This window comes from Hordeum vulgare, chromosome 2H (assembly GCF_904849725.1).
Source record: "Hordeum vulgare subsp. vulgare chromosome 2H, MorexV3_pseudomolecules_assembly, whole genome shotgun sequence".
Classification (NCBI taxonomy): Eukaryota; Viridiplantae; Streptophyta; class Magnoliopsida; order Poales; family Poaceae; genus Hordeum; species Hordeum vulgare.
Genome location: NC_058519.1, coordinates 489710679 through 489782767, shown reverse-complemented (window position 1 = coordinate 489782767; position 72089 = coordinate 489710679).

The window sequence follows — 72089 nt, the reverse complement described above, 5'->3', positions numbered from 1 at the left end:
AAGGACCTCCTCGGTCAAGTCTGGTTCAACTAAAGTTGGAGAAACCGACACTCGCCAGTCATCTTTGAGCAACCGGGATTGATCGTAGCGATCAAACCAGTCTCTCGTAAGCGTACGAGTAATGTCGGTCGGAGCCGCTTCGATCCAACAATACTGCGGAATCAAGAAAAGACTAAGGAGGGCAGCAAATTGCACATCACCGCCCACAAAAACTTTTGTGTTCTACTCGAGATGACATCTACGCATGAACCTAGCTCATGATGCCACTGTTGGGGAACGTCGCATGGGAAACAAAAAAAATTCTTACGTGCACGAAGACCTATCATGGTGATGTCCATCTACGAGAGGGGATTTCCGATCTACGTACCCTTGTAGATCGCACAACAGAAGCGTTAAAAAACGCGGTTGATGTAGTGGAACATCCTCACGTCCCTCGATCCGCCCCGCGAACCGTCCCACGAACCGTCTCGCGATCCGTCCCACGATCCGCTCCGATCTAGTGCCGAACGGACGACACGTTCGCGTTCAGCACACGTACAGGTCGACGATGATCTTGGCCTTCTTGATCCAGCAAGAGAGACGGAGAGGTAGATGAGTTCTCCGGCAGCATGACGGCGCTCCGGAGGTTGGTGGTGATCTTATCTCAGCAGGGCTCCGCCCGAGCTCCGCAGAAACGCGGTCTAGAGGAAAAACCGTGGAAGTATGTGGTCGGGCTGCCGTGGCAAAGTTGTCTCAAATCAGCCCTAAAACCTCTATATATATAGGTGGGAGGGGAGGGGCCTTGCCTTGAGGCTCAAGGAGCCCCAAGGGGGCCGGCCGAAGGGGGGGAGGAGGATTCCTCCTCCAATCCTAGTCCAACTAGGATTGGAAGGTGGAGTCCTTCCCTTCCTTCCCACTTCCCCCTTTTTTTCTCTTTGATTTCTTTTATTCCTGCGAGGGGCCTTCTTGGGCTTTCCTACCAGCCCACTAAGGGCTGGTCCAGCACCCCTAAGCCATATGGGCTTCCCCGGGTGGGTTGGCCCCCCGGTGAACATCCCGAACCCATTCGTCATTCCCGGTACATTCCCGGTAATTCCGAAAACCTTCCGGTAATCAAATGAGGTCATCCTATATATCAATCTTCGTCTCCAGACCGTTCCGGAAACCCTCGTGACGTCCGTGATCTCATCCGGGACTCCGAACAACATTCGGTAACCAACCATATAACTCAAATACGCATAAAACAACGCCGAACCTTAAGTGTGCAGACCCTGCGGGTTCGAGAACTATGTAGACATGACCCGAGGGACTCCTCAGTCAATATCCAATAGTGGGACCTGGATGCCCATATAGGATCCTACATATTCTACGAAGATCTTATCGTTTGAACCTCAGTGCCAAGGATTCATATAATCACGTATGTCATTCCCTTTGTCCTTCGGTATGTTACTTGCCCGAGATTCGATCATCAGTATCCGCATACCTATTTCAATCTCGTTTACCGGCAAGTCTCTTTACTCGTTTCATAATACAAGATCCCGTGACTTACACTAAGTCACATTGCTTGCAAGGCTTGTGTGTGATGTTGCATTACTGAGTGGGCCCCGAGATCCCGTGACTTACACTAAGTCACACGGAGTGACAAATCCCAGTCTCGATCCATACTAACTCAACGAACACCTTTGGAGATACGTGTAGAGCATCTTCATAGTCACCCAGTTACCTTGCGACGTTTGATACATAAAAAGAATTCATCCGGTGTCAGTGAGTTATATGATCTCATGGTCATAGAAATAAATACTTGACACGCAGAAAACAGTAGCAACAAAATGACACGATCAACATGTTACGTTTATTAGTTTGGGTCTAGTCCATCACATGATTCTCCTAATGATGTGATCCCGTTATCAAGTAACAACACTTGCCTATGGTGAGGAAACCTTGACCATCTTTGATCAACTAGCTAGTCAACTAGAGGCTTACTAGGGACAGTGTTTTGTCTATGTATCCACACAAGTATTGTGTTTCTAATCAATACAATTATAGCATGGATAATAAGCGATTATCATGAACAAAGAAATATAATGATAACTAATTTATTATTGCCTCTAGGGCATATTTCCAATAGAAAGTGCCCTTTTACACCCGAACTCATTTGAGTTCGGGTGAATAGTAAATTTGAAAAATATTTTTAAAAAGAAAAAAAACTGAATTTTTACGGTAAACTTTAACAAATGTTTTAAGAGCTCGTAAAATTTCATTACGAAATCACATTTCTGAAAGTCGTGACACAAAAAAATAAAATTAATGCTCCAAAATGCTTTCGAAACTAGCATTTACAGAGGTTTGATTTTTTTTGTTATGACTTCCAGGAATGTGATTTCATGACGAAACTTTGCGAGTTCATAGAATATTTATCAGCGTTCATGGTAAAAAAATAGATTTTTGAAATTTTCAGATATTTTATGATTTTACTGTTCACCCGAGCTCATTTGAGCTCGGTTGTAAAAACATCACGTCCGATGACATGGCGTCTTTGCTAGAATTGCTCTAAGCAGTGCCTTCTTAGGCCACTTCTAATGCAAAGGTGTTTAGATGAGGTGCTAAGTATATTGAAGAGCTTAGAAACTCAACTTCCCAATGCACAGGTGCTTAGTTTGTTGTTGTTAAGCTTACTTTATTTAATGATTTATCACCTAAACTCTTTCATGCATTGGCGAATTTTTTCATTTTATTTTGCCTAGATTTACATGTTTGGCATTGGTTTTTCTTGAGGTCACCAAAATACTCTCTCTCCTTCTTAATTGTTGTGTCATGTCATGTTTTTACTTATGTAGCATGCTTAGCACATGTCTATGGTGAAGCATTGGGAAGGGCCTTATGCTTCCTCTAGTATGCGCATGTAGACCCTTGAATGAAGATTAATATTAATCATCATTTAAAAACGCTATTAGGCGCTCGCTTAAGCGATGGGTGTTGGCCTAGTGCCTCCCTTTTGCCCAAGGCGCTCAAAAAGGCGGCCGGCGAGGCTCTCCGGCGAGAAATCAGTCTCTTCGACGAGGAATCATGTTTCTCGGTCGAGAAATCAATTTCCCCGACGAGGATTCTACCTCCCATGCAAGAATTCATCCTAGTTGACGAGGGATTCAGCTACTCCGACAATAAATTGATTGATTCCAACGAGGGATCATGCTTTTCCGGTGAGGGATCGAGCTTCTGTGGCAAAGAACAGAGGAAGAAGGAGAGAAGCAGCCTCGTGTAGCAAGGGAGAGAGGGCGAGGGGAAGAGGCGGCGTGAGGAGGAAACCTAAATTTCATGTCCACTACACCACATACAAGAGCTTTAGTTGGAGGATATGAAGATGGGCCTGTGGTTTAATGGGCTAGGCCGGTCCATCTAGCTTATTTCTTCGTAGTGCGGTATTAACGCCTAATTACGTCCAATTTTGCTTAATCGCGTCTAAGCTAGAAAAGCATAAGTAGGTGATCGAACGCACAATCAACGCTTAGCGTTTTTTTTTTTGATATTAATACATGGGGATTCGAAGCTTGGGCTCATTGGCGCTGATTTCTTAAAAGAGGTTCAAATCAGTCGCCAAACAGATACTCCCAAAACCCACACGCTCATCCATCGCAGACTTCAGAGAGATCAGAGGGCGGATATTATGGTTGAATGCTCCGTGGCCCACGGCCGATCTTGCGGGACAGAGACGGCGATCGGCCAAAAAGTGCGACACATTCCCAGCTTCCCACGCACGGCGGTTAAAGAATGTCTGCGTCGAAAATGAATGAATGAGCAGCCTGCCTTGCTATGCCAATGCCACCTCGCCAGTCGTGGGATCTTCTCCCTCCCCCCCTCGCTCTGCGCTCTCATTACTAAGACAACCATGCATCAGAAGCAGATTTGGTCCGTCCAGTGCGACAGTGCGAGTCCTACAGAGCCAAGCCAGGTCTCTACTGGTTATTATTCCCACCTCTTGGAAGCCGACATGCGCATCTCGCCAACACGCCGGGCTTCAGTTCCGCCACAGCCCACGCATCGCACACCCCGAGGCCATTTGATGCGGGTCGCCGGATTGAATTCCCGCCACCTGCGTCCGGGATACGGTGCCGGCCCGGAGAGAACAGGCGCGTAGCACGTACAGCGCCCGTACATTACATTACATTACATGACATGCGGATCGGGTTCCTTTGGGATATCGACATGATCGCCTCCATTATGCTAGTAGTAGCTCACCAGAGCAGACTGTTGCAATATACGATGTCTGCCAACGGTTTTATTGCGTGCTGGAAGCGATCTGCGTGCCGCGTACGTGCACGGTAGTGGTGCTTTATGATGGACGGATGGGTGGCAGTCAGTCGTAGACCGACCAGGCCAGGCAGGCGGTGAGAGAGAGGGAGAGGGAGATCTCATGCGTGCGCGTTGGGCTGCTTTCCATCGCAGTCCGGGAGGTCGCGTCCGAGGGATTCGGCGCAGCTAGGAGCCTGTCCGCCTAGTCATGTCGGAAAATCTTCCTCCGACCTCTACCAGACCAGACCACCACGAGCAGGTAAGGTCTGGTGGTAGTGGTACGCCCTGTCAAACTCGGCCTGGTGATTCAAGATCCACGAGGAGGATGCCACTCCACCACGCCAACCATCAAACCTACTACTAGTACTCCTAACACCGGTATTTATGTGAAAATTGACAGTTCTGACCCTTGTCAAAAGACTATACTGCCCTTTTTGAGAATGTATTAACAACTCTGACCTTTGAAAGAAGGTTAAATATTCATCTCAAGAACTTAACCCGAATCTGACCCTTAATGTCAACGCCACCCAAGTTCAAGTGGATGAAGACCAGAGCGAAAACATAACAACAACTCCAACGGGACGATCGAAACAAATGATGATTTTTTCGCTTTTCGTCCGTTTGGATTGGCCGCTGGCTCTGTGTCCGTCCATTCTATGATTTGTATCGACACCGCGCCCAACACGTCGACCTATATTTGTCCGTGTGGCTGGCTAGCCGTCGATTTTTAACAAATGTAAATATTTTGCATACTTTTCGAAAGCAAATGAAATAGCATAATTTCACAACCAAAATAAAATATAGCAAAGTTTTACAAGCCCAATAAAAAATAAATTGTCTAAAAGATACACCTATTGGTTGCTAATGTGATCCCACATATGCTCAACCAAATCATCTTGCAACTAAATATTAGTTTCCCAATCACATATTCATAATGAATTGGGTGAACTGTGCAAAACGATGCCGCTTCTCCGCCTTGCCGAGGCACCACACTGTCACTGTGAAACTCAAACCCTTGATTGTGGAGACGTTTCGGGCGCTCATCCTCTACGATCATATTGTGCATGATCACACAAGCAGTCATCACTTCCCACAACTTCTTGGTGCTGCAAGTTCTAGCAGGATATCGAACTATGCCCCATCGAGATTGCAGAACACCAAAGACACGCTCGACATCCTTCCTAGTACTCTCTTGCTTTTGGGCAAATCTTTTCCTCTTCTCTCCGACAGGGTTGGAGATTGACTTCACAATAGTGGTCCACTGTGGATAGCGTCAGCTAGATAGTATCCTTTGTTGTAGTTGTGACCGTTGATGTTAACATTGATCGGCGGGATGTTGCCTTTGGCAAGCCTTGTAAATACCGGCGAACGTTGAAGCATGTTGATATCATTGTGTGATCCGGCCATGTCAAAGAAAGAGTGTGAGATCCAAATATCTTGAGATGCCACGACCTCATGTATGACAGTACAAGCCTTGACATGGCCCTTGTACTGGCCTTGCCAAGCACAAGAGCAGTTCTTCCACTCCCAGTGCTTGCAGTCTATGCTGTCAAGCATCCCAGGGAAGCCCGGATTTGCATTGGTCGCCAACAAGCGGGTTGTGTGTGCAGTAGTCGACTCTCTCAAGTACTTAGGGTCAAACACTGCAACCACAGCCTTGCAAAATCTGTACAACAACTCTAAGCACATAGACTCACTCATACGGACGTACTCATCGATAAGATCATTAGGTACTCCATAAGCAAGCATACGGATAGCTGCAGTGCATTTTTAATAAGATGAGAAGCCTATTTTTTCAATGGCATCCTCTTTACACTTGAAGTAGTCATCATATCTAACCACCCCCTCTCGAGTCTGGTTGAAAACATGCCTAGCCATATGGAAACGCTGCCGGAATTTCTGATGTTTGGACAGTAGATTGCTTGTGTCAAAGTAGTCCTTCCATAGAAGGAAATGACCGCTCTCTCGGTTGCGATTTAACGTCGGAACATGCCCCAGAATTGAGCCTCGGAACAATGGTCGCTGCCGATTAAGGTGGTCATGGATCAACACGGCAAGCAGCATGTCCTCATCGTGGGAGTCGAACAAAACATTATGGAAAAAGAACTCATCGGCGCAGTCCATTTGTACCTTGAGGCAAACTGTCAAACATCTTCCGGGGGTGGACGATGAAGCTGACCGGCGACGGCGGATTAGGGTTGGCGAAGATGCGGTGGCCCGGCGGTGATGTGGCCGGTGACATGGGTAGGCGCTCGGAGGTACGGGAGGAGGCATCAAAATTGGGCGACGGCCGCGACGAACTGGGGGCGAGGCGAGGGCTAGCTGTCGACACTGTCGGAAGAGGTGGAGAATGACCAATGTGCCAACGACTGACGGACCAGGGGATGGAGTACGCGTCCGTTTTGTGTACGCACCTATCCAAATGAGGCTCAAAATTAAGTCGGGAATGGATCCGCACGCGGACGAAAAGCGGACGCGTGTCCGTTTGGTTCGGCGCGTTGGGCGGATTTTTCTGTCCGCGCGGACCCAAACAAATGGCAGCGGGTGAAATGGGTCATCCCATTGAAGTTACTCTAAGTGTGCACCACATTTGTCTCCCCATTTTTAAACGCAAGGAGAAACAAATACGGGAATCCTAAAAATGAATACAAAAGCCCAACAGCTCTGCCCTTCCTTGGTATCCGTGTTGCTACTTATGCACATAGTAGAAAAGACCAGAGGGTGTACAGTCTAAACTATTTGAGAGCAAAGTTTTCTCGAACTCAAAATCTCTTGAACGTACAAACAAACACAATCAAACCGCTTCAACTTAGATGCAGGGAGGCGTGGAAGATGGATATGGGAGCCTCGGATGTGTGTACTCACAGGGTTGAGGATCACAAAATTAGGGAAGAATTAAGTTTTTGTTCGATAGGATTAGGTTAGACCAAAAGTGTATATGGCTTAGGTTGGAGTGGTATACAAATTTGACATAAACAGAATATTTTAATGTATCCATACGATTTTTTTCCCATATCTTTTCCACTTGATGGCATCTCGAGCGCCGATGCTCAAACTGCCCGCATAGATTCACACCGCGTAGTCCGAACATGTTGTGTTATCCAATGTTGGCGTGTATCGATCCGCCGAGCGGTCCATATGTGTTTTTTCTGCAAACCGAAGACAAACTAGGGCGCTTCTAATCACTGTATCCCACCAAAAACTCCTCACTCGCCCTCGCGCGCTTCCCGCCCGAAACAGTCAACGCCGCTCCACAACATGAGTGGCCGCATTCATGTCGGCCAGAGCGGACACAACCTCTCACTCACGTCGGTATTAAAGCGGAACGCCCACCGAGAGAGTGTCGCCTGCGTTGTTTCTTGTCCACGCGTCTGCCGTGTGTTCAAATGACACCACGACCACCCGTCTGTGCAGCCCACATTAATGACATGCGGTTGCCGAGGAACCTACCCCGGTGCCACCCGTTCGTTCGGCTGCCCCTCGCCATTGTCATTCGCCCCGCTATATAAACTCCAGCCCCGACTATTGCCGACAGTCATCCTCCTCCGCTCCCTTTGTCTTCTTAGCATCATTCCCACCATGGCCTCCTCGCGCTTCAAAGCTCTTTAGGATGGGTTGTGATCGGAGCAGAAGAAGGATATGTCCAGCATTGATGCGAGCTGGCAGACCGACACGTCCCAATGGAGGATGTGAGCGTGAATGAGCCGACGCTGTCGGGGTCTGGGATCTGCGTCCAAGAAACTCTCTCAAGTATTAGGGTTTGAACACCAGGGGGCGTTGCTTGGCAGCCTACGACATGACGACTACTACGATGAAGTCGGCGACGGGCTCACTCAATCTTGTCGGATACGACAGGGACGCACCAGTTACCCATGTTTGGGCCACCGCATGGTGTAATACCCTACTCCTACCTCTATTGAATTGCTCGGTAAGGGGGAGCTTACGGCTCTTGGTACACAAAAATGTGGGGAGAATGGGCCGATACCCTTACATCAAAATGGTCCTACTCCCCTTATAGTGCCTTGGTTCTATTCCCCCAAAATATTAGCAGGAAAGAGTGACCACATGGCAGCAATTCAAAGGGGACAAGCACTCAAACTTATCCTCACTAAAGGCGGTCTTCGCATGCTAAAGTAGTCATTCTGACACGTCCTGGTGAGCTGCGTCGGCATGGTCTCCTTTCACCAAAATGGAAACTTTGGGAACCTGCTTTGGGGGAGCCAATGGACACTGCACTTTAATCATCAAAGATGAAATCCTCCTTGTTCACACCTTGTGCCACGACCTTTGTCGTCCTTGTCTGTGCAGGTGCGTCACCCACATAAGGTGCGCGTAGCCCCCCAGCTTGTGTCGTACGTCGAGCCTCGTGTAGCGGCCACGCGAGGGGAGCCTCATGAGGCGATGTGATGCTTGGTGGCCCAAACTAGGCCTAGCCTGGCGGCGAGGGGGCTCGCGAGGCGGCCTCTTTCGGAACGGCCAAGGCCGCCGCAGCTTGGTCCAACTGTCGCCTCTTGGGTCGAAAGCAGACACGTCGTGGTACCGTGATTCCCACTCGGCTGACAGTAGCCCACGGGCCCGCGATGTGCACGTCCCGCCCGTTAGGGACTAAACGGCGCTGGGGCCATCGAGTTGTTGGCCGAGTGGTAGCGCTGGCGGTTTCTGTGGGCGCAACGCCTTCACTTCCCATGACGCCTTGATAACCGTTGCCTCGGCTATAAAGCCAACTCATGCGGGGTGTGATAACCCACAAGTGTAGGGGATCATTTGTAGCCTTTTTTATAAGTAAGGGTGCCGAACCCAACGAGTAGCTAAAGGTAGAATTAATATTCTCTCAAGTTCTATCGACAACCGATACAATTCTATGCACGCTAATGCTTACTTTACCTAGAACAAGTATGAACTACTTTGCGGGAATAAAACTATAAGTACTTAGTTGGTGTAGATAGGTTTGCAAGGTAATAAAGAACATGAAAACAAAAGTTAGGTATTGTTTTAGTAATTATTAATTTAGTTAGTTGTTTAGTAGAAATATTTTTGTGCAACACAAGATAAAGATTGTCCATAGGCAATTGAATATAACATGATAGATACTTATCATATGCAATGAGGGAGAGGCATACGCTAACACACTTTCCGAACTTGGATCATATGCACTTATGATTGGAACTCTAGCAAGCATCCGCAACTACTAAAGATCATTAAGGTAAAACCCAACCATACATTTAAACATCAAGTCCTCTTTACTCCCATACGCAAACAATCCCCTTACTCACGTGTATACTTCTGTCACTCTAGCCACCCTCTATAAGCAAATCATGAACATATTGCAAACCCTCCAACATGAATCCTTCACGTGAATTCCTCACGGGAGGCACCTTAGGACAACACCATATCAACATACAACTCATATTAGAAACATCGTACCACAATTAATCCATGGGACAAAAGAAATCTACTCAAACATCGTAGGATAGCCACACATCATTGGGTAATAGTATATAGAATTAAGCACCATCTTTAAGTATAGATTATAGCGAGGAGAAGAGTATTTACACCCTCCATAGAGGGGGAGAGAGTTGGTGGTGATGGCGGCGAAGTTGTTGTTGTAGATCGTCATCACGATGGTTGCCCCGGTGGCGCTCGAGCGCCACCGGGAGAGCGGGGGAGAGAGATACCCTCCTCCTTCTTCTTCTTACTTGGCCTCCTCCCTAGGTGGGAGGAGAGTTTTCCCTGTGGTCCATCCCTTCCATGGCTCCCGGAGGGTAGCATCCCCTTTGAGGTTGGATCTCTCTTTGTGTTTCTCTCCCGTTTTCGCCACTGTTTTCTAGCCCTTCACCATTTTTTAAATATTCGGAGATCCATAACTCCGGTCGGGCTGAAATTTTGAGGGGATTTTTATCGGAAAATTATATTTCTTGCGGTGAAAGTAGGGCCCCAACCGACTTAAGGGGCCCACAAGGCATTAGGGCACGACCACCCCCTAACCGTGCCGTGTTACCTTGTGAGAGCTCGGGCATCATGTGGCGCTGATTCTTATTCCCAAAATTCACATATATTCCAAAAAATTCTCCATAAATTTTTACCGCTTTCGGACTCCTTTTGATATAGAATTTATGCAAAACAAAAAATGCACTAGATAAGTAAGTTAGTGTAGGATCCGAAGTATGTCTAGAGGGGGTCATTAGACTACTTGACAAAATAAAAACTTAGCCTTTTCCTAATTTTAGTTGTGGGCCTCTTTTAGCAATTATGACTAGTCAAGTTCACCCTACACATGCATATCTAAGAGTATAGCAGCAGAAAGTAAAGCCATGCAAATGTAATGTAGAGGGTAGGGAAGGGAGATCAAACGCAAAGGTTGACACGATGATTTTTGGCGTGGTTCCGATAGGTGGTGCTATCCTATATCCACGTTAGTGGAGACTTCAATCCACGAAGGGTAACGACTGTGAGAGTCCACGGAGGCTCCACCCACAAGGGGTCCACGAAGAAGCGGCCATGTCTATTACACCATGACCTATGTCCACACAGGACTAGCCTCACTCACGGTAGATCTTCACGAAGTAGGCGATCTCCTTGCCCATACAAACTTCTTGGTTCAACTCATCAACACGAAGTAGGAGATTCCCAAGCGACACCTAACCAATGTAGGAGGCACCACCCACCAAAAGGTAATAGATGCGGTAGAATGGTGAACTCCTTGCTCTTGTGCTTCAAAAGATAGTCTCCTCAACAATCAATCACTCTCTCATAGATTTGGCATGGGTAGGAGAGATTGAATTTGTGGAAAGCAACTTGGGGATGCTAGAGATCAAGTTTCAAATGGTTGGATTGGAATCTCTTGATCTGAACACATGAGTAGGTGGCTCTGTCTCAGAAAAATGGATCTGGCAAGTGGGTGTGTGTTCTGAGGGCTTCCTGTACGAATGAGAGGAGGTGGAGGGGTATATATAGGAATCCCCCAAAATCCAACTGTTACAACATTATTGCCCAACTCGGTGACACCGAAACGAATCTCGATGGTACCGGGTTGCACTAAATGTGGCAACTTTTGAATTCTCGATGAGGCCGATATATGAATCTGAGTGGTACTCATATGATGACCGAGAGCAGTTTTTAAATCTCGGTGAGACGATTCCACTCTAGAAAATTCCTATTCTTCGAATTTTCTCAACAGAAAGCTGGTCACATGCTTTCGATGGCACCGATGTGAAACTTGGTGGTACCGAGAGATTAGGGTTTGGCAAAGGATTTGTCAGTCGGAAAATCAGTAGGTGGCAGCGATTTTGCTGGTTTGGCTTGGGAACGAGATATTTGTTGGAGAATGGGTGAATATTTTTGGTGACTATATGTAAGCACTTGAGAAACCAATTCATCATAATACCTCACCCCCTTTTAATAGTATTGGCTTTCCTATGGACTCAAAAGTGATTTCTCACAAATGTAAAATGTAGAGTCCTCTTGCTTGAAGCTTGAGCCACTCCTATTCCTTTCCTCGCATCAAGGGGTTTCTCCTCACAATCCTTTGGCCAATGCATCTTTGAACTTTTCTGAAATATACTTGGATAAGATCATTAGTTAAATGATACATATGTTGTGATTAATTACCAAAACCACCTTAGGGAGCAATTGTGCTTCCAATCTCCCCCTTTTTGGTAATTGATGACAACATATAGATCAAATCTTTGACAAAATATATAATCAATGATTAGCATCGACACTTTGAGGAGTATGCGAAAGGCAAGAGCTCCCCCTAAATTTGAGCATTATTTTAATTTGCCTTTGAATGCAAATGCAGAATCGATTAGGATCATGGGTCACTCTTCCATGTCACATACATCTTGGTGGTGCGCATAAAAGATATGAATGAATAGAAATGCACATAACACCAAACACATAAGTGAATGATCATCATGTAGATAGCTCAAAGGTATAACATAGTAGTATCAACAATCAAAGCGTATGGTCAAACACGAAAGTTTATGGCAACCGAAAGACGAAAAGTTTTGTAAAACCAAAAGAGAGCAAATAAAAAGGAAAAGCTCTCTCTCTCTCCCTCGAAGCCCTAATTGATCGATACACTTCTCCCCCTTTGGCAACCAGTTACCAACAAGTTTAAAGGTCTAGAACTAATCGTATCTGTGGGCTCGATCTCCTCCGATGGCAGTCGAGTGGACAAAAGAGCATCGACGAAGGCTTCTGAGGATGTCCCTCGAGTTGGAGGTGTAGACAGTGGAGGTGCACGAGCTGGAGCTGAAGGTGAAGGTGTTGAAGCTTGAGCTCATGAAGTTGGTCCTGCTTTTGGAACTCGCACAACTGTTGACCTAGTCTGGTTTCTAAACTGAGTAGTCGTGGGAAGAGGCGACTCTTAATCATCAATGCTGGAATGGGGAATCTACACAGAATCAACTTCATGCTGTAGCTGGTGAACAATGGTAGTCAACTCCGTCACTTTAACATCCACGTCACGGAATTTTGCTTCCACAATCCTCTCAAGGAACTATTGGTTTAGCAAGATCTCAGAAAAAAATTTCTCCATCCCTTGGATGGTGCTAACAAAAAAAGACATCTGCTCCTCTCTGGTCCTGCGATGTGGAGCTGGTTCTAGAGCATCTCTAGCTGCTTCTACCTCTGCTGCCTCACGCGATGAAGGTGAGCTCGGATGACTTGTCCATCACAAAATCTGGTGAAGCAGTAGGTGCGGACGATCAAGTTGATATGCATGCTTGTCAATCTTGGCATTGATGAGCATATGAATATAAGGTGCATATCCACAAGAACTTTTCTGATCTGCAACAGTCCTCATGATAGTCTCTACTATTGAGTCCATCAGACGGAACCAACTGTGGGTGTCTAGATGGTGCATCATGTTAATGGAATAACCTCTGATCATATTATCATCTCCTGACTTGGGCATCAGGGTGTGTGTGAAAATGGTGTTCGTAGTAGGTATCCTGGTTGTAGAAAATAGACAGAGCCAAATTTATGTGTCTTCACATGCTTATGGGGCACCAGATTGTATATGTATGGCATGGATTTATGATTCATCTTGGATTCTGAGTACACATCCAATTTTCCCTCTTATGCCTTTGGGGCACCAATGATAGTGGCCCACTCATCTAAAGTAGACTCATACCAATGACCTTTTGTCATCCAAACTATCCTTCCAACAGGATAAAAATGAGCAGCTGAATAGAATGGATGATCATCTCATCGTTCGAGGCATCATCTCTCTGCCAACAAAATCATCAATATCAACTAGCCTGAAATTTTCTCTCACATCAGGAAAGTAGTCCTCATTAGCCTTGATATATTCCCAATCAACATATTGCATATCACCGACTACATGACTCTTGTCAAGCAACACTGTCTCATAGAAATCTTCTTTCTCCTTAGTGTGAAAAGAGGGATCAACAACAATTCTTCTCGTGATAGCATACGGATTTGCAGACCTCCACTGTCTCAATCCTTGATCCCTTCTCTTCTTCATATCCTCAGCAATAGGATGAACAACATAGTGCAATGGCATATGAGATCTCAGTTTCATCAGCAATGGTGCTTCTTCCTGTGTAGCAAACTCTCTGGATGCAGAGCCTTTGTTCTTCTCAGTTGCAGGAATGTCCTTAGTGTTCCTCTTGGAGGTACTCGCTTCTTGGGAGCTAACGGCTTGGGTGCATACTTCTTTGGCATAGTATCAACCATAAGCTTCCTCTTCTTAATAGGAGGGGCATCGGCTGGAATCTCTTCCTCCTCTTCCTCGATAGCTTCTGCTGGGTCTTCATACATAGAGGTTGGCCTTCCAATAACATGCACTACTCTCTTCCTGGCTCTTTTCTGACCTGGCTCCTTAGCAAGCCTGGAAGAATGGGCTCCAAGAGATATCTCCAATCCTCTCTAAGTGGCCTCTGGAGCTCTCACATCAACAGGTCTGGCATACTCCTTCCTCACAATATTCCTAACTATGGTCTTCTCCTTCTCCTTCTGAGAAGAAATCTCCTCTCGGTTAAAATCAACATCTTCTTGATCTGAATTTAGCTTCTTCCTATACCTGGTAGCTGCCTTGGGCAAACCATGGGAGCTGGGAGTACATGGATCAGAAGTTGTCCTCTCTAGACTAGTTCCTGAATCCATCTCAGCATTGGACTCACTGGAGTTGTTCTGACTATCCTCAGATCCTGACATAAAAACAGCCAAGCAGACAAGCACACCCTGTGAAAAGATTTAGAAGTGATGGAATGGATGAGCATCACAAAAATGAGAAGTTTTGCAAAGATCTGAACTCTGAAGAATTACATTTAACATTCAACAAAAAGGGATTTCGATTCCACTGGTTCAAAATTTTGAAGCCACCAAGACTAGCATTATCTTTAACATAAACTTGGCAATACTTTTTGGTTTCACCAAAAAGAGATACTCGGTTTCACCACGACTGTTGACAGTAGCCCTAAAAAAATTGGTAAGACCAACTTTTCTGAATCGGTGACACCAATATTCGGTTTTGCGGATGGGTAACTCTAAGTTCTTATTCGTTCTCTAATCTACACGGAGTATCTTCTGGATAGATTTATTGCAATCATGGATAGAATTCAAATAAAACCTATTTGCGCATGAATCGGAGATGGGAGCACAAAGAGGGGCCGGGTCCGTATCCTAGCTTCGTGATGGATCCGCTACGGCGATGATGGCGGTGAATATTTCCATCAATGGCGAGGACTCCTGTGGCAAGGGCGCATGGGAGAGTCAAGGCGACATCTTGAGGACTAGGGCTCGGCAGCGAGGAGGTGCGGGAGGCAAAGTTTGAAGATGTATTTCAAACGTCGGATCCGCAGAATATATACCCCAAGGTTGTAAGTGACACCGAGTTGGAATTTTCGGTGCCACCAAGTTCCATAACTGTGAGCACACAGTGAAACTTGATGAGGCCGAAAAGGACAAATCGATGGTACCGAGATAAGAAAACCTCATCAACCCTAGGCTTATGTGGGACCGAGTTTTTGAGGTTGGTCACACCAAGATGGTTTTGGGAGGTTTTGGAAGTCAGCCTTTATCGAGGCGGAACTCCAAGTGCTCCTCACGGAGAGTGTCCGTCAAGTGCTTGCTCAAATTTTTGTGATGCAGCATGAATAGAATTTGAGATGAGAAAGCATAGATATCTAGAGAGAGGTACTTAGGCATTCTTGTATATCCAATTGGCCAAATAAAATAAAAAGCCAAATAACAACAACTGGATATCCTCGAACGAGCAAAATTTGCATACCAACATGCTCACTCAATAAGATGTCAAATAAAACATGGGAACATGCACAAACACTCTAGTAACTACCAAGCACTCTCGCGACGACGAAGTCATCTATATATGTGTATATTGACTTAGGAGCCAAGCAAGAATACTTGATCATAGGTAATACCCATCATTTAAGCACAAGTGGGGTTACCACTTTTACATAAATCTTTCAGTGTGTTCACATCTTTAAGAGATACTTATACTCAAGTCTTATAGAAAAGCTCCCTCTTGATGTGACACCCCCCTAAGAGGGATAAAATAACCTTGGGTTTTGTCGTAGAAGACTTCAAGTAGGTTTAGTGGTGGTGGATGCTCATTGTTGATGAAGATCATCTTGAGTTGGGAGCAATCCTTGTTTTTTATTACTCTTATCACCTAGATAGGTTATTCACAAAGCACAAGGAACATATACAAGAATATCTATGGACATGAAATAAGACTCATGTGAGATGATGTCGAAAGATACATTAATTAGCTTGTCCCTTGCTTACGTATGAGGGAATGTGTGACTCCTTGAACTAATGCATATGGATGGAGTTGATTGCATATAGTTCTTGCCAAAACGAATAAGAGAGAATTTCATTGGCAGAGTCACCCCTCAAGAACTCTTTTAGTTCTTCCTCCTGGGAACCCACATCAACTTGATGGGGATCCTTGGAGTTGTGGTAGCACTAGATGCAGCAGTGCTTGGAGTGTCCTTGGGAATCCACTTGACCTCGGCTTGGGTTCTTCCTCAACTGAGTCAATCTCCTCTTGAAGCTTGCCCTTGCCCTGGTGGCCTTGTGGTAGAAGGTCATCTTGAGAGCTTGTTCCCTTGGGGAGAGTAGGGTCATACTTCTCCTTTTGGGGAACAAACTTCGGGATGGGATATTGACCTTCTTCCCATTCAATTCCGTTTTCATTGAAGTGGCCAACACCTTGCTTCTTCCGATGTCCTCCTTACTTGCGCACAATTTCCTCAAATTTCTTAGTTCTGGCAAGACTCTTGAAGACACCTCTCTCTATAACTCCTTTCAATATATCGTTTTCTTGCTCAAATGTAACTTGGCTAAGAGAATCATTAGTGGAATCAAGAGAGCTACTAGCAACAACATCATTTGATTTAACTTTAGCATTGTTGTTACTAGATGAAGAAACTTTCTTGCCTTTGTTACTAGTTTTCTTAGGTTTAAGTTGTGAAACAAAAGTAGACAAGAGTAATCATTTGGCTAGATAAGAAGAACTCTTATTTGGAATATCATCATTGATTGCTTTTAGAAACTCATGCTCTTGCTCTAAATTTAGCTTCGCGAAGCGTAGCTTCTCATGAGCTCTTGCAAGCTCTCTATGATCTTCTAAAGTAGTTTCATGAGCTAACTTAAGAGTGTTTAATTCTTTCGTTAGTCGTTCAATCTCTTTCTTATCATCATCATTCGACTTCTCTTGACTAGCATGATTCTTATCAAGTTCATTTTCAGTGCTAACACTAGTCTTATCAAAGAGCAAGTCATCCTCTCCCAAGAAGTCATCCTCATCACTATCAAAGTCAAAATACTCGACATGTGATACCTTGGGGCCTTTTGCCATGAAGCAGTTTCCAATACCTTCATTTGGTGAATCCAATAAGTCATATGAGTTTGAGGAAACAAGTGCAAGACCGACAACACCTTAATCTTGACTATAGTCGAAGTCGGAGTTGTAGCTTTTCTCGGATTGGTTGTTGGACTCGGAGCCTGAAACCCATTCACCAAATTGAGCTTGATGTCTTCTTCTTGAGATGCTCTTTGTGTACTTGTCCTTCTTCTCTAATTCCTTGCCTCTCTGGGAGTGTCTTCGTTCATAACGATCTTCTCTGCTCCTTCTCTCTCTGCGAAGTGACTCACCTCTTTAGATTTGTCTTCTAGGTGACTCTTCACTTCGTTTGTGGGGATCCGAGCACTCACTAGAATAGTGTATGGGCTTTCCACAATTTTAGCTGTTTCGGTCATGGCTAGATGAACGCTTATCATCATATCTAGAGCTTGAGATTTTCTCTTTGCCTCTACTCTTGTAGAGCTTGTTGAAGTTTCTAACCATGAGGCTGGTCTCTTCATTGGTAACAAGGTTGACATTTCAGGTAGCGGGAGTATCACTTGAAGCTTTGTAAGCACCGCTTGACTTGTTGTGCAACTCATATTTGTCCTTGGGTGACATCTCATGAGCAACAATCCTTCCAATGACTTAAGTAGGCTTGAGATCCTTGTTGTTTGGCACCATCTTGATCAATGTGCACATGGTGTCGCATCTTCCATCCAAGGCTCTAAGTATCTTCTTGATGATGAATTTGTCGATAATCTCTTCACTCCCCGAGCCCGCAATCTCATTTGTGATGAGAGCTAGCCCAGAGTACATCTGAGCGACTCCTTCACCATCCTTCATCTGGAACTTATCAAGCTGAATTTGAAGCACATCCAACTTCTATTCCCTCACACACTCAGTACATTCGTGCATATCAACCAAAGTATTCCAAATTTCCTTTGCATTCTCAAGGCGGCTGATTTTATTGAATTCTTCGGGGTGCAAGCAGTTGAACAGGATGTCGTAGGCTTGAGAATTGTATTGCAACATTTTCAATTCTTCAATGTCGCATCACGATCCGATTCTCTTCCTTCTCCGAAGAAATCACCATGCACACCAACACGAACAACAACCCAACTGTGACAGCCCCAATGCATTCCCTTCCCCTCTAGTAATTTCTTCCCCTGTATGGCAACATTGTTTTGATGATCAAGTGGTTTGAGTTCATGGTGTCATCGTTTTATGTTGCATCATGCCATCATGCATTCATCTTTTCCTTTTAGTTTTGTTTGTGATGATGTGGGTGCACCTTGATGTGATGCGCAAGTGCTATGTGGATGTGCTTTTGTGTTTGTTTGATGGGTGGTAGTGTTTGGGCTTGTGCAATGTAAGTGGGTGCAACAAGAGTTCCTTCAAAACCACTAGTTGCACCATAGGAACAAAACCCCTTCTATCCTCTCTTATTTTTTTTTCTTGAGGGATATTTCTAAGTTTCTGTTTTGCCCCAATAAAGAAGTTCCTCCTTTTCTAAAAATACTTCTTGTAATTGTGGAGGCAACCCCTCTGGTTTTATGATTAGTTTCCTTTTTGGTTTTGTTTTAAAACAGAGTCCTATTTAAATAAAAGTCATTTAAATTTTACTCTTCAAAAATGCCCAAATTATTTTTATAAATTGGAGCATGTTTTTAGGAGCCCAAAAGTATTTTTTTTGTTTAATTCCTTTTCTTTTGCCTGTGGCATTATTTCTAAAACAGTTTCTAACTTTTATTTGCAAAGCCACACACACACACACACACAAAGAGAGAGAGAAAGAGAGAGAGAGAGAGGAGGCCCATTGCGTTATGTTTCGGCCGAGGGCCGAGCCAGGGATCCTCTCCCTCCTCGATGTCGTCACTGTGTACGGCATGAGGGAGAGCATTTGATCCTCCTTTCCCCTGTGATCGACGGCCCTATGCCTCGGGGTTCGGTCCATTGAGCCCTCCTACTTCCTCTCCAACCCTAGCCCTCTCTCTTCTCCCCCTCTCTTCCCCTCTCGCGACGTCAGGGACAAAGCACACCACCTCCATCGCCATGATCAGCTCCGACTCGAGCTCGACGCCGGCGTAGCGTTGGCCTCGCCTCCTCCTCGACCCTGCCAGGAGCAAGAGTACCCTGGCGTGGTTCCATTTTCACAGAGATCGGGCGCAGGGGACTCCTTCCCCGACGTCCACGATGGCCGGCTCCTTCCTCGACCTCCGGCGAGCTCCTCCCGCACCTCGATGTCGTACCATTCCTCCCAGCTTCCCCTCTGAACCCTAGGTGAGCGCAGTCCTCTCTCCTCCGCTCCCTTCTCCGGTAGTTGCCGTCGTCGTTGTGCCGTGTCCGAAGCCTTACCGGAGTTGCACCAGCAGGTAGTAGCAGTTGCAGCAGTAGCACCTCGCCATAGCTGCAGGTGTGTGCATGCGTGCGGGGCTACCCCCTCCCCTATAAGTCGCGCGCGTAGGCATAATAGAGCCGCTAGCGATCTGGTGCGTCTGTGTGTGTGCGAATCGGTAGGTGCTCCAGTGAGATGCGTCGGCGTCTCTCTCCTCTGGCACAGAAGACGCCCTGGGTTTATATCACCTCGGTTGGAACCCTCATATCGAGCAGAAACCCACGCTAGCCCAGCGGCAACAGAGTCGTGCGTTGCACCGCAACGTCGTGGGTTCGATACCAGTGCGCCCCCTTTTAATTCGGTGTTTTGCGTTCCTGTGGTGATTTAGCATAGTTATATCTTGTGCAAATAGGCATCTGTTCTATCACATGCACCGCAGCTGCGCAGTAGCAACAGAGCCACACGGAGCGCAGCAGGTCCAGGGTTCGAGCCCTGACTACTCCCCATTTATTTTCTGGGGTTTCCTTTGTTGCGCTTGGAGGTGTAGCTAGTATACATGGTGTTCTACCCCTAATAGAGCAGCTGCACTGGCTTAGCCCAGTGGCAGGGTGTTGTGTGTGTGTGTGGGTGAGGTGGTGGGTTCGACCCCCACCAAGCCCCATCTTTTCCCTTTTCCATTTTAGGTGTGTGTGAGTGTGTGGTGTGTGTGACAGGTGGGCCCAGGGTCCACTTGGCATGCTCTATGGGGTCTGGTAAGTATGACCAATGGGACCCCCTGATGATTGTGTGTATATTGTTTTTTTGTGTTTTGTGATGTATTTCTAAATCTAGAATATTTCCACGGGAGGAACATACCAAATTTGGGAGGTTCAAGAATAGTTATTGTTCTTGACATTAGTAGTGTTTATCATGTGTAGAATTTCCTTGCTGTTTTGTGGTTTCTTTCTGCATGCATATATAGCGGTATGATATATGGATTTGGGGTAGAAAACCCCACGAATCCAATGGTGGCACTGGATTACAGATTTGGGCAGTTCTGCAAAAGTGTCACTTTGTGATGAGGTGGCACTTGGTTATCTGTCTAGGATGATTCTGTGCATATTTAGAGTTTGTGCGTGCATGCATCATTTTGATTGTTGCATAATATCTTGCTGGTTTTTATTGGATGATTGTTTCTTTTGGGTAGCTACTAGGTTCGGAAACGAGTTCAACGAGTCTGGTGAGTACGTGCAGGAAGATCAGGAACAGTTCCACTCTGGAGAAATCACAGGCAAGATGATCGTGACCTTGATACCGTTTCTAGCTTTGTTATGCTTAGTAAATTTGCTCTCATTGTTATATATTCGTTGCCTACCACATGATATATAGGCCATCAAACATTGCCATGAAACCTCAAACACCTCCCCTCCTAGCAAATGTTGTTTGCCTAAGTTGAGCTTGCTCAACCATTAATATTAGCATTGCTAGTTGCAGGTGCAAGCTAGTCCATGTGATAACATGGAAAATTGATATCATTAAAATGGTATTTAATTAATGCACCTATATACATGGTAAACAACGGAAGGCCTAGCCTTTTGCCGGGTGATTTGTTCCGATGTTGTCGCCTTAGTTTCAGCTACCGGTGTTTTATTCCATAACTGAGCGCTACTAACACGTTCGGTGTCGGCGGATGCGAGGTCGACACCTATGGGAATCAACATGAAACCCTTGTGATCCTAGGGCGGGGAGAGGTGACGTGAAGAGCAGAGCTAACGATTAGCACCCGACAAGCCTTTTAACCCAGGTTCGGGCCGCTTACGCGTAAAACCCTACGTCCTGCTTGTGTGGTTGTATTAAGCGTTTTGTTGTTGATTGTTAAAGTGAACGTTGATATCCGTATAATGGTTCGATGTCCAAAGAGTCTAACACCTGGACAATGCGCTAGCGCATGCCGAATGCGCTGGAACTTGGGGGTGGTGGCACTATGGCAAGGGCGGTTGCCCACCAGTGGCAAGCCCCGTCATCCCGGCAAGGAGCTTGTCGGGGCCTTGGGTCTTCGTCCTGGCAAGGGAGCTTGCCGGGGGCTTCAGTTGTCATCCCGGTAAGGGAGCCTGCCGGGATCTTGTACTTGGTGCGTTCATCATGCCCACCGAATGGGCGTGGCCTTGGTCATCTTCCTAACAAGGCAGGCTTGCCGGGGCCTTGATAATCTTGGGGGTTGCGTCTTGACTAGGTCCTGCCACGCCCTATCGGCACGGGCTCTTCGCGCCCGTGCACAAGTCTGGGGAACTAGGGACCCCATTCTTTAGTGCACCGACAGGAGCCCCCGGGCCTGGGCCAAACATGCATGCGAAGCATTGTTGGGCCAGGCCCAAAGAGGTGCACGGGCTTTCGTGGTTGGATCCGCTGGCGGTTGCTTTTCCCCATGTCGCGCCTCGGACGTGTGAAGTGGGAGGTCATCTGCGGAGTGGCCTTTCCACCTCCTGAAACGCCTCTACCCCGCGCGTGGCATGCGCAGTCATGGATGGACAGGTGGCAGACCTGGCCTTAAAATACGCAGTAGTGCCTTGGCCCGCCCGTGCATGCATTGGTGCAGCACGGCGGTTCCTTGTTTGCTCGTGAGCACGAGCGATTGGCCGAGAGGGGTGGTGGCTTCTGGAGCAAGGGAGGCTAGCCCCCGCGCCCTGTCCTTTAAATTGGGAGGGTTTTCAAGGGGTTTGCTCACCCAACTCCTTCTGAATCCACCAACTCCTCTGCCTTGGTCTTCCGAGCCTTCTTCTGTCTACAGGTGGTGCTCGCCCCTAACCATGGTTAGGGGACGGGGTCGGCCAACATCGGTCGCTAGGGCGGCGAGAGGATCCCGTTCGGGTCATGCCACGACTTCTAGGGGCACTGCGGCGGAAGACGGATCGAGCCCCCGTGGGGAGGAAGGGTGAGGGGCCGCGCTCGTCGTGGAGGTCGAGGTCGGGGGAGGCGAAGCGCTACTCCAACGCCTCCGCCTTCCCCGAGGCTTGCCCCTGTGGCGGTCCTCCATGCTGCTCTAGGGGCGCCCATGTGTGCTTCTCGGCTGCTGCGCAGAGAGCTTGAGTGATGCCAGCTGTCCTACCTCGAGCAATAGCGACGAGGAGGACAGTGGTAGTGGTGAGGCCCGTGTTGGGTTAGGGCCTCGGGGTGTCAAGTTGGAGGTCGACTCCCCGAGCCCCAACTGGGCGTAGACCGCACCGTCGTGGCTAGCTCATGTCTCGCCCCCTCCCGACGGGGGCATCTTGCCGGAGTTGGCATCGGTGCCTCGTGTTTGAGGAGGAGGCACCTTCGCAAGCTCTGACTTCTCCAGGTCCTCTGCTTGGGCCACCTCACCGGAGCAAGTGTTGGCTTCCTGGCTCCGGTTGGAGGTGCGCTCACGGACTCTGGATCATTCGCCCCTTCTTGTGCCTTGCCCCGTGGTATTCGGCTAGAGGGTGGCCAGGTGCGCTTGCAGGGGCCGATCCTGTTCTCGTCGGCACAGTGTTGGTCCTGGGGAGCCAGCCCTGGGCGCGCCGCGGGCTCCGCCTTTTTGTCTTCTTGAACTTCACTTGAGCGAGCGTAGTTCCTCGCCAAAGACAAAAGTTCTAGGTTACAGTAGATCATATCATCCATGTAATATGTTTGAGAGTATCCCAAACAAATGAATGAAAAGACTGTTTTCCCTTTTTCAATTCTATTCTTTGTATGATTCGCCTTTGCATTATCTCGGAGCTTGCCGGCAACTACCGGCAAGGCTCCTTGCCGCGTTTAGTGCAACCATAGAAATCGCCAAGCGCAGCTTGAGACGAAATCAGGCGCTACGTAGTCGCTTGCTATGTTGATCAAGTTCGAAATAGTTTGAAGGCGCTCTGTGGCCGTTCAGGTCGTTTGAACGAGTTCGAAACAAAGTCAAGGTGCACTGATCTTTGGAAATGTCCCAGTATGCGCAAACACCACACACAAATATTGGAAACTTTTAAAGGGAAAACAAAGAATCTATCTACTTCAGATCTGAATCTTGAACTTAGAACTTATCTGCTCACGCCATGGTTGCATGGCGCTTGAATCTTTTGCTGGGGCGTCGGAGTCCCCAGCAAGCAGGAAATTACCGCTCCCGGCAACTTTTTCTCCGGCCAAGACTTCTTGCCAACAGTCCGCGACCGTCTTCTAGAGAAAAAGTTGGCCAGGGTGTAACCCCTTTACTTTTCTCTTGCTAGGCTGTGCTTGCGGAGCCCCCGAGCGCATCTTGGGTGACGATACGACGCTCTCAGGGGCACAACACTTATGCTGAAGTGCACGCAGGGGCTTCGAGACCATTTGGCGCATCCTGAACGACTATGCATCACTCCGCAGAGGTGCGTCCGCCAGAGTATGCACCAAGGCCTCTGTGAAGCTCCCAGGTACGCACTCGACGGCCGCGCGTTGGCCCCGAGCAACGCATCGGCCTGACGGCGCCGCCTTTGGAACCTCCGCCTCCCTGCCCCGCGCTCGCGCAGCAACGCGCTCGCACAAGCTTTGGGAAGCCATAGCAGAAGAGAGCGTTTGCCCCGGTACCCCGTTTTTGGGGGAACTACGGCGCAACGCCCACACTTCCAAGAATCTGGTGATGAGTTTGCTCAGATTTGTGCGCAACTCCACACCCCCTACCTGGCGCACCGAATATGTGGGTGGATGCGAGGTCCACACCTATGGGAATCAACGTGAAACCCTTGTGATCATAGGGCGGGGAGAGGTGATGTGAAGAGAAGAGCTAACAATCAGCATCCGCAAGCCTTTTTACCCAGGTTCGGGCCGCTTACACGTAAAACCCTACGTCCTGCTTGTGTGGTTGTATTAAGCGTTTTGTTGTTGATTGTTATAGTGAATGTTGATGTCCGTCTTATGGGTAGATGTCGAAAGAGTCTAAACCCTTCAAAATGAGCTAAGGGCCTCCTTTTATAGGCAAAGGGGTCACCTACAGTGCTCGATGGCAGGTTCACGAGGAGTTACAGTGCACCTAGAGCGGTGCTTATCCATCTACCGCTGTCAGGTGCATTAAATGCACATCTTGTCCTTGTGTGAGATGTGTTGGTGAAGACACGTATCGAGGTGTTTCGACACATGGACGATGTGCTGGCGCATGGGAATGCGTTGGAACTTGGGGGCGGTGGCACTGTGGCAAGGGCGGTTGTCCACCAGTGGCCAGCCCCGCCATCCCGGCAAGGAGCTTGCCGGGGCCTTGGGTCTTCGTCCCGGCAAGGTAGCTTGCCGGGGGCTTCAGTCGTCATCCCGGCAAGGGAGCTTGCCGGGGTCTTGTACTTGGTGAGTTCATCACGCCCACCGAATGTGCGCGGCCTTGGTCATCTTCCCGGCAAAATCTTGGGGGTTGCATCTTGACTCGGTCCTGCCACGCCCTACCGGCAGGGGCTCTTCGTGACCATGCACAAGTCTGGGGCACTAGGGACCCCAATCTTTAGTGCACCGACATTCGGGGTTGTTATGTGGACCCCTTGGTAAATCGTTTAGTGTTTAGGCTTGTCTGGCAAGACCCAACTTTGGTGTTAATTTGCTAACAACTTAATATTAAAAGGCATAGGGAATAGCTACCCCGAGGAACTAATCAACAACCCGGGCTAGTGCTCCTCATGAGTGTTGGCCCAAACTAGAGCACCGTGCGGGGCCAACCCGGGGCAACTCGAGTGATTTCTATCAGGTCAGTGTACGCTTCGCTTATCCGGCATGTCCTGAGACTGAGATACGCGGCTTTTATTAGACCATTGTAAGGTTCGTCGACACGTCGGGTGATCTTGCTGGACTTGCCTTACCTTAACGATATATCTTGCGCATCGGGATTCCGGTGAGACTTTGGGTCTTCTCAGAATTGAGGTTTTCCTCTAAGGAATCCAATGAGATCGCGAGTGTCATGGTCGAGGATTACTATGTGGCCTGTGGTAATTTAGGATGGATTAGTTGGAGCAACCCTGCAAGGTTAAATCATTCAGAAAGCCATGCCTGCGGTTATGTGGCTATCATGAATATTTTGTTAACATCCGGTTCTAGACAACTTAAAGTAACTTAACTAAAAACTGGCCAACTGTGTGCGTAACCGTGATTGTTTCTTTCAGAGTTCCTTCAGTGATCAAGGACACGGTGGGGTTATGAATGACGTAAGTAGGTGTTTAGGATCACTTAGTGATCATACTTGGATCTCGATCGTCTTGCGTAGACCACCATAACTTATTTCTGTTCTTCATAAGTTAGCCACCATATATGCTTAGGTTGCTGCAAACTCAACACATACCCCAACCTCACCTACTAACTTAGTTAGACTTGATACCAAGGTCATGAGATTGTTGAGTCCCTGATACGTCCATTTTGCATCATGCTTTCATGTTGATATTTATTGCCTTATGGGCTGTTATATTAATTTGTGGTACCATATTTATGCCTTTTCTCTCTTATTTTGCAAGGTTTATTTGAAGAGGGAGAATTGAGGCAGCTGAAATTCTGGACTAGAAAAGGAGCAAATCTTAGTCCACTATTCTGCACATCTCCAAATGCCCTGAAAAGTTACGTGGATTTTTTTGGGATTATATAAAAAATACTGGGCGAAAGAAGTACCGGAGGGGGGCTGCCAGGGCGCCACAAGCCCTGCCACCACCACCCCCTGGTGGCGGAGTGGGGGCTTGTGGGCTCCCTGACGGCCCACTAGCCCCCCTCATTTGCTATATGAAGGGTCTTGGTCCAGAAAAAATCATTCGGGAGCTTTTTCGTGGTTTCGCTACCGCCACGAGGCGGAACTTGAGCAGATCCAATCTAGAGCTCCGGCAGGACGATCCTGTCGGGGAAATTTCCCTCCCGGAGGGGGAAATCGTCGCCATCGTCATCACCAACACTCCTCTCGTCGAAGGGGAGGCATCTTCATCAACATCTTCATCAGCACCATCTCCTCTCCAATCCCTAGTTCATCTCTTGTAACCAATCTTCGTCTCGCAACTCCGATTGGTGCTTGTAAGGTTGCTAGTAGCGTTGATTACTCTTTGCAGTTGATGCTAGTTGGATTATTTGGTGGAAGAGTTTATGTTCAGATCCTTGATACTATTCATTACACCTCTGATCATGATTATGATTATGTTTTGTGAGTAGTTACTTTTTTTCCTGAGGACATGGGATAATTTATGTTAATAATAGTCATGTGAATTTGATATTCGTTCGGTATTTTGATATGTTGTATGTTGTCTTTTCCTCTAGTGGTGTTCTGTGAACGTCGACTACATAACACTTCACCATATTTGGGCCTAGAGGAAGGCATTGGGAAGTAGTAAGTAGATGATGGGTGAATGGAGTGACAGAAGCTTAAACCCCAGTCTATGCGTTGCTTCGTGAGGATCTGATTTGGATCCACTAGTTTAATGCTATGGTTAGACTTTGTCTTAATTCTTCTTTTGTAGTTGTGTATGCTTGCGAGAGAGGGTAATCATAAGTGGGATGCTTGTCCAAGTAAGGGCAGTACCCAAGCGCCGGTCCACCCACATATCAAACTATCAAAGTAACGAACGCGAATCATATGAACATGATGAAGCTAGCATGACAGAAATTCTAGTGTGTCCTCGGGAGCGTTTTTCCTCCTATAGGACTTTGTTCAGGCTTGTCCTTTGCTACAAAAGGCATTGGGACACTTGCTGCACCTTTGCTACTACTTGTTACTTTTTGCTTGCTACATTTCACCTCGCTACACAATCACTTGTTACCGCTACTTTCAGTGCTTGAAGTTATTACCTTGCTGAAATCCGTTTATCAGAGCCTTCTGCTCCTCGTTGGGTTCGACGCTCTTACTTATCGAAAGGACTACGATTGATCCCCTATACTTGTGGGTCATCAGTCCCCGTGGCTCACAGTTTACTACAACAACCCACATGTATAGGTACCCGAGATGCAGATGTTCCCGAGGATACCCAGCTGAAGTGGGAGTTCGACGAGGACAGTGGCAGGTTGTACGTGATATATCCCGAGGATTAGAGACACTTGGTCGTGATCGTGGGCCTAGCAAGGCGGGATAGTAGTAGCTTTTGTTGTTTATCTTTTCCGTAGTCGTACCCTACTTTCCATTTGAATAATTTATGACTGTGTGACTCTGTAATGTAGCTTGTGGTGAGTGTAAGCCAAATCTTATTACTCTTCCATCCATTATGTATTGCGATGTTTATCCTGCTTGCGAAACACTTAGATGCTCCTCTTTCCCCTTTGAGGCCTCGCCCCCAAATAAGGAAAGTGCCTCATCTTAGTTGTTACAAGTTGGTAATTAGAGCCTTACGACTGTAGGAGCCTTTGATTGATCGAATTTGGCCGAGTCGAGTCGAGTGAAAAACTATTTTGAGTGTTAGTTATATCCGAGAGTAGGTTTCTTTTTTATCCTCTTATATGCTTTGGTGAGGTTCACGACTTAGGAAATTTTAATTCTACTCCTCTTCTTGCTCAAATTGTTTTAGGATCACGCGGATATTTTGGAATCTATATGATACTGATGTGACGGAGTTCTGTCTTGGTGCTTCCTGATGTGTTGATTTTATTCCGGAGAGTTGAGCTCCACGGGATTCTTGAGCACATCGTTATAATTCAGATTTCTTAGTATCTCGGGGCGAAGGATCTTCGAAATTGCTTCAATACTAGTAGTGGCGCGATAAGCCCAGTACTGGTGTAGAGAGTTCGGGGGTACCGCCATACTTAGTATCGTTGTGATTACGAGGGTCTGAGATAGATGAGGTTCTGAGATTCTAATTATGTGTTGATGGGTGTGATACACTAGACGGGTTAGTATAGGAGTTGATTGATGAATTTCTCCTTGCATCCGTGGACCAGATTGCATGACCAAAATTTTTGGAAGTTCTTAGGTGGGAATTCCATTAGCAACTCAGGAATTCTTTCATCAGATGTATGTTGGGTATATACATTTGTTCCGAGCAATCCTAGCTTATACTTGATATTTACAAGTGGCTTTTCAATCAGATGTTTTGGGCAGTTATTTTGAGGAAGCAATCTTACTAATTATAGTTTGAGTGCAATTGTTAAGAATTCTTGTTCAGATATTTCTATCCATTGAATCAGCTTAATCTTTGAATTTTTCATCTCTGGTCTAATGTTGTTGTCCCTCTCCAGGATGGCTCCACCAACTCGCTAGAACCCGGGTTGTGAGAATGCTAACCCTCCACCACCCCCTCCGCCACCGCCTCCTCCTCCAGAGGCATGGCAACTTATGATGGCGGCAACCAATGCAAACACTTGGATGTTGCTCCAATTGTTGCAAGAGAGGAACCAACATCATCAGGGTAATTTCAACAATTGTGGACAACAGTTTGCAACTCTGAATCAATTCCTGGCGAACCAAACGAAGTCCTTCACCTCCTGTGAACACCCATTTGATGTGGATGACTGGATTCGTGACATGAACAAGCACTTCGAGTGCAGTACTGTGCGACCAGAGGACTTTGTCAAGTTTGCAACATTGCAGCTCAAGGGGGAGGCAGCAGAATGGTAGCAGCAGTTGAAGGATTCCATAGGCGACAAAGTGATCAGCTCGGATGATTTCTGCAGGTACTTCAGGGCTCACTATATTCCAGCAAGTTTTGTGGAAGAGATGTGTGAGAAATTCAGGTGCTTGAAGCAAGTAAGTTCCTCTGTGCACAAGTACAATGTGGAGTTTGAGGAGTTGGCTTGTTACGCTAAATAGGACATTCCAACTCAGTAGAGCAAGATTTATCAATTCTGAGGTGGTCTGAAGGAAGACTTGCAGCCGGCCCTTGCCTTGCACATCCCTCTCGAGTTTGACCAGTTTTACAATTTGGCTCACAGGGTTGAGGCGGTTTGCTCAAAGTTGAGAACTGAAGGAAGTGTTTCAGAGACTCCAATTCCTCGTCCTCAACTCAGGTGGTTCAGAAGCAACAGAAATATTGGGTGTCTCCTCCTCCTCGGCAGCCTCAGCAGTTCAAGTAGTCTGGTGGTCGTGGTTCTTCCCACCCACCCAACCCAGCTTTCCAGCAGAGATTTCAACAGCATAAGCAAGGAAATCCTCAAGTGCAATTTCGTCACCTGTCAGAGGTCACTTGTCACAAGTGTGGTCAGAAGGATCATTACTCTAAGAAGTGGACCACTCAGCGGTGTCTTCCGCCTCCTCCTCTAGTTAGGCCCCCACGCAATGCAATGGTGAAGTTTAACTCCGAGACTGCAAGCGTGAACATGGTAAATGCAGTTGAAGCGGAGAACTCCTCAGATGTGATCATGGGTAATCTCTTGGTTAATTCTATTCCTGCAAAGGACTTGTTTGATTATGGTGCATCGCATTGTTTTATGTCAAAGCCATTTTTCATCGAGCATGATTTCCCTTCTGCAAATTTGGATAGACCGTTGGGTATTGTTTCTCCGGGAGTTGAGACGAGAACCAATTTTATGGTTCCGAAGGTCTATGTCAAGATGGGCAATTATTCCTCTCTAGCTTCTCCTTATGTCCTTGGTAATTCGGATATTGATCTGATCCTTGGCATGGATTGGCTGCTAATGAACAAGGCGTATATTGATTGCGAAGCAAAAGAAGTCAAGTTGACTCATCCTTCGGAGGACGTGATTATTTTCGCTGCTCGCGATGACATGATTTGTCTCTTTTCCCTCAATGAGAAGGGTGAAATCTCTCACATTTCTCAAGTTACAGTGGTCTGTGAGTATGAAGATGTCTTTCCAGAAGAATTTCCAAGAATGCCTCCGCACCGGCCAATTGAGTTCATAACCGAGCTTGAACCTAGAACTGAACCGGTCCGCAAGCGAGTGTATAAAATTGCTCCCGAAGAGCTGAAAGAGTTGAAGAAGCAGCTTAATGAGCAAGAACGTCTGGGTTTGATCAGACCAAGTTCATCTCCTTGGGGTTGTGGTGTTTTGTTTGTCAATAAGAAGGATGGCACGGACCGACTCTATATCGATTACCGTCCATTGAATAAGAAGACAATCACAAACAAGTATCCACTTCCCAACATCAATGAATTGTTTGAGAAATTGAAAGGGGCCAAGATTTTCTCTAAGCTTGATCTCCGGATGGGCTATCATCAGATCCGCATTCGCGAAGAAGATATTCCCAAGACTGCTTTCAGGACAAGCTTTGGCTCTTATGAGTACACAGTAATGTCTTTTGGTCTCTCCAATGCTCCTCCGACCTTCTCTCGAATGATGAATTATATCTTCTCCCCATTCAAGAATGAATTTGTCTTGGTGTATCTTGATGACATTCTGGTCTTTTCTGAAACTGAGGAGGAGCATGAAGAACATCTCTGGCTTGTGCTTGATAAGCTAAGAGAGCATAAGTTCTATGCTAAGTTTTCCAAATGTGAATTCTGCTTGAAGGAAGTTGTGTACCTTGGGCACATCATCTCAGCTGAGGGCATGAAAGTTGATCCTACAAAGGTGAAGGCCATTGTCGAGTGGGAACCTCCTCAGAATGTGAAGCAACTTCAAAGCTTTCTCGGGCTTGCAAGCTATTGCAGAAGGTTCGTTGAGAACTACTCCAAGATTGCTAAGCCTCTGTCCAACCTTCTTTAGAAGAGTGTGAAGTTTATCTAGTCTCTAGAGTGTAAGTTGGCTTTCGACACACTCAAAGAGGAGCTCACTTCAACTCCATTCTTGACTCCTCCTGATGATTCCAAGCCTTATCAAGTGTTCTGTGATGCCTCTCTCCAAGGTCCTGGTGTAGTCCTGATGCAAGAGAAGAAAGTGGTAGAATATACCTCGAGGCAGTTGAAGCCAAGTGAGAAGAACTATCCCACTCCCGATCTTGAGTTGGCGGCAGTGGTCCATGCTTTGATGACTTCGAGACACCTCTTGTTTGGCACACAGGTGGAAGTGTACACCAATCACAAGAGTCTCAAATACATCTTCACCCAGCCTAGTCTCAATCGCATTGACTTCACTCCAGGCAAAGCAAATGTCATTGCAGATGCTTTGAGCAGAAAGGCTTACTGCATCAGTCTCATTCTGAAGCCTCTCCAGCCTGATCTTTGTGAATCTTTCAGGAAGCTCAACCGTCACATAGTACCTTAGGAATTTCTTGCTAATCTCCATATTTATCCTACCTTGGAAGACCAAGTCCGCCAAGCTCAACTTCTTGATGCAATGTTGAAGAAAGTGAAGATTGGCTTGGCAAAGAGCATTCTGAAATATAAGTGCTTCTGTGTTGATGACAGAGATACCTTGTTCTTCGAGGACCGCCTTGTCATTCCGAAAGGAGAGCTCAAGAAAGTTATCATGGATGAAGCCCATGATTCCCTCCTATCGATACATCAAGGAAGCTCCAAAATGTATCAGGACCTGAAGCAGATCTTCTGGTGGACTCGCATGAAACGTGAAATTGCTCAGTTCGTGAACAAGTGTGATGTGTGTCGCAGAGTGAAGGCAGAGCATCAATGTCCAGCAGGCCTTCTTCATCCCTTGCCTATACCAGAGTGGAAATTCGATCATGTGGAAATGGATTTTGTCACTCGGTTTCCGAAGTCTAAGAGAGGCAACGATGCCATCTTCGTCGTCATTGACAAGTTGAACAAAGTTACTCATTTCTTCTCGGTCAAAGAGTCTATCATGGCAGCTCAGCTTGCGGAGTTGTATACGTCAAGGATATTCTCCTTGCACAGTGTTCCTATGCTCATTTCTTCAGATCATGGAAGCGTCTTTACTTCCAAGTTCTGGGATTCCTTTCAGGCGCGATGGGTACTAAGATCCATTTCAGTACAACTTTCCATCCTCGGACAAGTGGCCAAGTTGAGAGAGTCAATCAGATCCTTGAATATTTGCTCAGAGCCTGTGTGATTTCTTTTGGCATGAAGTGGGAATACTGCCTTCCATTCGTCGACTTCTCATACAACAACAACTTTTAAGCAAGCTTAAGAAAGGCTCCATTCGAGATTCTATATGGCACGAAGTGTCGTACCCTGCTCAATTGGTCACAGACTGGTGAGCGTCAGATTCTTGGGAATGACATGATTGTTGAAGTAGAAGAAATGTGTTGTGTCATTCAGGAAAATCTCAAAGCAACACGGTCCCGTCAGAAGAGCTACTACGATAGCAAGCATCATGACATGAATTTTCAGCTCGATTATTTTGTGTATCTCAAAGTGTCTCCAATGAAGGGCACTCAGCGCTTCGGCATCAAAGGAAAGCTTGCCCCTCGCTTTGTTGGTCCTTTGAAAGTTGTTGGCAAGAGAGGTGACCTTGCATATCAGTTAGAGCTTCCATCCAACTTTTCCAATGTGATGATGTGTTCCACGTCTCTTAGCTACAGAGATGCTTCAAGACTCTCAAGCGCACAGTTGATCTCCAAGATATCGATCTCCAACCCGACCTATCCTACCATGAGCATCTGATAGCAATTCTTGAAGAGACTGAGCGCAAGACCCGCAATAAGTCAATCAAGTTCCTCAAAGTGCAATGGCCACATCATTCAGATAAAGAATCCACTTGGGAGCGCGAGGACCACCTCCATTTGGAATTCCCAGAGTTCTTCCAATCCTAGATCTCGGGTCGAGATCCCCTTGTAGTGTGGGAGAGTTGTGATAGCCCCAATGCATTCCCTTCCCCCTCTTGTAATTTCTTCCCCTGTATGGCAACATTGTTATGATGATCAACTGGTTTGGGTTGATGGTGTTATCATTTTATATTGCATCATGCCATCATGCATTCATATTTTCCTTTTGGTTTTGTTTGTGTTGATGTGGGTGCACCTTGATGTGATGTGCAAGTGCTATATGGATGTGCTTTTGTGTTTGTTTGATGTGTGGTTGTGTTTGGGCTTGTGCACTATAAGTGGGTGCAACAAGAGTTCCTTCAAAACCACTAGTTGCACCATAGGATCAAAACCCCTTCTCTCCTCTCTTATTTTTTTCTTGAGGCAGATTTCTAGGTTTCTAATTTGCCCCAATAAATAAGTTCCTCCTTTTCTAAAAATACTTCTTGTAATTGTGGAGGCAACCCCTCTGGTTTTATGATTAGTTTCCTTTTCAGTTTTGTTTTAAAACAGAGTCTTATTTAAATAGAATGCATTTAAATTTTACTCTTCAAAAATGCCCAATCTATTTTTATAAATTGGAACATGTTTTTAGGATCCCAAAAGTATTTTTATTTTTGTTTAATTCCTTTTCTTTTGCCTCTACGTTATTTCTAAAACAACTTGTAATTTTTATTTACAAAGCCACAAAGAGAGAGGGACAGCAGGCCCATTGCGTTATGTTTCGTCCCAGGGCCCGGCCAGTGATCCTCTCCCTCCTCGCTGTCGTCACTATGTACGGCGCCACGGAGAGCCACCGATCCTCCTTTCCCATGTGATCTACAGCCCTATGCCTTGGGGTGCGGTCCATTTAGCCCTCCTCCTTCATCTCCAACCCTACCCCTCTCTCTTCTCCCCCTCTCTTCCCCTCTCGCGCTGTCAGGGACGAAGCAGAGCGCCGCTGTCGCCATGCTTAGCTCTGGCGCAAGCTCGACATCAGCGTAGCGTCGGCCTCGCCTCCTCCCCGACCCTGCCAGTAGCAAGAGGACCCCGGCGTGGTTCCATTTTCGCAGATATCGGGTGCAGGGACTCCTTCCCCAACGTCGACGATGGTTGGCTCCTTCCTCGACTTCCGGCGAGCTTCTCCCGCACCTCGATGTCGTGTCGTTCCTATCCGCTTCCCCTCTGAACCCTAGGTGAGCACAGTCCTCTCTCCTCCGCTCCCCTCTCTGGTAGTTGTCGTCATTGTTGCGTCGTGTTCGAAGCCCTGCCGGAGTTGCACCGGTAGGTAGTAGCAGTTGCAACAGTAGCACCTCGTCGTAGTGCAGGTGTGTGCATCCGTGCGGGGCTACACCCCCTATGCGTCGCGCGTGTAGGCATAATAGAGCCGCTAGCAATCTGGTGCGTCCGTGCGTGTGGGAATTGGTTGGTGCTCCGATGAGATGCGTCAGCGTCTCTCTGCTCTAGCAGAGATACGCCCTCGGTTTATATCACCTCGGTTGGAACCCCCCCTGTCGAGCAGAAGCCCCACGCTAGCCGAGCGACAACAGAGCCATGCATCGCACCACATCGTCGTGGGTTCGATACCCAGCACGCCCCCTTTTTAATTCGGTGTTTTGTGTTCCTCTGGTGATTTAGCATAGTTATATCTTGTGTAAATAGGCCTCTTTTCTATCTGACACACTACAGGTGCGTAGTGGCAACAGAGCCATAGGGAGCGCAACAGGTCCAGGGTTCGAGCCTTGACTACTCCCCTTTTATTTTCTAGGGTTTCCTCTATTGCGCTTGGAGGTGTAGCTAGTATAGGTGGTGTGCTACCCCTACTATGCATATACATTGGCTTAGCCCAGTGGCAGGGTGTTGTGTGTGGGGGTGAGGTGGTGGGTTCGACCCCCACCAAGCCCCATTTTTTCCCTTCTCCATTTTAGGTGTGTGTGACTGTGTTGTGTGTGTGACAGGTGGGCCCAGGGTCCACTTGGCATGCTCTAGGGGCCCTGGTGAGTATGACCAATGGGACCCCCTAATGATTATGTGTATATTGTTTTTTGTGTGTTTTGTGATGTATTTCCAAATCTGGAATATTTCCAGAGGAGGAATATACCAAATTTGACAGGTTCAAGAACAGTTCTTGTTCTTGACATTAGTAGAGTTTATCATCTTTAGAACTTCCTTGCTGTTTTGTGGTGTTTTTCCGCATGCATATATAGCGGTATGATATATGGATTTTGGGTAGAAAAAACCCAGGAATCCAATGGTGGCACTGGATTACAGATTTGGGCAGTTCTGCAAAAGTGTCACTTTGTGATGAGGTGGCACTTGGTTATTTGTGTAGGATGATTATGTGCATATTTAGAGTTTGTGCATGCATGCATCATTTTGATTGTTGCATAATCTCTTGCTGGTGTTTATTGGATGATTGTTTCTTTTCGGTAGCTACTCGGTCCGGAAACGAGTTCGAGGAGTTTGGTGAGTTCGTGCAGGAAGATCAGGAACAGTTCCACTCTGAAGATATCACATGCAAGATGATCGTGACCTTGCCACCATTTCTAGCTTTGTTATGCTTAGTAAATTCGTTCTCATCGTTATACCTTCGTTGACTACCACATGATATATAGGCCATCAGACATTTCCATGAAACCTCAAACACCTCCCCTCCTAGCAAATGTTGTTTGGCTAAGTTAGGCTTGCCCAACCATTAATATTAGTGTTGCTAGTTGCAGGTGCAAGTTGGTCCATGTGATAACATGGGCAATTGATATCATCCTATTTAAATGCTATTTAATTAATGAACCTATATACTTGGTAAACACCGGAAGGACTAGCCTTTTGCCGGGTGATTTGTTCCGTTTTGCCTCCTTAGTTTCGGCTACTGGTGTTTTATTCCATAACTGAGCGCTCCTAACACGTTCGGGGTTGTTATGGGGAGCCCCTTGCTAAATCGTTTAGTGTTAAGGATTATTTGGCAAGACCCAACTTTGGTGTTAGTTTGTTAACAACTTAATATTAAAAGGCATAGGGAATAGCTACCCCGAGGAATTAATCAACAACATGGTCCAGTGCTCCTCTTGAGTGTTGGTCCAAACAAGAGCACTGTGTGGGGCCAACCCGGGACAACTCGGGTGATTTATATCAGGCCACTGTATGCTTCACTTATCCGGCGTGTCCCGAGACTGAAATACGCGGCTCTTATCAGGTTCGCCGACACGTCGGGTGGTCTTGCTGGAATTGACTTACCTTAATGAACATCTTGCGCATTGGGATTCTGGTCAGACTTTGGGTCTTCTCAGAGCTGAGGTTTTGCTCTAAGGAATCCGATGAGATCGTGAGTGTCGTGGTCGAGGATTACTATGCGACTTGTGGTAATTTGTGATGGATTAGTTGGAGCACCCCTGCAGGGTTATATCTTTCAGAAAGTCGTGCTCGCGATTATGTGGCAATCATGGATATTTTGTTAACATCTAGTTCTAGACAACTTAAAGTAACTTAACTAAAAACTGGCCAACTGTGTGCGTAACCGTGGTTGTTTCTTTCGGAGTTCCTTCTCTCATCAAGAACACAGTGGGTGAATGACGTAAGTAGGTGTTCAGGATCACTTAGTGATCATTCTTAGATCTCGATCGTCTTGCGTAGACCACCATAACTTATTTCTGTTCTTCGTAAGTTAGCCGCCATATATGCTTAGGTTGCTGCAAACTCAACACATACCCCAACCTCACCTACTAACTTAGTTAGACTCGATACCAAGGTCATGATATTGATGAGTCCCCGTGGCTCATAGTTTACTACAACCACCCACACGTACAGGTACCCCAAATGCACATGTTCCTGAGGATACCCAGCTGAAGTGGGAGTTCGACGAGGACAGTGGAAGGATGTACGTGACGTATCCCGAGGATTAGAGGCACTTGGTCATGATCGTGGGCCTAGCAAGGCAGGATAGCATTAGCTTTTGTCGTTTATCTTGTCCATAGTCGGACCCTGCTTTCCATTTGAATAATGTATAACTGTGTGACTCTATAATATAGCTTGTGGCGAGTGTAAGCCAAATTTTATTACTCTTCCATCCATTATGTATTGCGATGTTTATCCTGCTTGCAAGACAGTTAGATGCGCCTCTTTCCCCTTTTGAGGCCTCACCCCCAAATAAGGAAAGTGTCGCATCTTAGTCGTTACACCAACGGTAGGATTATGACCAAGAATATGCATTTTCATCTTATGCTTCCAACTAGCAAAGTTTGCACCATCAAAATATGGACCTCTACGGCAACAATTTCCCTCACTAGATGCCATATCTCCTAAATTGTGAAACCAATGCAATGGAGAGCAAAGCTCCGATACCACTTAGCCATTTCCCAATTTTAGTTGTGGGCCAGTTTTAGCAATTATGTCTAGTCAAGTTCACCATAAACATGCATATCTAAGAGTATAGTAGAGGAAAGTAAAGACATGCAAATGTAATGTAGAGGGTAGGGAAGGGAGATCAACTTCAAAGTTGACAGGGCAATTTTTAGCATGGTTCTCGTAGGTGGTGATATCGTACGTGCATGTTAGTGGAGACTTCAACCCATGGACGGTAACAGCTGCGAGAGTCCACGGAGGGCTACACCCACAAGGGGTCCACGAAGAAGCAGCCTTGTCTATTCCACCATGGCTTACGTCCACACACGATTAGCCTCACTCATGGTAGCTCTTCACAAAGCAGGCGATCTCCTTGCCGTTACAACCATCTTGGTTCAACTCCTCAAGACGAAGTAGGAGGATCCCAAGCAACACCTAACCAATCTAGGAGGCACCACCCTCCAAAAGGTAATAGAGGCGGTAGAACGATGAACTCCTTGCTCTTATGCTTCAAAAGATAGTCTCCTCAACACTCAATCACTCTCTCACAAATTTGGCATGGGTAGGAGAGATTGATTTTTTGGATAGCAACTTGCGGAGGCTAGAGATCAAGTTTCAAATGGTTGGATTGGAATCTCTTGATCTCAACACATGAGTAGGTGGCTCTCTCTGAGAAAAATGGATCTGGAAAGTGGGTGTGTATTCTGAGTGCTTCATGTGCGAATGGGAGCAGGTGGAGGAGTATATATAGGCATCCCCAAAAATCCAACCATTACAACATTATTGCCCAACTCGGTGACACCGAAATGAATCTCGGTGGTACCGAGTTGTACTAAATGTGGCAACTTTTGAATTCTCGGTGAGGCCGATATATGAATCTTGGTGGTACCTATATGATGACCTAGAGCAGTTTACAAATCTTGGTGAGACTGATTCCAATCTCGGAAATTTTGATTCTTGGAATTTGCTCAACACACAGTTGGTGACATGCTTTCGGTGGCATCGATGTGAAACTTGGTGGTACCGAGAGATTATGGTTTGGCAAAGGATATGTCACTGGGAAAATAGGTAGCATGGCTGAGTGGGAAAAGTTGTTGGCACCAATTTTGTCGGTTTGGCTTGGGACAGAGATATTTATAGGAGAATGAGTGAATACTTTTGGTGGGTATCTCTAAGCACTTGAGCAACCAATTCATCATAATACCTACCCCCTTTTAATAGTATTGGCTTTCCTATGGACCCAAAAGTGATTTCTCACAAATGTAAAATATAGATTCATCTTGCTTGAAGCTTGAGCCAATCCTATTCCTTTCCTTGCATCAAGGGTTTCTCCTCACAATCCTTTGGCCAATGCATCTTTCAACTTTTCTAAAATATACTTGGATAAGATCATTAGTTCAATGATACATATGTTGTGATTAATTACCAAAACCACCTTAGGGAGAAATTGTTCTTTGAGTTAGTCCCAAAAAATAACATAAAGTGTTGGCCAAAGTATAGGAAAGTTGTAGAATGTTGGCATGAAATTGTCAAAAATTATAGACACGATGGAGACATATCACGGCGCAGGAAGATGATAACCCACAAGTATATGGGATCAATTGTAGCCTTTCTCTATAAGCAAGAGTGTCGAAAAGTTTATACAAGGGCAAATCTTGGCACATTATTTTTATAATACAATGGATTTATACAAGGGGATAATTATTTATGTTGAAAAGTTTCTGTAATTAAGATTCACAAGGTCTCCATGGGCAAGAACAAAGTTCAAGGCATGCTCCCATTTTAACAATGTTCATCTCTCTCACTTCCACTTTTCTTTTTGAAAAAGTTTTAGGTTCCCCTATTTTATTTTTTGTTTTTAAACTATATAAAAGCACAAAACAGAATAAAATGTCTCTCTAAAACTTCCGGGTTGTCTCCCTGGAAGCGCTTTCTTTAAAGCCATTAAGCTAGGCATAAAGTGCTGAAGTAATTGATCCACCCGGATCCCAAGGTATATCAAAGCCAATTTTAATTAACAATGATTTGTAATTTAGTAGCGAGCACAAAGTAACATATATCACACAACAACAAATTCTAACTCTCTTTCTATGCATCGGCATGTCATAAAAGAACAATTCATGCACGCAAAGTAAAGGCCAATGCATAGTATAAACAATTTCTTGCAATTTTATCATATTGGAAACATGGAGAGGCGGAGATGTAGTTCCTCTCTCATAATAATTGCAAGTAGTAGCAGGAAGCACATGCATATTATAGCTATCAAAATCATCATGTGTAATAGTAAAAGGCAACCCATCTAGATAATCCTTAATAAGTGCAAACTTCTCCAATATAGTCTAGTTGGGAGAATTCAAAAAGATAATAGGACTATCATGTGTGGGTGCAATAGCAAACAATTTATTCTTAACATAAGGAACTATATCAAGTTCATCTCCATAATCATCATTCATATTGTTATCATGGCCACAAGCACAACAAGCATCAAGTTCATCAAAAAGGGATATTTCAAATGAATCTAAGGGATCATAGCAATTATCATAGAATTCATCCTTCGGTAAGCATGAAGGGAAATTAAACAATGTATGAGTTGAAGAGTTATTATCATTAGAAGGTGGGCACTGGTAGCTAAACCGCTCTTCCTCCTTTTGTTATTCGCTCTCCTCCTCATATTTTTCATCCAATGAGCTCACAGTGTCATCAATTTCTTCTTCCATAGATTCCTACCAAACATTAGTCTCCTCTTGGACAGCGGAGGAGTCCTCAATATATGGCTTAACATAAGCAGTAGAAGCGTAGTTTTCATAGCAATATTGAAGTATGGCAAAACTTTCAGATTTGTAAAGAGTAGCATCATACTTTTCAATCAAAAAAGCAATTTCATAGGCACCCTTAAAAGCAAAAAATTCTTCAATTTGCTCAATATCATAGTAATTATAAACACCCTTGGCATAAGAAGATACGATTCCTTTATCATCAAACTCACATTGATAGGGAAGGTGTTTTTTAGGGTCTTCAGAACAACAAGTAAAATCATAAATTTTGCATAAATTCCAAGCATAGCATTGTAAAGTATTAATATGATGCCATAAAAGTTTCCCTTTTTGAGATAAGCGATGTCGCACATAATAAGCATGCTCATTTAATGATTTGCCCTCAACTAAGTTAGTTGGGGTTTCAGCACGAGTACAAATGGATCGAAGATGATCCAAGTAATATTCTTCGGTGGTACGGAACACTAGTGGTTCCTCAACTTTTGGAGCACCAAGTACATCTAATTTTTTGGTACTTTGCGTTTCCTACCCATATCTAAAGATACAAAACCAGCTAAACAGCAAATAAAATCTACTTAGTGATAAAGCAAACAAGTACACTCCACGTTATTGCTCCCCGGCAACGGTGCGAGAAAAAAGTCTTGATAACCCACAAGTATAGGGGATCAATTATAGCCTTTCTCGGTAAGTAAGAGTGTCGAACCCAACGAGGAGCTAAAGGTAGAACAAATATTCCCACAAGTTCTATCGACCACCGATACAACTCTACGCACGCTTAACATTCGCTTTACCTAGAACAAGTATGAAACTAGAAGTACTTTGTAGGCGTGATAGTGTTGGGGAACGTTGCATGGGAAACAAAAAAATTCCTATGCACACGCAATACTTATCCATGGTGATGATCATCTATGAGAGGGGAGAGTAAATCTACATACCCCTGTAGATCACTAAGTGGAAGCGTATATAACGCGGTTGATGTAGTGGAACATCTTCGTGATCCAAATCGCAGCTCGTCCCGCGATCTCATCATGATCCGTCCCGCGATCCCATCACGATCCTTCCCGATCTAGTGTCGAACGGATGGCACCTCCGTGTTCAGCACACGTACAGCTCGATGACGATCTCCACCTTCTTGATCCAGCAAGAGGGGGCGAGAGGTAGATGAGTTCTCCACCACGGCGGCGTGGTGGTGGTGGTGGTGGTGCTATTCCAGCAGGGCTTCGCCTAAGCACCGCTGAAACTAGAGGAGAAACAGATCTAGAGAGAGAGGGCAGCACGTGGTTGTTTTGTGTTGTATCTAAAACCCTCAAAGCCCTTAATATATATAGGAGGAGAGGAGGGAGGGGTCTGTACCCTAGGGCTGCCCTTTCTTCCCTTGCGCAAGGAGGAGAGGAGGAGGAGTCCTCCAATCCTAGTAGGAGTAGGATTCCTCCTTCCCACTTGGAAACTCTTTCCACCTTGTGTTTTTCCTTCTAAAACCTTATGGGACTTAGTGGGAACTTATTCCAGCCCACTAGGGGCTGGTTTATCTCTTCCCACAAACCATGAGGCCCCTTGGAGCCTGACACCCCTCCCGATGGTCCCCGGCACCCCTCCAGGCACTCCCGATACACTACCGATGAGCCCGAAACTTTTTCGATGATCAAAACAGGACTTCCTATATATCAATTTTTACCTATGGACCATTCCGGAGCTCCTCGTGACGTCCTGGATCTCATACGGGACTATGAACAACCTTCGGTAACCAACACATATAACTCAAATGTACCGAAACATCACCGAACCTTAAGTGTGCAAACCCTGCGGGTTCGAGAACTATGCAGACATGACCTGAGACACTCTCCGTTAAATAAACAATAGCGAGACCTCGATGTCCATATTGTCTCCCACATATTCTACGAAGATCTCTATCGGTTGAACCTCTATGTCAAGGATTCAGTTAATCCCGTATGTTGTTCCCTTTGTCCTTCGGTATGTTACTTGCCCGAGATTCGACCGTCGGTATCTCCATACCTAGTTCAATCTCGTTACCGGCAAGTCTCTTTACTCGTTCTGTAATACAAGATCTCGTAACTAACTCCTTAGTCACATTTCTTGCAAGGCTTGTTGTGATGTTGTATTACCGAGTGGGCCCCGAGATACCTCTCCGTCACACAGAGTGACAAATCCCAGTCTTGATCCATGCCAACCCAACAGACACCTTTGGAGATACCTGTAGAGAACCTTTATACTCACCCGGTAATGTTGCGATGTTTGATACACACAAGGTATTCCTCCGGTGTCCGGGAGTTGCATGATCTCATGGTCATAGGAACAGATACATTGACATGAAGAAAAATAGTAGCAATAAACTGACACTATCATATGCTACGTTTAAAGTTTGGGTCTTGTCCATCACATCATTCTCCTAATGATGTGATCCCGTTATCAAGTGACAACACTTGCCTATGGCCAGGAAACCTTGACCATCTTTGATCAACGAGCTAGTCAACTAGAGGCTCACTAGGGACAGTGTGTTGTCTATGTAACCACACATGTATTTGAGTTTCCAATCAATACAATTCTTGCATGGATAATAAATGATTAACATGAACAAGGAAATATAATAATAACCAATTTATTATTGCCTCTAGGGAATATTTCCAACACTCTCCCACTTGCACTAGAGTCAATAATCTAGTTCACATCACTATGTGATTGCAATGAACCTAACACCCATACAGTTATGGATTTTGATCATATCTTGCTTGTGAGAGAGGTTTTTAGTCAATGGGTCTGAACCTATCATATCCGTGTGTGCTTTAAAAATCTCTATGTCATACTATAGGTGCTGCTACCACGCACCATTTGGAACTATTCCAAATGACTGCTCCACTATACGAATCCGGTTTACTACTCAGAGTTATTCGGATTAGTGTCAAAGCTTGCATCGACGTAACTCTTTACGACGAACTCTTTAATCACCTCCATAATTGAGAAAAAAATCCTTAGTCCACTAGTTACTAAGGATAGCTTTTGACCGTTGTCCAGTAATCCATTCATGGATCACTTTTGTACCCCTTGATAGATTCATGGCAAGGCACACATCAGGTGCGTACACAATATAGCATACTGTAGAGCCTACGGCTAATGCATAGGGGACGACCTTCGTCCTTTCTATTTCTTCTTCCATGGTCGAGCTTTGAGTCTTACTCAAATTCACACCTTACAACACAGCCAAGAACTCCTTCTTTGCCGATCCATTTTGAACTCCTTCAAAACTTGTCAGGGCATGCATTTCGTTGAAAGTTCTTATTAAGCGTCTAGATCTATCGCCATAGACCTTGATGCACAATGTTCAAGTAGCTCAATCCAGGTTTTCCTTTGAAAAACACCTTTCAAACAACCCTTTATGCTTTCCAGAAATTCTACATCATTTCCGATCAACAATATGTCTACCACATATACTGATCAGAAATCCTATAGTGCTCACACTCACTTCTTTGGAAATACAAGTTTCTCACAAACCTTGTATAACCAAAAACTTTGATCATCTCATCAAAGCGTATATTTCAACTCCGAGATGCTTGCTCCAGACAATAGAAGGATCGCTGGAGCTTGCATATTTGTTAGCATCCTTAGGATCGACAAAACCTTCAGGTTGTATCACATACAACCTTTCCTCAACGAAATCGTCGAGGAAACAATGTTTTGACATCCTATGTGCAATATTTCATAAATAATGCATCAAGTGCTAACATAATTCCAACAAACTTTTAGCATCGCTAGGAGTGAGAAAGTCTCATCATAGTCAGCTCTTTGAACTTGTCGGAAACATCTTTGCGACAAGTTGAGCTTTTCTTAATGGTGACTTTTCACTATCATCGTCTGTCTTCCTTTTAAAGATCCATATGTACTTAATAGTCTTACGACCATCAAGTAGTTCTTCCAAAGTCTACACTTTGTTTTTATACACGGATCCTCCCTTGGATTTCATGGCCTCCAGCCATTTGCTAGAATCCAGGCCCACCATCGCTTCTCCATAGCTCATAGGTTCATTGTTGTTCAACAACATGACCTCCAAGACAGGGTTACCATCCCACTCTATAGCAGTACGCGGCCTTGTCGACCTACAAGGTTTGTAGTAACTTTATCTGAAGCTTAATGATCACTATCATCAGTTTCCACTTCAATTGGCGTAGGCACCATAGGAACAACTTCCTGCGCCCTGCTACACACTGGTTGAAGTGACGGTTCAGTAACCTCATCAAGTTCCACCACTCTCCCACTCAATTCTTTCGAGAGAAACTTTTCCTTGAGAAAGGACCCGTTTCTAGAAAAAAACACTTTGCTTCCGGATCTGAGATAGGAGGTATACCCAACTGTTTTGGGTGTCCTATGAGATGCATTTATCCGCTTTGGGTTCGAGCTTATCATGTTGAAACTTTTTCAAATAAGCATCGCAGCCCCAAACTTTTAAGAAACAACATCTTAGGTTTCTCCAAACCATAGTTCATACGGTGTCATCTCAACGGAAATACATGGTGCCCTATTTAAAGTGAATGCGGTTGTCTCTAATGCATAACCCATAAACGATAGTGGTAATTTGATAAGAGACATCATAGTATGCACCATATCAAATAGGGCGCGGCTATGACGTTTAGACACACCATCACACTATGGTGTTCTAGGTGGCATGAGATGTGAAACAATTTTCACATTTGTCTTAATTGTGTACCAAACTCGCAACTCAGATATTCATTCTATGATCATATCGCAGACATGTTACCCTCTTGTCATGATGAACTACTTGAACCTTTCAATAATTCAGATGTGTGTTTCATCAAGCAAATACACTAGTATCTACTCAAATCATCTGTGAAGTAAGAACATAATGATATCCACTGTGTGCCTCAGCACTCATTGGACTGCATACATCCAAATGTATTACTTTCGATAAGTTACTTTCTAGTTCCATCTCACTGGAAAATGAGGCCTTCAGTCATCTTGCACATGTGGTATGATTTGCATGTCTCAAGAGATTCAAAATCAAGTGAGTCCAAATGATCCATCTGCATGGTGTTTCTTCATGCATTTATACCAATAGGTATGGTTTGCATGTCTCAAACGTTTCAAAAATGAGTGAGTACAAAGATCCATCAGCATGGAGCTTCTTCATCATTTTATACCAACATCACTCAAGCGGCAGTGCCACAAGTAAGTGGTACTATAATTACTACTTTGTATCTTTTGGCATCAATATTATGAACATGTGTAGCACTACGATCGAGATTCAATAAACCATTGAAGGTATTTATTCAAGCAAATAGAATAACCATTATTCTCTTTAAATGAATAATCGTATTGCAATAAAGACGATCTAATCATGTTCATGCTCAACGCAAACACCAAATAACAATTATTTAGGTTTAACACTAATCCTGATGGTAGAGGGAGCGTGCGATGTTTGATCACATCAACCTCAAAATTACTTCCAACACACATTGTCACCTCACCCTTGCTAGTATCCATTTAATCCGTAGCTATAATTTCGAGTTACTAACACTTAGCAACTGAACCGGTATCTAATACCCTGGTGCTACTAGGAGTACTAGTAAGGTACACATCAATATCAGGTATATCCAATATACTTTTGTCAACTTTGTCAGCCTTCTCATCTACCAAGTATCTAGGGTAGTTCCGCTCAGTGACCGTTCTCCTCATAACAGAAGCACTTAGTCTCGGGTTTGGGTTCAACCTTGGGTTTCTTCACTAGGGCAGCAACTACTTTGTCGTTTCATGAAGTATCCCTTCTTGTCCTTTCCCTTCTTGAAACTAGTGGTTTTACTAACCATCAACAATTAATGCTCCTATTTGATTTCTACTTTCGCGATGTCAAACATCATGAATAGCTTCAGGATCATCATATCTATCCTTGATATGTTATAATTCATCACGAAGCTCTAGTAGCTTGGTGGCAGTGACTTTGGAGAACCATCACTATCTCATCTGGAAGATTAACTCCCACTCAATTGAAGCGATTGTAGCACTCAGACAATCTGAGCACATGCTCAACGATTGAGATTTTCTCCCTTACTTTATAGACAAAGAATCTTGTTGGAGGTCTCATACCTCTCAACAAGGGCACGAGCATGAAATCCCAATTTCATCTCTTGGAACATCTCATATGTCCGTGACGTTCAAAACGTTTTTGGCGCCTCAATTCTAAGTCGTTAAGCATTACGCACTGAACTATCACGTAGTCATCAAAAACGTGTATGACAGATGTTTGCAACATCCACAGACGACGCTCGAGGTTCAGCACACCGAGCGGTGCATTAAGGACATAAGCCTTCTGCGCAGCAATGAGGACAATCCTCAGTTTACACACCCAGTCCGCATAATTGCTACTATCATCTTTCAACTAAATTTTCTCTAGGAACATATCAAAAACAGTAGAGCTACAGCGCAAGCTACAACATTATTTGCAAAGACCTTTTGACTATGTTCCTGATAATTGAGTTTATCTAATCATATTACTAATAACTCCCACTCAAAATAGACATCCCTCTAGTCATTTGAGTGGCGCATGATCCAAATCCACTAACACAAGTCCGATCATTACGTGAGTTGAGTATAGTTTCAGTGGTGAACATCTCCATGTTGATCATATCAACTATATGATTCATGCTCGACCTTTCGGTCTCTTTTGTTCCGAGGCCATGTCTGTACATGCTAGGCTCGTCAAGTTTAACTCGAGTGTTCCGCGTGTGCAACAGTTTTGCACCCGTTGTATGTGAACTTTGAGTCTATCACACCCGATCATCACGTGGTGTTTCGAAACGACGAACTGTCGCAACGGTGCATAATTGGGGAGAACACAATTTTATCTTGAAATTTTAGTGAGGGATCACCTTATAATGCTACCGTCGTTCTAATAAAAATAAGGTGCATAAAAGGATTAAGATCATATGCAAATCATAAGTGACATGATATGGCCATGATCTTGTGCTTCTTGATCTCCATCACCAAAGCACCGACATGATCTTCATCGTCACCGGCGCCACACCATGATCTCCATCTTTGTGCCACCATCGAGGTTGTCATGCTATCTATGCTATTACTACTAAATCTACTACCTAGCAATATAGTAAACACATCTGCAAGCACAAACGTTAGTTTAAAGACAACCCTATGGCTCCTGTCGATTACCATAGCATCGACGTGCAAGTCAATATTTAACTATTACAACATGATCATCTTATACATCCAATATATCATATCATGTCTTTGGCCATATCACATCACATGCATACCATGCAAAAAAAAGTTAGACGTCCGTTAATTTGATGTTGCATGTTTTACGTGGCTGCTATGGGTATCTAGTATGATCGCATCTTACTTACGCAAAGCCACAACAGTGATATGCAAATGGCTATTTAACTTTCTCCAAGGACCGCCTCGGTCAAATCCGATTCAACTAAAGTTGAAGAAACATACACATGCCAGTCATCTTTATGCAACAAGTTGCATGCCAGTCGATGAAACCGGTCTCTCGTAAGCGTACGAGTAAAGTTGGTCCGGCCCGCTTCAATCCAACAATACCGCCGAATCAAGAAAAGACTATGGAGGGCAGCAAATTGAACATCAACACCCACAAAGTATTTTGTGTTCTACTCGAGATATCATCCACGCATCAACCTAGCTCTGATACCACTGTTGGGGAATGTTGCATGGGAAAAATTCCTACGCACACGCAATACCTATCCATGGTGATGATCATCTATGAGAGGGGAGAGTGAATCTACTTACCCTTGTAGATCACTAAGCGGAAGCGTATATAACGCGGTTGATGTAGTGGAACATCTTCGCGATCCAAATCGCAGCCTGTCTCGCGATCTCATCATGATCCATCCAGCGATCCCATCACGATCCTTCCTGATCTAGTGCCAAATGGACGACACCTCCGCGTTCAGCACACGTACAGCTTGATGACGATCTCCACCTTCTTGATCCAACAAGAGGGGGCCGAGAGGTAGATGAGTCCTCCAGCACGACGGCGTGGTGGTGGTGGTGCTATTCCAGCAGGGCTTTCGCTAAGCACCGCTGAAACTAGAGGAGAAAGAGATCTAGAGAGAGAGGGCAGCACGTGGATGTCTTCTGTTGTATCTAAAACCCTCAAAACCCTTAGTATATATAGGAGGAGAGGAGGGAGGGGGCTATGCCCTAGGGCTGCCCTTTCTACCCTTGCGCAAGGAGGAGAGGAGGAGTCCTCCTCAGTCCTAGTAGGAGTAGGATTCCTCCTTCCCACTTGGAAACCCTTTCCACCTTGTGTTTTTTCCTTCTCAAACCTTATGGGCCTTAGTGGGAACTTATTACAGCCCACTAGGGTCTTGTTTATCTCTTCCCACAAACCATGAGGCCCCTTGGGGCATGACACCCCTCCCAATGGTCCCCGGCACTCCTCTCAGCACTCCCGGTACACTACCGATGAGCCCGAAACTTTTCCGGTGACCAAAACAGGACTTCCTATATATCAATTTTTACCTCCGGAGCTCCTCGTGATGTCCTGGATCTCATCCGGGACTCCGAACAACCTTCGGTCACCAACACATATAACTCAACTATAATGAAATGTCACCAAAGCTTAAGTGTGCAGACCCTGCGGGTTCGAGAACTATGCAAACATGACATGAGACACTCTCCGGTCAATAACCAATAGCGGGACCTGGATGTCCATATTGGCTCCCACATATTATATGAAGATCTCTATCGGTTGAACCTCGATGTCAAGGATTCAGTTAATCCCGTATGTTGTTCCCTTTGTCCTTCGGTATGTTACTTGCCCGAGATTCGATCGTTGGTATATCCATACCTAGTTCAATCTCGTTACCGGCAAGTCTCTTTACTCGTTCCGTAATACAAGATCCCATAACTAACTCCTTAGTCACATTGCTTGCAAGGCTTGTTGTGATGTTGTATTACCGAGTGGGCCCCGAGATACCTCTCCGTCACACGGAGTGACAAATCCCATTCTTGATCCATGCCAAACCCAACAGACACCTTTGGAGATACCTGTAGAGCACCTTTATAGTCACCCAGTAATGTTGCGATGTTTGATACACACAAGGTATTCCTCCGGTGTCCGGGAGTTGCATGATCTCATGGTCATAGGAACAGATACATTGACATGCCAAAAAACAGTAGCAATAAACTGACACGGTCATATGCTACGTTTAAAGTTTGGGTCTTGTCCATCACATCATTCTCCTAATGATGTGATCCCGTTATCAAGTGACAACACTTGCCTATGGCTAGGAAACCTTGACCATCTTTGATCAACGTGCTAGTCAACTAGAGGCTCACTAGGGACACTGTGTTGTCTATGTAACCACACATGTATTTGAGTTTCCAATCAATACAATTCTAGCATGGATAATAAGCGATTAACATGAACAAGGAAATATAATAATAACCAATTTATTATTGCCTCTAGGGCATATTTCCAACATATAGGATAGGTTTGCAAGAAAATAAAGAACACGTAAATAAAAACTAAGGGCTCCTAAGGTAAAGAAACAACTAAGTTGGTCTTAGTAGAGATCTTTTTGTCACAAGAAGTTTATTTGTCCGTAGGCAATTGATAACTACACCGGTAATTATTATTGCAATTTTACATGAGCGAGAGGCATAAGCTAACATACTTTCTCTACTTGGATCATATGTACTCATGATTGGAACTCTAGCAAGCATCCGCAACTACTAAAGATCATTAAGGTAAAACCCAACCATAGCATTATAAGGTATCAAGTCCTCTTTACTCCCATATGCAAAAACCCACCTACTCGGTTTGATGCTTCTGTCACTCAAGCAACCCACCATAGGAAAATCATGAACGCATTGCAACACCCTACAGTGGGGATCCCTCACGCTTGCGCGACACGGAGAGCACCATAGAACAGAACCAATAATAAAACATGCAACTCAAACCAATCATGATCATCAATCAACACATAGGACAAAATTAATCTACTCAAACATCATAGGATAGCCATACATCATTGGGAAATAATATATAGCGTTGAGCACCATGTTTAAGTAGACATTACAGCGGGGAGAAGGGGTGTTAAACCGCTTCATAGAGGGTGAGAGAGTTGGTGATGACGACGGCGAAGTTGTTGGTGTAGATCGTCTTCACGATGATGGCCCTCGTGACGTTCCGGTGCCACCGGGAGAGAGGGGAGAGAGCCCCCTCCTTCTTATTCTTCCATGCCCTTCCCCCAAGATGGGAGAAAGGTTTCCCCTATGGTACATGGCCTCCATGGTGGTGGAGGGGCGAGATATCCTCCGAGATTGGATCTCTCTCTCTCTCTGTTTCTTTATGTTTCTGCCTTTTTCTGCGTTCCCAGATTCTGGCCTTTCACCGTTTCTTAAATTCCCGGAGATCCTTTACTCCGATTGGGCTGAAATTTTAACATAGTTTTTATCCGGATATTAGAATTTTTGCAGTGAAAGAAGGGCACCAACCGCCTTATGTGATGGCCACAAGACAGCCTAGCGCGTCCTATCCCCCAGGTTGCACCCCTCTGGCTTGTGGGCCCCTCGGGCACCGCCTTCTGTTGATTTCACTTCCCAAAATTCACATATATTAAAAAATCTCCGTAAGTTTTTATCCCGTTTGTACTTCGTTTGATATGGATTTTCTATGAAACAAAAAAGCATGCAACAAACAGGAACTGGCACTCGGCATTGAATCAATATGTTAGTCTCAAAAAAAGTATAAAAAGTTGCCAAAAGTATATGAAAGTTGTAGAATATTGGCATGAAACAATCAAAAATTATATACACGATGGAGACATTTCAGTAGACCACCGCCTTTTCTCTCCGTCCCAAGTCTCCCTCGCGACCAACTCCTTGTCCTCCCCTCCTTTCCGACTCTCCAATCTCCATCAGCAACCATCGTGGGCATGGCTCCCAAGCAAAATCTCCCGCAACCAAAAAGGGATGAAAGAGGCGAAGAAGGTGGAGTCGTCCTACGCCGGCGAGGGGCAGAGGCTGGGGACGTGCTTCGGCCTCGGCGGCAAGGGTTCCCCGGGGGGGGGGGGGGGGGGCGAACGCACTCTGCAGCCCTTGGAGTTAAGGTCGGACCATGTGTCGATGGTACATCCATGACTCGAGGCCATGTGCCACGTGACGCTCGTGACCACGTGAAGCGGTGGGGGTCCAGGGATGGAGCGTGTGCCCCCTCTCCCCTAGAGGATGCCCGTGCGGTGGAGATCACGCACGAGTTCCTAGTGGAGTAGCACTATCGGCCCTGCGTCTAGATCCAACTTCCACACTCCTTTCTGAGGGCGATGAAGGACGGCGAGCCCTCGAGCCTATGGCTACACGCTGATGGCTCCTGCAACGGTCCCTCCTGGGTGTCGGTGAAGTTTTCTCCCTCGTGGTTCATGTTTTTGGAGCGGGTGGGAGTCGTTCAACCGCTCCCACGACCTGAAGCACGGTCATGTCGTCTAGTTCAGGTACGACGGAGCCACAACCCTCCACATGATGTTCTTCGAGGTCGCTGGCGGCCGTGTGGAGTGTTGCAATGAGAGCGATATCGGAATTGTCTCTGACTCCTCGAGCGAGAGCAGAAGTGATGGAAGCCCCGAGAGCATCAAGAGTGAAGACAAGGATTCTGACTAGGCACGGGCTGAACCTAGGGGCGGACCCCTCGGGATGACTCCTTTCTTTTGCTCGTGCGCCATTAATGTAGCCTGGTGGGGCATGAAAACATCTTGTATGGCATTATATGCTAAGTTTTAAACATTTCGTGAACTTCTACTTTTCCTCCTGAGGCCCTTCTTTCCCTTTTACATTCCCTTTGTGCCCTATGTCGCTGGGGCCCAGCCCCTGAGGTGGGCTACAATCGCCACTGGTATGCGTGGTGCAAGCTCTTAGCAAGGCCAGACGGTGTAGGGCTCTTAGGACTCGTAGGGATCCGTGAGGTGCAAGCTCTTAGCAAGGCCAGACGGTGTAGGGCTCTTAGGACTGGTAGGGATCTGTGAGGCGCGATGCTTGCCCCCCCCCCTGACGCACACGTGGCTCGTGCCAAGAAAATCAGGACACCTCGGGAGGGAAAAGAGAGGGGGGAAACATGATGGGTGCTTTAGACTTAGCTCCTTTGAGCGTGCATCTTGGAGCGAGTTGTGCACGGGGAGTGACTCGTGAGGCGCAGTTCCTCGGTGAGCATCCTGCTCGCGGGACGTCGATCGCGAGGCCTCCTAAGGGGGGGCTCCTGAGGCCTTTGATATCTTGCACCATGGAAGCTGCCAAGTTTTCGCAAGTAACATGGCAGGGCATGCTCATGGGGTCGCCTGTGGGTGTTACGCGAGGAGACACGTGCGTCAAGGACCTCGTGAGATGACGTACACGGGAGCACGCCCACGAGCCAGAGCTCGGTCACTTGGATTTTGCAGAGCTGCTGGAACTGACACGAGCACAGGCACCATGCCCATCCCCCGCTCGTGTGACAAACATGAGGAATATCGTGAGCATGCGCCCCTCGAGAGGTATACTCAATTGCAAGCACACAGAACTTTGAAGGAACTAAGATTTATAGATGCATGAAGCGGGTTCATTACATGATAGAAGGATACACATTTCCATGTTCGACACGGGTACGCTTGAGGATGTAACGGCCGAGGGGCCCTCGGGTATGTAGGCCACCAACATGGAGCATGGAGCATCTGCCAGCGTTAAGCATGGGGCTTCCACCAGAGTGGTGATGAGTTATCCACCAACGATGAGCATGGGGCTTCCACGAGAGTTGGGAGGAGTTACCCGCCAGCACTGACCATGGGGCTTCCACAAGACTCGGAGGGAGCTCCCGCGTGCCGAAGGCAGCGCTGGTAGAGAGAGCTCCGGAGTGTGTACACCTCCATTTCAATCGTATCCGTGGGGTCACGGATAGAACTTGTAGAGATGTTGGATGTTCCATGTGTTTTGTACCAGAACACCCTCCTCCATTTCGAGTCGTGTCGCGTCGGGCTTGGAGATGTGTGTGACCCTGAAGGGGCCCTCCCACATGGGTGAGAGTTTGTGGAGTCCCTCTCTGGAGAGGACCCGACATAGGACCAAGTCGCCCGCCTCGACGGTGTGGGGCGTATGTTGCAGCTGTCATAGCAATGCAACACATGTCGGTACCTTGCGCACGGAGGGCAACCTCGCGATGGGCCCCTTCAAGGAAAAGAAGGTCATCCTCCCTCATGCCGTCGTGATGAGATTCTTCGAAGGCCAGAACACGCAGGGACCAGTGCTTGACCTCGACCGGGAGGACCGCTTCTGCCCCATAGACGAAGAAAAGGGCGTTTTGCTAGTGGGCTTGGTCGCCATGGTGCGGATGGACCATAGCACCGACGGGAGCTCATCTAGCTAGCCCTTGTCACATGTCGTGAGCTGCTTCTTGAAGCTCCTGGTCTTGAGGTCCTTGAGGACCTCCATATTGGCACGCTCGGCCTGTCCATTGCTTCGAGGGTGCGCCACACATGCGAAGAAGATCCGTGTGCCTGTGGAGGCACGGTAGGTGTTGAAGAGGCCGCTGGTGAATTGCGATCGATTGTTCGTGATGATGCGGTTTGGAATGCTGAAGCGGCACACGAAACCCTTGATGAACTTGACTGCGGACCGTGCGGGTATGGCCCGGACAAGCTCCACTTCCACCCACTTGGTTAATTTCTCGATGTCGACATAGAGGAAGCGATAGCCGTCAGCCGCGCAAGGGAAGGGCCCGAGGATAACCAGCCCCCAGACTACGTAGGGACACAAGAGTGGGATGGTATGGAGCTCTTGTGCCGGCTGATGAATCTGCTTGGCATGGAATTGGCAAGCCTCGCATGCATGGACCAGCTCCATGGCATCCTCGAGCATTATGGGCCAATGGAAGCCGTTGCGGAATAATTTTCCTATGAGGGTGCGCGAGGACGAGTGGTGGCCCCAGTCGCCTCCGTGGATGTTGGCAATCAGCTCGCGTCCTTGCTCCTTGAAGATGCACCACAACACGACTTCATTTCGGCGGTGGTGGTACATATCACCTTCTTTCAAGTGGTAGAGCGCAGCTTGGCTGACCACCCGCTCTTCTTCTGCGTCAATCCCCCGAAGGACGCTGCCCTCCAAGTAAGACTTGATCTCTATGGTCTAGCTCTGAGGATACGACTCAAGCGCCAGTAGTAGGCGGGCGCTTGAGGATGGTGTGCAGTCTGGTGCACCTATGGGTGGTGCGGGATGGAGCACCTCATGAGGCAGGGGGGCTCATGGCGAGAGGCGTTGCCGAAGGCTTCAGGAGCCGCTCTTCAAAGACATCGGGGCTCTAGGGCTCGCAGCGAGAAGCGAGCTTGGTGATTTCATCTGCCTTGCTTTTGTTGCCGCGGGGGATTTGTTGGAGATCCATGCCCATGAAGCACTTCTTGAGCTTGCGCACCTCCTCTAGGTAGGATTCCATGTGCTCATCCTTCAGCTTGTACTTCTTGTTGAAGAAGTTGAAAAGGAGATGCGAGTCCCCCTTGATGATGTTGCGCTTGACTCCAAGCGCGATGGCAGCCTTGAGCCTAGTGATGAGTCCCTTGTATTCTGTGATGTTATTGGACACCTTGTCGGTGCACGTGACCCAGAGTTGCACTGCATAGTAAAGCTTGTTACCTGTGGGCGTAATGAGAACCACACTAGCCCCCGCGTCATGTGCGCAAAGGCCCCGTCGAAGTGCATACTCCAGCCTCCGTATGTGGCCTTCTTGGGTGAAGGTGACTCCTCTTGAACATCATCTTGGTGTGGGTCTGTCCACTTAGCTGCGAAGTCCGCCAAGGCCACACCCTTGATGGTCCTGGTGGTGATGAACTCCAGCTTGAAGGGTTGCAACTCGATATTCCATTCGGCAACGTGGCTGATGGCGTCCGGGCTCTGCAAGACCTGCTGCAGCGGGTAGGAGGAGATCACTCTAACTAGGTGCCCCTAGAAGTAGTGAGGCAACTTCCTGAAGTCCATGAGGACCACTAGGAGGAGCTTCTGCTACATGGAGTACCGCTCGCGTGCGTCTCGCGACATCGTGCTGACGAAGTAGATGGGGTGCTCAACAAGGAGCGTGACTGTGGTTTCCAAGTCATGCTCACCAAGGATCTCAGGCAACAGCGCCGTTGGGGCCTTTGGAGGCGGTACTCCATAGGCCTCCCGAGGGGGTGCTGAGGCCTCCTCAGGAGGGCCCTCGGCAGGCGTCAGCACGACTTTGAGGGGCCCAAGTGATGCCTCCGTGGGGGTGTCATACACTCATTTTGCATCATAAATTATTGTGGATATTTGTGTTGATCCTGCCCAATATCCCTTGTTATCATACAATTCTTATGCTCTTTCTCTATGAATATGCAACGTACATCACTCGCAGGGAAATATCTGGAAACTAGAATTCTCGACCGGGAAACCGAGAAAAAGGCAGAAAAATCAACTTGCTCCAAATGACCTGAAACTTTATGGAGAATTTTTCTAGAATATTTAATAGTTTTTGGGCCAAAAATATACCGTAGAGGGGTCACCAGCTGGGCATAAGCCAGTAGGGTGCCCCCTGGCCACACCCTGATGGCTTATGGGGCCCGAGTAGGCCCTCTCGTGACCATGTTCTTCTATATGGTGTGTTTTACCCTAGAAAATTCATAATTCGTCTTTCGGGATGAAGCACCGCCACCTCGAGGCAGAAACCTGGGGAGAGACCCTTTTGCTCTCTGGTTGAGATATTCTATCAGGGAAACTTCCCTCCGGGAGGGGGAATTCGAAGCCATCGTCATCACCAATGATTCCTCCTACGTGGGACGACCAATCTTCATCAACATCTTCACCAGCACCATCTCATCTTTAACCCTAGTTTATCTCTTGCATTCAGTCTTTGTCTCAAAACCTCAGATTGGTACCTGTGGGTTACTAGTTGTGTTGATTACATCTTGTAGTTGATGTTTGTTGGATTACTTGGTGGAAGATATTATGTGCAGATCCTTAATTATTATTATTACACCTATGATTTTGAACACGTTGATGATGTGTGAGTAGTACTTATTGTTCCTGGGGACATGGGAGAAGTCTTGTTATAATTAATCATATAAAGTTGGTATTCGTTCGATATTTTTATGATATGGATGTTGTTACTTCTCTTAGTGGTATCATGTGAATGTTGACTACATGACACTTCACCATGCTATGGGCCTAAGGGAAGTCATTATTGAGTAACCAATAGATGATGGGTTGCGAGAGTGACAAAAGCTTAAACCCAAGTTTATGTGTTGCTTCATGAGGGGCTAATTTGGATCCACGTGTTTCATGTTATGATTAGATTTATCTTAATTCTTATTTTGTAGTTGTGGATGATTGTGGTACGGGTAATGGTAAGTAGGTTGTTAGTTCAAGTAAGAATAACACCTTAGCACTGGTCCACCCACATATCAAATTATCAAAGTAGCGAACGCGAATTAACTTAATATGATGAACATGACTAGACAGAAAGTCTCATGTGTCCTCGGGGGCAATTGCTTTATATAAAAGAACTTTCATGCCTGTCCTTTGCTATAACAAGGATTGGGCTACCTTGCTGGACCTTTGCTACTATTATTACTCGTAACTTGTTACAAATTATCTTGCTACAAAACTATCTATCACTATTAGTTACAGCACTTGCAGAGAATTCCTTGCTGAAAACTGCTTATCATTTCCTTCTGGTCCTCGTTGGGTTCGACACTCTTACTTATTGAAAGGACTACGATTGATCCCCTATACTCGTGGGTCATTAGGGTGGCACATGCAGGCGCGGAGTTGGCGAGCTTATTCTTGACGCTGGCTCGCTGCTCCCACTCCACCAAAAGGGTCGCGCTGGCCGTTTGGGGGGAGGTCGTGAGGTACAATAGCAGGCGCTCTCGAGGGGGCGAGCGACCATGAAGTGAGGGATCTTGTGGTACCTCTTGAGGTCTTCGAAGGCAGCGTCAGCCTGAGGGGTCCTATTGAAGGGGCCAGACCCCTTCATGATCTTGAAGAATGACAGAGCCCGCCCACCGAACTTGGAAATGAAATGATGGAGCGAGGCCATGCACCTCGCGAGTCGCGAGGCGCTGCATCTCCTTGAAGTTACAGGGCACCCGCATTTTCTCGATGGCCTTTATATTCTTAGGGCTAGCCATGTTGTCTTGGTGGTATACCAAGAAGCCCACGATCTTGTCGGAAGGATACCAAAGATGCACTTGGCGGTGTTGAGTTTAAGGTTGACCTTGCGCGGGTTGGCGAAAGTTTCTCCCAGATCCTCTATGAGGGTACGCGTGTCAAGCGTTTTGATGACAATGTCATCGACGTATGCCTCTGTGTTTCTCTCCATTTGGCACCCTAGGTAAATGTGCATCAGCCTCTAGAAGGTGGGCCTGCACTTTTCAGGCCAAAGGGCATGCGCACGTAGCAGAACACCCTGCAAGGGTTGATGAAGGCGTTTTTCTCCTCATCCTCCCTTGCCATCTCGATTCGGTTATAGCCTCGGAAGGCATCAAGGAAGCAGAGAAGATCGCACCCTACGGTGGAGTCTACTATCTGGTTGATCCTTGATAGTGGGAAGTGGTCCTTGGGGTAGGCCTTGTTGATGTTGGTGAAGTCAACACACATACGCTTGCCATCATGTGGCTTGGCGGTGACAACGGGGTTGGCTATCCACTCCGGATGGAGTACTTCATGGATAACTCCGTCGTCTTGGAGCTTCTCGACCTCTTGAATGATGAAGTATTTCTTCTGATTCGCTTGGCGCCGTACCTTCTGCTTGACGGGGCACACATTAGGGCACACCGCCAAGCGGTGCTCGATCACTTCCCTTGGTACATCGAGCATGTCTGAGGTCGTCCAAGCGAACATACCTGTGTTCACCTGGAGGAAGGCGATGAGCGTGCTCTCTTTCTCGGGGGGAAGGCCGCTGCCGATGGTGAGGAAGGGGCCCGCATTGTTCCCACCAAATGAAACTTTCTTAGTATCGGCCTGCTCTTGGGAGAACGGAATTTTCTTTCTCGTGGGTGCCGACTTAGCAGGCTCAGGGGCATCCTCCTCGGTCGGGGATATGGTGGCAGCCCCCTTGTACGCGCGTGCGAGGGCGCGTGTCACGTCCTTCTCATAGCAAGGATGGTGAGTGTGCCGTCGTACACGGGCATCTTAATGAGGTCGTAGGCGTGGTGGGTTGCAACCATGAACTTGGAAAGTGTCGGGTAGCCCATGATGGCATAGTAGGGCAGGCTGACTCGAGCGACATCGAAGACGATGAACTCCATGTGGTAGTTCTCGCAAGTTTAGAAGGTTGCAGGGAGATGCACTTGCCCCAGGGGAAGGGCGAAGTCCCGGTGACGCCCAAGAAGGGCCTGGTGGCGCCAAGCGCTCATAGGGAACCTGAAGTGTCTCGAAAGTCTCCACCGAGAGCATGTTGAGGCCTGTCCCATTGTCAATGAGCATTCTGGTGACGGCCACGCCGCTGATGGTGGGGGTACACAACAAAGCGATGGTGCCCACAACCCTAGTGGACTTGGGGTGATCGCCGGTGTCACACACGATGGGAGACTCGGACCACGTGAGGCGGCAGGTGGACTTGGGCACTGGCAGGGCCACGTTCGCCTCACACAAGAAACGCTTGAGGCAGTGGCTCGACGAAGGGGCCTAGTCCCTGCCGAGGATGCAAGCCACCCTGCAGGGCTCTTGGAGGCCCCCATTGGTGAAATCGCCCGTGGTGGTGTCGTGCAACCGCTGCGCCCAACCGTGGCAGCACCATGGGGGACAGGACATACGGTTCGACGATGGCAGTAGACGCCGCCTTGTGTGGAAGAACTCCAAGGCATACGCTGCGCGGCACCATCCGTTTGCGTCGCATGCCAAAGGAGGAGGAGAAGCAGTGCAACCAGGTCGCTTAGCGCACGACGGTGAAGCGGGCGAGGAGCGACGGGGCGCCTGGCCACCGCTTGCGGCAGAGATGATCTCACTGATGCGCTCGCGCAAGGGGTCGCACACGTACCTGGCGGGGCAACAACGCAACATCCCTTGAGCCACGAGCATCGCAACATGCGGAGCAAGGGGGCTACGACTTGCGGGTGAGGAGGCAGTGATGGAGCGACCAAGCGCCTTCGTGTCCACGGACAGGTGGGCGTAGGAGGCCAACTGCTCCCCAACGGGCATGGTGGCGGCGCAATCGTGTCGTCTTGGGTCACCTCGGGTGGCGGGCGCCGCATGGACCTTGCCAACTTCTCAACGCATGGTGCGCTCCTAGCGAGCGGCAGGTGACGGCGTCGCCCATGTCGACGTTGATGTCGAGGTCGAAGGAAAAAATGGCAAGCCCCCCTACTTGGCGCACTAAATGTAGGAGCACGGGATCTGTGTCCAAGAAACTCTCTCAATAATTAGGGTTCGAACACTAGGGGCTTTGCTAGGCAACATAGAACACGAGGACAACTACGATGAAGTCGGCTACGGGCTCACCCAATCTCGCTAGACACAATGGGGACGCACCAGTTACCCACGTTTGGGCCACCATGCGGTGTAATACCCTACTCATGACTGTGTTGGATTTCTCGGCAAGGGAGGGCCTGCGGCTCTAGGTACACGAAAATGTGGGGAGAATGGGTCGATCCCCTTACATCGAAGTGGCCCTGCCCCCCTTATAGTGCATTGGTCCTCTTCCCCCAAAACATGAGCGGGAAAGGGTGGCCACGGGGCGGCAATTCAAAGGAGGACACACACTTAGACTTATCCTAACTAAAGGCGGTCTTCGCGTGCTAAAGTAGTCATCCTAACACGCGGGTGGGCTCAGGGATGACCTTCGTCCTCAAGAGCCGCATCAGCATGGTATTCTTTCACTGAAATGGCAAGCTTTGGGAACCTTCTTTGGGGGAGGCAGCGGATGGTGCACTTTAATCATCAAAAAGGAAATCCTCCATGTTCACGCGTGTTGGCACGACCTCTCTCGTCCTTCTCCGCACATGTGCGTCACCCACGTGATGGTGTGCGTAGTCCCGCGGGTGGTGTCGTATGTAGAGCCTCGTGGAGCGGCCACGCGAGGGGAACCTCAACGGGCGATCTGATGCTTGGTGGCCCAGGTTACGCCTAGCATGGCGAAAAGGTGCCTCGTGAGGCGGCCTCTTTGAGAATAGCCAAGGCCTCCACGTGCCGCACCAATTGTCGTCTCCTCGGCCAAAAGCACACGGGTCATGGTACCTTGGTTCCCACTGGACCCACAGGCGCCACGCTCCGTGTGCATGCCACACTGTTGGAAATATGCCCTAGAGGCAATAATAAATTAGTTATTATTATATTTCTTTGTTCATGATAATCGTTTATTATCCATGCTATAATTTTATTGATTGGAAACACAATACTTGTGTGAATACATAGACAAAACAATGTCCCTAGTAAGCCTCTAGTTGACTAGCTCGTTGATCAAAGATGGTCAAGGTTTCCTGAGCATAGGCAGGTGTTGTTACTTGATAACGGGATCACATCATTAGGAGAATCATGTGATGGACTAGACCCAAACTAATGAACGTAGCATGTTGATCGTGTCATTTTGTTGCTACTGTTTTTCTGCGTGTCAAGTATTTATTCCTATGACCATGAGATCATATAACTCACTGGCACCGGAAGAATGCCTTGTGTGTATGAAACGTCACAACGTAACTGGGTGACTATAAAGATGCTCTACAGGTATCTCCGAAGGTGTCCGTTGAGTTAGTATGGATCAAGACTGGGATTTGTCACTCCGTGTGACGGAGAGGTATCTCAGGGCCCACTCGGTAATACAACATCACACACAAGCCTTGCAAGCAATGTGACTTAGTGGAAGTCACGGGATCTTGTATTACGGAACGAGTAAAGAGACTTGCCGGTAAACGAGATTGAAATAGGTATGCGGATACTGACGATCGAATCTCGGGCAAGTAACATACCGAAGGACAAAGGGAATGACATACGGGATTATATGAATCCTTGGCACTAAGGTTCAATCGATAAGATCTTCGTAGAATATGTAGGATCCAATATGGGCATCCAGGTCCCGCTATTGGATATTGACCGAGGAGTCCCTCGGGTCATGTCTGCATAGTTCTCGAACCCGCAGGGTCTGCACACTTAAGGTTCGGCGTTGTTTTATGCGTATTTGAGTTATATGGTTGGTTACCGAATGTTGTTCGGAGTCCCAGATGAGATCACGGACGTCACGAGGGTTTCCGGAATGGTCCAGAGACTAAGATTGATATATAGGTTTGTCTCGTTTGATTACCGGAAAGTTTTCGGACATTACCGAGAATGTACCGGGAGTGACGAATGGGTTCTGGGTGTTCACCGGGGGGGGCAGACCACCCGGGGGAAGCCCACAGGCCTTAGGGGTGCCGCACCAGCCCTTAGTGGGCTGGTGGGACAGCCCAAGAGGCGCTATGCGCAGGAGAAGACAAAATCAAAGGAAAAAAAGGGAAGTGGGAAAGTGGAGAAGGACGCCACCTTCCAATCCTAGTTGGACTAGGATTGGAAGGGGAGGACTTCCCCCCTTGCTTCGGCCGACCCCTTGGGGCTCTCTTGAGCCTCAAGGTAAGGTCCCTCCCCTCCCTCCTATATATATTGAGGTATTAGGGCTGATTTGAGACAACTTTGCCACGGCAGCCCGACCACATACCTCCACGGTTTTTCCTCTAGATCGTATTTCTGCGGAGCTCGGGCGGAGCCCTGCTGGGATAGATCATCACCATCCTCCGGAGCGCCGTCACGCTACCGGAGTACTCATCTACCTCTCCATCTCTCTTGCTGGATCAAGAAGGCCGAGATCATCGTCGAGCTGTACGTGTGATAAACGCGGAGGTGTCATCCGTTTGGCACTAGATCGGAGCGGATTGTGGGACGGTTCGCGGGGTGGATCGAGGGACGTGAGGACGTTCCACTACATCAACCGCATTTCTTAACGCTTCTGCTGTGAGATCTACAAGGGTACGTAGATCGGAAATCCCCTCTCGTAGATGGACATCACCATGATAGGTCTTCGTGCGCGTAGGAAATTTGTTGTTTCCCAAGCGACATTCCCCAACAGTGGCATCATGAGCTAGGTTCATGTGTAGATGTTATCTCGAGTAGAACACAAAAGTTTTTGTGGGCGGTGATGTGCGATTTGCTGCCCTCCTTAGTCTTTTCTTGATTCCGCGGTATTGTTGGATCGAAGCGGCTCGGACCGACATTACTCGTACACTTACGAGAGACTGGTTTCATCACTACGAGCAACCCCGTTGCTCAAAGATGACTGGCGAGTGTCGGTTTCTCCAACTTTAGTTGAATCGGATTTGACCGAGGAGGTCCTTGGAGAGAGGTTAAATAGCAATTCATACATCTCCGTTGTGGTGTTTGCGTAAGTAAGGTGCGATCCTACTAGATACCCATGGCAACCACGTAAAACATGCAACAACAATTAGATGACGTCTAACTTGTTTTTGCAGGGTATGCTTGTGATGTGATATGGCCAACGACATGATGTGATATATTAGATGTATGAGATGATCATGTTGTAATAGTTAATATCGACTTGCACGTCGATGCTACGGCAACCGGCAGGAGCCATAGGGTTGTCTTTGAACTAACGTTTGTGTTTGCAGATGTGTTTACTATATTGCTAGGACGTAGCTTTAGTAGTAATAGCATAGCATACACGACAACCTCGATGGCGGCACGATGATGGAGATCATGATGATGGGGATCATGGTGTGGCGCCGGTGACAAGAAGATCATACCGGTGCTTTGGTGATGGATATCAAGGAGCACTTGATGATGGCCATATCATGTCACTTATGAATTGCATGTGATGTTAATCCTTTATGCACCTTATCTTGCTTAGAACGACGGTAGCATTATGAGGTGATCTCTCACTAAAATTTCAAGACGAAATTGTGTTTTCCCCAACTGTTGGGGATATTACCTGTTAACAACCCGCCCTAGTTGGTCCGGGTCACCGAATCAGGCGATTCATTTGAGCGTGATTCGGGCCTTGGCCTGGCAAGGCCGAAGGTTGTGTGGCGGTTTACAATTTATGGAAGGTCTCCAAGCTTTGGAAGATGGCGACTTGGAGATCACAGAGGTCACGATTCTTAGGAAGGAAAGTACCCTTGTAAACCCTAGGGACTTGACCTGTATATAAAGGCGAGTCCCAGGGGAGCAGAGGGCAGGTTAGAAATCATCAAGGGCTAGGTTTGGCGAGTTACGCCCTCCTTGTAATCGAAACCACATCAATTCAAACCAAAGCCGAACGTAGGCCTTTACCTCCTCACGAGGGGCCAAACCTGGGTAAATCCCCGTGTCTCTCCTGCTTAACCCCTTTGAGTCGCCACCAAGGTGCGATGGCTCCAGTACTAAGTCCTTTCACGAGGACATCTGCCGTGACAAAACCACGACAGTTGGCGCCCACCGTGGGGCCTACGCACGGTGGAGTTGAGTTCTCAAAGGGAGCCCTACCAGGGTTTGGGAGTTACGCGACAGGGCTCATGACCCGGAGCCATCGCGGGAAGATCTACATCGACAACCAGCAATGGGGGCCAGAGGCGGATTCAATCGAATCTGGTTAGAGGGTCCCCTTCGGCAAAATCAACGTCTTCATCGGCATGATCGAGTCATCCGTGCCTGAGCCGGACATCTCCACCGACATCGTCGAGCCGGCCAGGTACGTTCGCTCAGTGGTGACGCCGAATCTAACTCGCCCGGTTTTTGTTGGGTTCACGCAGGGATCAGAGTCACCAAAACGTTCGGAGACCCAGGAAACTACACCAGTCAACTCTGATGACGAATCATCCATGGGCGATTCATATTCAATCCGGTCTCTACATGGGAATTGTCTTGGGGGCTTGTCGCTAACCATGGACCCCGAAGTCCTTGACCGAACCCGCCACCAGATCACCATTTATATGGCGGGGGCGACTCAGCCGTCGCAAAACCCTACGGGAGGCGATGGAACCGGCGAGACGTCTAGAAGCCCGGTCGCTGTCCTGGTGGAATTAGCGGCGGAGATCACAAGGCTGATGGCGACTCCCCTCACACCAGAAAACCAGGAGGGGATAAACGTGGAGCTGGAAAAACTCAGAGAGGCAGTGGCAAAGGCTCATCGGGATGCCGAGGTGGAGTCCGCCAGGATCAAGACTCGGCAAGCTCAAATTGCGGCCGAAAGGATGCGCTTAAATACTGACAACTGGCGGCTCAAAAGACACCAACGCGCATCCGACGCCATCCATCAACGGAGACACGAAGGTCGCCTGCCCCATGATCTCAACCCAACCCGCCTGTTCAACACTCCATGAACCCCCGGGGCGGGAGCCGCCCCAGGGGGAGGGTCGGGTCAACCGCCTAACCCGTCGGTTCAGACGGCTGAGGATCGCATTCCCCGATTCCGGATGCCTCAAGGCCACTTTTCCAACCCGGTGGACAACGTCCTTGCTGCAACTCGCGATCTGGAGTCTCTCCCGATTCACGGGAACACCCCTGCCGAGATAGAGGCAAGGAACGCCATCGAGATGTTGAAGACGGCGGTGGTTCAAAACGCCCAGTTCTCACATAGCCTAGATAGGCTGCATTCCACCCCCCAGGCGAGTTACACTAGGAGTCGGCCAGAGGACCAGCCCGCCGTGAACAGCGGGCCGCGACCCATCCCTCGGGATAACCCGCCTGATCATCAGAACCCGCCGGGCCAGGATCTCCCGAACACCCAAGTCGCCCCGGCTCTTCTCATCGAGAGCGGTGAGCGAGTGGAGGTGCCATGCTTGGCCCCCACCCTTCGTAATGAAAGGATGCCCAAAGATTTTAAGGGACCAAGAAAGGTGCCTAACTACACTCCGGACCTTGAGCCGGCGTCATGGGTCGAGAGTTATGAAATCGCCATGGACATGCTCGACGTAAACGAGGCAGTTTGCGCAGGTACTTCACGATGATGCTTGAGGGGTCAGCACGTACTTGGTTGAAAAACTTGCCCCCAACTCCATCCAGACCTGGGCCGAGTTGAAAGAGCGATTCATCAGGAACTTCCGAGGAACTTGCAAACATCCGATGACGATCGTCGATCTACAGCATTGTGTTCAGCGCCCTGATGAGTCGGCCCACCATTGGTCACGGCGGATTGCGGAAATTATCCATTCGTCACACGGTATTACGGCGGCTCAGGCTGTGTTGATCCTCGAGCAGAATTGCCACTATGAACCCTTGGTGCAAAAACTAGGGCGACTCAAGCGAAAGGTCCAAGACATGGGAGAACTGATGGACACCCTCACTAGGTACGCTGAAGCGGATGACACCAAAGACCCTGGCGAGGACGGCAAGGCCAATTCGCCCAAGAAAGGCGAGTCATCCAAAAATCATACCCGGTTATAGGGACCTAACCGCCACAATCAAGGAGCCAATGGCAAGCGAAGACCGCAAGAGGAGCCCTCGGATTTAGTCGCCAACACTGGCAACCAACGCCAGAAGAAAAACAGGGGCTTTAGCGGGAAGAGGCCGCGTAACTATGAAGAGCTACTCAAAGGCCCTTGCCCGCACCATGCCACAGCAGACGGTCCGGCGACTCACTCCTCGGAGAACTGCTTCGTGATGCGGGAGTTTCGGGCGGAGGCGATCAAGAAAAGCCAAAGCGATGACCCGGACCAACGCCAGGAGCAGTTCACCGCACCCAACCAACGACAGAACCCCTTCGGCGGTTTTCCCGAACAGGGGCCTCAGGGAGGCCCACAGCCAAGCAGCGGCCAATATCCGGTACATCATCAGCGGCGGTATAACCCGCCAGGAGCCTTTCAGCAGCCGCCCCCAAAGGGGGCTCCGCAGGGTCAGGATGACAATGGAGGTTTCCGCACCAATCCCAAACAGTTAAGCAATGGGCAGTATCACGTTTTCACCACCAACGCTTGTAGACGAGATAAGAAGGTCAGTCAGCGGGCTTATAGTGTATCTGAGCCGGCCCTTCCCAGGTACCTCCACTGGTCTGAACAGACCATATCTTGGAGTAGGGAGGATCACCCGCTAAGAGTTGACAATCCGGGCGATTTAGCGTTGGTCGTGGCTCCCCAAGTTGGGGGCTACACCCTGTCCAAAGTGCTAATGGATGGTGGCAGCAACATTAATATCTTATACTTTGACACTTTCCAAAGGATGAACCTATTGGAAAAGGACCTGATGCCTTCAACCACGGTTTTCCACAGAATTGTCCCGGGCAAGTCGGCCTACCCCATAGGCCGAGTCAGACTCACAGTAGCGTTTGGAACGACGCATAATTACAGGTCCGAGTCACTCATCTTCGAGGTGGTCAAATTGAAAAGCCCATACCATGCGTTATTTGGGCGGCCGGCTTACGCTCGCTTCATGGCTCGCCCATGCTATGTTTACCTTAAGCTCAAGATGCACGGTCCCAAGGGACCCATCACGGTCGAAGGGGATAGAAGGATTGCAAAGGAATGTGAAGAAGGGGACGCGGCTTATGCGGAAGTCGCCTGCGCTGCGGAGGAGCTCAAACACCATCGGGCCAATGTTGACCCGGCAGACATGTCACCCCTTAAGAAGCCAACGACAGATGCTGAGTCACCCCTCAAGTTCAAACCAATGGATGACACTAAAACAATCGATTTCGTTCCTGGCGACTCATCCAAACAGTTCACTATCCGGACGGGTCTGGACCCCAAATAGGAAAGCGCGCTCATCGAATTCATCCGTGAGAATCGGGACATCTTCGCATGGAAACCCTCTGACATGCCTGGTGTGCCGAGAAAATTCGCTGAGCACCATCTTAATGTTGACCCAAAGGCAAAACCTATTCAACAGTATCTTCGCAGGTTTAACGAGGAACGACGCAAGGCGATCGGGGAAGAAGTCGCCCGCCTCTTAGCCGCCGGATTCATCGTGGAGGTTTTTCACCCCAAATGGTTGGCTAACCCGGTTTCGGCGCTCAAGAAGAACGGTACCTTCCGTATGTGCATTGATTACACAGACCTCAACAGGGCTTGTCCGAAAGATCCCTTCGCTCTTCCCCGCATCGACCAGATCATTGACTCGGTGGCGGGATGCAAACGATTGTGCTTCTTGGACGCCTACTCAGGATATCACCAGATCAAGATGGTCGTGGAGGATCAAGAGAAAACAGCTTTTATAACCCCATTTGGGGCCTTTTGCTATGTGTCCATGCCTTTTGGACTCAAGACTGCGGGGGCGACTTAACAGCGCTGCATCCGGAATTGCCTTCACAACCAAATCGGTCGCAACGTCCACGCCTATGTCGACGATATTGTGATCAAAACCCGCCAGGGGGAGACGCTACTGGAGGATCTCAAAGAAACTTTCGATAATTTGCGGGTATATCAGATGAAGTTGAATCCCACCAAGTGTGTTTTTGGTGTTCCTGCAGGGAAATTGTTGGGCTTCCTGGTGTCAGAGTGTGGCATTGAACCTAACCCGGACAAAATCGAAGCAGTTACATCTCTTGGAAAGCCGGCAAACGTTAATCAAGTTCAACGACTGGCGGGTCGCATTGCGGCTCTGAGTCGCTTTGTAAGTCGCCTCGGAGAAAAGGCGATTCCCCTTTATCAGTCACTAAAGAAATCTGACCGGTTCGTTTGGACAAACGAGGCAGACGAGGCACTCGAAGCTTTGAAACGGCAATTGGTTAACCCGCCGGTCCTCGCCGCCCCGGCTGAAAAGGAGCCCATGCTTCTGTATATTGCGGCAAGTTCCAAAGCAGTAGGTGTGGCAGTGGTTGTTGAAAGAAAGGAGGAAGGGAAGGAGTACCCAATGCAACGCCTGGTATATTTTATCAGCGAGGTGCTAACCCTTTCCAAGCAACGTTACCCACATTTGCAGAAATTAGTGTATGGGGTGTTTATGGCGAGTCGGAAACTTAAGCATTATTTCCAAGAACACCCTATCACAGTGGTTAGCTCTGCTCCCCTTGGGGACATCATCCAGAATCGGGAGGCAACAGGGCAGATTGCCAAGTGGGCGATTGAACTTGGGCCGCATCACGTGCAGTACACCCCCCGCACAGCCATCAAATCTCAGGCTTTAGTTGATTTCGTCAATGACTGGATGGAGTTGCAGGCTCCGGAAGACAGGCCTGATCTCACTTACTGGACTATTTATTTTGATGGATCTAGACAGCTGGAAGGCTCGGGGTTTGGTGTGGTATTGGTGTCCCCTCAAGGAGATAAATTCTGTTATGCTCTCTGACTCATGTTTCCATGCACTAACAATGCTGCAGAATACGAAGCTTTGCTTCACGGCTTGCGACTCGCCAAAGAGATGAATCTAACACGAGTCAGGTGTTTTGGCGACTCTGATCTGGTGGCGCAGCAAGTTTCGGGTACCTGGAATTCTCGGGACCCCATGATGGCGGCTTACAGAAGAGCTGTGTCTGACGTGGCGGGTCATTTTCATGGTTATCAGGTGGACCACATTGATCGGCGCCTCAACGAGGCGGCTGACGCCCTCTCATGACTTGGTTCCCAGCGAAAGCCAGTTCCTCCCAATGTTTTTCTGGACATTTTGCTTAAACCAACCATGATTTTACCATCGGAGGAGGAGTTGGCAATACCGGATCCTGAGTCTCAGCTCGTGGCGGCTCTCCACGCCACGCCGGATTGGGTTCTTCCCTATTTGTCTTATCTCGCTCGGGGCGAGTTACCAACAGACGAAGTTTCGGCCCGTCAAATCGTTCGACGCAACAAATCCATGGTGATCATCAATGGCGAGTTATATAAACGAAGCGCCTCTGGAGTTTTTCAACGATGCGTTTCCTCCGAAGAAGGATGCATAATCTTAAATGACATTCATTCCGGAGACTGTGGGCATCATGTCGGGTCACGCTCTATGGTGTCAAAAGCTTTCTGTCATGGTTTCTTCTGGCTGACGGCTCATGCAGATGCAGAGGATATAGTTCGTCGGTGCGAGGGATGCCAGCGTTATGGACGACAGGCTCATGTGCCGGCTCAAGAATTAAGAATGATTCCCATCACTTGGCCTTTTGTGGTCTAGGGGTTAGACATGGTCGGCCCCTTTAAAATGTCTTCCAATAAGAAAACCCATTTGCTGGTGGCGGTTGATAAGTTCACCAAGTGGGTTGAGGCGGAACCTATTGGAAATTGCGATGCGGAGACATCAGTCAAGTTCTTGAAGAAGCTGATCTTCCGGTTTGGATATCCACATAGCATCATTACTGATAATGGTACTAACCTGTCCCAAGGGGCGATGCAGGATTTTTGCCGTCGAGAGCATATCCGGCTGGATGTTTCTGCGGTTGCTCACCCACAATCTAATGGGCAGGCGGAACGGGCGAATCAGGAGGTCTTACGAGGAATTAAGCCCCGACTCATTGCTCCCTTGGAGAAAACCCCAGGATGTTGGGTCGAAGAATTGCCTTCGGTGGTGTGGAGTATCCGGACCACCCCGAACCGGTCCACGGGTTTTACCCCTTTCTTTTTGGTCTACGGAGCAGAAGCCGTTCTTCCTACTGACATAAGGCATGATTCGCCTAGAGTCGCCGCATATGTGGAGCAAGACAATGAGCTGGCGCGTCAAGATTCCTTGGATGCTTTAGAAGAGGCACGTGACCTGGCTGCGGCCCGTTCGGCCATCTATCAACAAGATCTACGGTGTTATCACAACCGCCGGGTTAAGAGCCGGACCTTTCAGGAAGCCGACTTAGTTCTTCGGTTCATACAAGACCGTGCTGGCATGCATAAGTTGTCACCACCATGGGAAGGACCGTTCGTCGTCAGCAAGAATCTTCGCAATGGCTCTCATTATCTAGTGGATCTTCGGCCTAATCGGCCAACCACGGAAGTTGAGTCAACTCGCCCTTGGAATATTGCCCACTTGCGGCCTTATTACACTTGAGCTCTTAAGCTCTGCATTTTGTAAGTTTTTCAGTTTCATTATGAAGTAATAAAATTAAAATGCTTCCCGACTTGGGGGCTTCTTCATTAAAGATCAATTTTGTCATCCTGTTGCGACCTTATGAGCCGACAGAATTATCATCTTAGGGTGCGTGCTTGAGCTTTCTGACTCGCCCCATCCTGTCGCGACCTTATGAGCCGACGAAACCATCATCTTAGGGTGCATGCTTGAGCTTTCTGACTCGCCCCATCCTGTCGCGACCTTATGAGCCGACGAAACCATCATCTTAGGGTACGTGCTTGAGCTTTCTGACTCGCCCCATCCTGTCGCGACCTTATGAGCCGATGAAACCATCATCTTAGGGTGCGTGCTTGAGCTTTCTGACTCGCCCCATCCTGTCGCGACCTTATGAGCCGACGAAACCATCATCTTAGGGTGCGTGCTTGAGCTTTCTGACTCGCCCCATCCTGTCGCGACCTTATGAGCCGACGAAACCATCTTAGGGTGTGTGCTTGAGCTTTCTGACTTGCCCCATCCTGTCGCGACCTTATGAGCCGACGAAACCATCTTAGGGTGTGTGCTTGAGCTTTCTGACTCGCTCCATCCTGTCGCGACCTTATGAGCCGACGAAACCATCTTAGGGTGTGTGCTTGAGCTTTCTGACTCGCCCCATCCTGTCGCGACCTTATGAGCCGACGAAACCATCATCTTAGGGTGTGTGCTTGAGCTTTCTGACTCGCCCCATCCTGTCGCGACCTTATGAGCCGACGAAACCATCATCTTAGGGTGCGTGCTTGAGCTTTCTGACTCGCCCCATCCTGTCGCGACCTTATGAGCCGACGAAACCGTCATTTAGGGTGTGTGCTTGAGCTTTTTGACTCGGCCCATCCTGTCGCGACCTTATGAGCCGACGAAATTGCTATTTTTATTTTTTTTCTTCATGGCATTGCCACGAGGTTTTCCAAACCTTTTTCCTGATTCATCTTGAAAACATTTGTTGACATTTATCTGGTTTCACATATGTTTTTTCAAGCTTAAAACAGGTTGATGATCAAAATCACTTCATCCATGGCGGATTAAGCATTATAAAGGATTTTCAAACGGCAGATCCAATATTTCAAATCGCCTTAAAGGCGGTATAAAGATTTTTTCGAAAGTATCACAAAAACAGTACCGACTCATGAAAAAGACCTATTACATGGCTCTCAGGCCAAATCAATGAAGTTTATTCTGCTGGCGCCCTTGGGTCATTTTGCTGCGAGCTTTGGCCAACCTCAATTTGCAAGTCGCCCAGTACCCAGTTGCACTTGGCCAGAGCCACGAAGTCATCTTCATCGGTCAGGATTAATGCAAGATTTGCGTCCAAATCAAAAGGGTTCTTGGGTCGCAGTGGAGTTAAGCTGGTCGTCACAAAGGTTGGCGGGTTGACCTTCTTGTTCTTGATGTCATAAGCATCCTGATACTTTGATAAGTCCAGACTTGCAGCAAGTTGAGTCGCCGCCAGCCGGGAGTCCTTGACGACACGCTGATAGTCCTCTTCGACGAATTCTGACCCATCATCTTTGAGTTGAGGAAAGCTTGCCGCTACCTCTTCTGGGTTGATCTCTGGAGCATACGCCAAACAGCGACTTAAGGTAGTCAGTACCCCCTTCCGGGCGGCTGACCGAGTCAACTCGCCAATTTGAGGGGGAAGCGTAGATAGGCAGCCAAGCATCTTCTTTATGGAAGTTATAGGCTCCTTGGCACCCATCACAGCTTTAACAGTTAATACACTGCCGGTATACAACTGCTCTGTCAGCGTGTAAATCGCCTTCAACATCAGCACGCAATCATCCTGAAGGTTGGCGGCTCTCGGACCTGTGCAAGGGGTCATGATAATCAGCGACTCACAATAAGAATTATTGGTAAAAAAGAGAGAGATCAAAAGTTTGAGTATTTTACCAAAGACGGCTTGCGCCATGTTTGAGATATGACGCTTCAAGCCGGACAGTTCTTGTTGTACAGTAGCCAGCCTGGCTTCAACCTTCTGTGCTCTTTTTGTTGCAGCATCTTGGTCAGCCTGAGCCCTTTTTAAATCGGCTTTGAGTTTTTCCATCTCAGCCAGGACCAATTGATACTTCTCCTCCGACTTAGTTCGGGCATCTTGCTGATCAGATAAATTTTCCTTTAAATCGCCAAGCG